This window comes from Hemicordylus capensis, chromosome 6, assembly GCF_027244095.1.
Source record: "Hemicordylus capensis ecotype Gifberg chromosome 6, rHemCap1.1.pri, whole genome shotgun sequence".
NCBI lineage: Eukaryota > Metazoa > Chordata > Lepidosauria > Squamata > Cordylidae > Hemicordylus > Hemicordylus capensis.
This window is the reverse complement of record NC_069662.1, coordinates 56533441-56594209: the sequence shown is the minus strand read 5'-3', so window position 1 is coordinate 56594209 and position 60769 is coordinate 56533441. Positions and strand designations below refer to the sequence as shown.

Below are 60769 nucleotides of genomic sequence, written 5' to 3'. Positions count from 1 at the left end.
TAAATTTTAACCAGGCTTCATCTTAGGGTCAAACCAAACATAATGCAGGAGAGCCTAATGCTACGTCAATTGGTGTAATTAATGTAAATTCCTAAGGGGAATTAGACAAATTCATGAAGGACAAGTGGCTGCTAATCTTGATGGCTATATGCTACCTCCAGGTTCAAAGGCCGAATGTCTCTGAATACCAGTTGCTGGGGAGCAATGGTAGAGGAGGGCCAATATCATTTGGTATTTGTGGGCTTCCGAGAGACATCTGGTTGCCACTATGGGAAACAGGATGTTGGACTAGATAGGTCTGTGAGTTGATCCAACAGAGTTTTTCTTAAATCTTAGCTCTGCAGGGAGATCAGATACGGATGCTACTCCTATTTTTTTCCACCTAGGAGTTATTTGCACATGGCTTCAGTGGGGTAAATGTTGAGTGAACCCACTTCAAATCACTCTCGTGGCATTGAGGGAAGCAGCCCCTCCCCTCTGCTCTAAGGTTTTGTTTTGATGCAAGTTCACAAGGCATGCCTCTGTGTTTTCCTTCTAGTCAATGGCGAGGGTGGGGGGGGGGGTGAGAGATTTCTAAAGCACTATACCTGAATTTCTAAAGAGAATATCCCTCTTATGCTAATAATTCTACATCAGTGCCTCTCCCTATTTGCTGCAGTGATTTCAGAAAAAGTAGATTAAAACCAGCTTTTTAAAAACTCAGAAATACACTGAGATAAGCTAGAATTTGCATGGCAAAGCCCAATTTGTGTGTGGAGTAGGTCCAAAGATCTCGAAGGGACTTCGGGGTAAGTTTGGCTGGCGTGTGAATGCACACACTCTCTTCTGAAGGAGATTCGGGGTAACATCCCTGTCTGTAAAGCCTCGTGCCGAGCTAATAGCAGGAAACGGTCTGTCTGACCATGGGGCTATTCTCATGATTAACAAAAATCTGGCTAGGAGAGCCTAGCCCAATTTTTGTTAATTGTAAGAACCACCGGGCTCGGCTGCGAGCCCGGTGGTTCTAGAGTGGGTAACCCGCTCGAGAACCCCTGGTCAAAAATCAGGTTTGCGGAGCGAGCGAGCGCTCCGCAAACCTGGTTTTTAGTATTGTGAGTAGCCGCGATGCGGCTTCGCGCCACACCTACTCACGAGTAGACTCCCGGAGGGGAGGCGAAAAGCCACATGCTGTCTCAGGGGGTCTCCCCAGTATGCCCTGCGTGCTCGCGCAGGGCATATTGGGGCTTGCAGGGGCCGTGTGGCCCCCACTCCCCCCGCCGGCTCCATCACAGAGCCAGCAATCATGTGGGCGGCCGATCCGGCTGCCCAGGGCTCCCTCTCCACTCGTGAGCAGGGAGAGCGGGCTTAGACTGCTCTCCCTGCTCACTACCCCAAACCGGGCTCCATGTCTGTCTGTATCTTGGAACATGTGGCCATGACTTACTTTGGAACATAGGAACATAGGAAGCTGCCATATACTGAGTCAGACCATAGGTCCATCTAGCTCAGTATTGTCTTCACAGACTGGCAGAGGCTTCTCCAAGGTTGCAGGCAGGAATCTCTCTCAACCCTCTCTTGGAGATGCCTGGGAGGGATCTTGGGATCTTCTGCTCTTCCCGAAGCGGCTCCATCCCCTAAGGGGAATATCTTCCAGTGCTCACACTTCTAGTCTCCCTTTCATATGCAACCAGGGCAGACCCTGCTTAGCTAAGGGAAAAAGTCATGCTTGCTACCACAAGACCAGCTCTCCTCTCCATTAGGAGATTCATCCTAACACTGCCTTGCCTGGCACTCCTGCTATATGAGCCATCCATGCACCCACCCCATGAGGGTACAGAGGGCTGTTTCCATGGCGATGCCAAGGTGTGGAGCAAAGCTACTCTTTCTTGCATCAGATAGATTTGAGAAGACAAGAGTTAATAATCTACCCTTCCTATACTTCTTGTTTTTGCACAGTGATTCCTTTGTGTACGGTTTGCTCTTTCATCAAAATCCCCCACCCCCAGAGCTCCCACTTGTGTGTCCCTGAAATGAGGGCAGAGTGTCATGGACCCATGCCACACATCTTGTTACAGGGCTGGCCCTCCCATGAAGGAAGATGAAGCAGGCCACTTCAGGTAGCAGATGGTTGGACTGGACTTGGTTGGGGAAATGTCCACTTCCTCTCTATGGCTGACTCTGACTGGCTGTAACTGATCATGTGATAACTTCAAATTGTAAACAAACTCCAGTGTCAATATGAACCGTGGCCGTGTGCTTATTAGCAATCCTCCCTTGTCTATAAATGCTTTCCCAATTACTCTTTCATTCCTGCACCAGTCCATTGGGCTCCAATTCTTGGACAGGCATAGTCTGGGTAATGGCAGGATGCACTGTATTTGCAGAGCTAGGGGACATGGTAGGGTGTGTGTGGATGGGCTAGCAATTGGCCCTACTGATTGTTGCTGCCACATGTGATTCGTGTTTCTGCTGATGTAGTGAGGGGAGGTCGAATTCCTCCTGGTCCATTGCTGACACTGCTTTTCAGGCTTGGGGGAGCATTAAGCACTTGGTGTGGAAGGGACTAGTCTACTGAGGGATTCAGGTTCAGTGAGTGCCAGTTTTGGAGTCTCCAGTTCTAGGGACTCCCAGTTGGTAGGATGTGCATCCACAGGACTTTTTCGGCAGGGGTGTGTGTGTGTGTCAATCCTATACACAATTATCTGGGAGTAAGCCTAATTGACTTCAATGGAATTTCTCAATGGGGGTGGGGTATTGCCCCCCATTCCCCTCCCCCTTCGGACACCCATGACTGGTAGCAATAGTAATAGCAATAGCACTTACATTTATATACCGCTCTATAGCTGGAAGCTCTTTAAGCGGTTTACAATGATTTAGCATATTGCCCCCAACGTTCTGGGTACTCATTTTACCGACCTCGGAAGGATGGAAGGCTGAGTCAACCTTGAGCCCCTGGTCAGGATCGAACTTGTAACCTTCTGGTTACAGGGCGGCAGTTTTACCACTGCGCCACCAGGGGCTCTTTTTAAAGTAGGCTGAGGCTGGCTCCTTTGACTCTTTGCTACTGATCACTCAGGGGTGGGGTCATGACAGCTGAGGGCTAAATAACTCATCACACTAAAGCCAGGGGTTCCCAAACTGTGATTCTCCACATGTGGCTGAACCACAACTCGCTCTAGTGGATGACCTACGCCGGGAACTAGACAGGGGGAGTGCGTCCCTGTTGGTTCTGCTGGACCTCTCGGCAGCGTTCGATACCATCGACCATGGTATCCTTCTGGGCCGCCTCTCGAGTATGGGAATCGGAGGCACTGCGTTGCAGTGGTTCCGGTCCTTTCTTGGGGGGAGGGTCCAGAAGGTGGTGCTGGGGGACTACTGCTTGGGCCCGTGGCCGTTGGCCTGTGGGGTCCCGCAGGGATCGGTCTTGTCCCCCATGCTGTTTAACATCTACATGAAGCCGCTGGGAGAGGTCATCCGGGGATTTGGACTGAGTTGTCAGCAATATGCGGATGACACTCAGCTCTATCTCTCCTTGTCATCTGATCCTAGGGAGGCGGTGGATGTCCTGAATCGGGGGCTGGAGGCCGTGATGGGGTGGATGTGGGCTAATAAACTGAAATTGAATCCGGATAAGACAGAGGTACTGTTGGTCAGTAGGAGAGCCAATCGGGTTGAGGAGATTTTACCGGTTCTGGATGGGGTTGCACTCCCCTTGAAGGAGCAAGTACGCAGCTTGGGGGTACTACTGGACCCGGCTCTGCTTTTGGAAGCTCAGGTGGAGGCGGTGGCCAGGGGTGCCTTTGCATGGCTTCGGCTAGTGCGCCAGCTGCATCCCTTTCTCGAGAAGGCAGATCTGGCCACGGTTACCCATGCCTTGGTCATGTCAAGGCTGGATTACTGTAATGTGCTCTACGTGGGGCTGCCCTTGAAGAATATCTGGAAACTGCAGCTAGTGCAAAACGTGGCAGCGAGGGTTTTATCTGGAGCTGCCCAGTGGGAGCACATCACCCCCATTCTGAAAGAGTTGCACTGGCTGCCGGTTCGTTTCCGGGTCCAATTCAAGGTGCTAGTTTTGACCTTTAAAGCCCTTAACAGTTTGGGCCCGGGGTATTTGAGGGACCGCCTGCTCCCAAGGGTTGCTGCCTGCTTGACGAGGACATCTGAGGGGGCCCTGCTCCGGGTGCCGACAATGAGAGAGGCCCGGCTGTCATGCACTCGGGACAGGGCCTTCTCTGTTGCTGCCCCCAGACTTTGGAATGCTCTCCCAGTGGCCATTCGCTCCTCGGACTCCATCACGGCTTTTAGAAAGCTTGTTAAAACTTGGCTTTTTATCCAGGCTTTTACATAATTGTTTTTACTGCTGCTTCTGGTGTTTTTACCTGTTGTATTGTTTTTATGCTTGTATTTTATAGATTTTAAATTTGGGTTTTTAAAATATTTTTTAGCTTAATATTTTTATTGTCTTTTAATTGTATGTTTTAACTTTTGTAAACCGCCTTGGGGTTGTCTTTTAACGAAAGGCGGTATATAAATGCAACAATAAATGAATGAATGAATAAATAAATAAAAACTCTCATCCTCCCCAACCACAATAAACTGTCATTCAGCAACAGCTGAAGTACCACAGGTTGGGTACTAAGTACATAGTTTAGTATTGTGTGTTTGGTTTCTTGTTCAGTGTCGGTTGTAGAGGTCCCTGATCTGGATTGGGACTGCAAGGAAATGGTGAGAAACTTCAACACACGTCCCCATCCCCCTACTCTTGATCCAGATTGCTTGGCCAGCTCCTACTACAGCTAACGTTTAATGAAAAAATCATGCCCCCACATAGGGCCAACCTGTGCATTTAATGTAACATATACTTTGGCCTTCAGTTAAACTTTTGCTTTAGCTAAACCACAAGTAATATCTTCTCACACTCACATGATGTTAAACTGGTGAGTGTAGCGCCATCTTTTTTGTTTTCATTACCAGCTGTGTGAGGGTCTGCTGTCTGGCACACAAGCAGGAGGGTGTTAAGGAGAGGAGAGCTGGTCTTAAGGAGAGAGGAGAGCTGGTCTTGTGGTAGCAAGCATGGCTTGTCCCCATAGCTAAGCAGGGTCTGCCCTGGTTGCATCTGAATGGGAGACTTGATGTGTGAGCACTGCAAGATATTCCCCTCAGGGGATGAAGCTGCTCTGGGAAGAGCAGAAGGTTTCAAGTTCCCTCCCTGGCTTCTCCAAGATAGGGCTGAGAGAGATTCCTGCCTGCAACCTTGGAGAAGCCTCTGCCAGTCTGTGAAGACAATACTGAGCTAGATAGACCAATGGTCTGACTCAGTATATGGAAGCTTCCTATGTTCCTATGTGTTAACCCTTTGCCCTCACTGCAGTCCCAGTCTGGATCGGGGCCTTCCACAGCTGCTCTTGGCCCTGGCAGCAATAGCAGCTTCCCTCCTAGGACATAGAGCAGCCAGAGGGCAGGCAATCTGAGTCAGGACACTGGTGGGGGCAAAATGTAACCCCCTTCCTGAGCACTGTGGTCCCAATCTGGAACAGGGCTCCTCTGCATCTGGTATGAAATAAAAAATAAAGCTGAAGCTGCACTGATACATTTAACATCATTTGTAGTTTGACCCTTTTCACAGTAAGCTTACACAGATGTATTCTTGAACTTTCAACTCTCCATTATTGTTGACTCTCAATTATTAATTAATAATTAATTGTACTCTGAAACAGAAGGCAAGAAAGCAAAGGGAGTTAGAATGACTGAGAAGATATTGTAGAATAGAAGAATGAGCAAGAAGGTACAATGGCAATATCCACCAAAAAAAGGGCACTCATAATTTAAATGGTCATTTATTACAATTAATGCAAATTCAACAGTTGCCCATTGCCAAGCTCAGAAGCATAAAATAAGGGGAAATGGACAGGAAATACATTCATTTTGTTTAAAGCTGCGCTGTTTTAAAACTATCCAGGATGCTTTCCAGATTAGCTGCTCAATAGCGGCAAAATGCTTCAGTTCAGGCAAATCTCATTCAAAACATAAATAGCAAAGTGCCCAGCAGGGGTAGCAGTTTTACAAAAACTAACCGCCAAAAAGACCAGCAACCTTTTTATGCTGGACATACGACGTTTTATCAATAAATCGCTGTGATTAAATCCGAAACAAGGCATTAGAAATATGAATGGCACCCTGCTGTCAGCATAGAGACTGTGGTGTCACAACACAGGAAGTGTGGAAGCACACTTCAGAGATATGCCATGACCCTATTGCAGGGTCTAATCTGGAAAGCGCCCAGCTAGAAACACAGAGGCCTAGTTAGAGATGCTTTTTTTTTGAAAGTATATATTTCTTTTCTATGGCATTTTTGCATGGTTGTCATCTGTTTTTGTTTTTGTTTTCTGCAAATGGACATGGACAATGTGTGAAGTAAGCTGAAATAAACCCACCTCAGTCTCTCCTTCCACCCACCCTCCATGGAATAAAACAGGAGCTGATAGAGGAAAAACTGCTTACGTATATTATAGAAGCTAGATTAGCTGAGCCCAAACCCTGCTAGTTACATTTGTGTATTACGGCCATAGCTTGAGATAGAGTCGGAGAAATTATGTACTAGATGTATTTTGCTTGGCACATCATATGGGTACCTGGTTCTTTACTTCTGTGATGGGTGAGTAACCTAGCTATTATGACCACATCCTGCATTTCCTCCCTCCTCCCTTCCCCTCTATTGAAGTTCCAATTGATGTCCCAGATGACTTGATGGCCCAGATGACAATCCAAGGGAAAGAGCTGTGGTATGGACAAGGCAGTGGCGTGGAATCAGGAATATTAATAGTTTAATGAAATAGATATTATGTACAGAGAGGCAAGTGCAGACTGCTTTTCAGTGCTCTTGCTGGGGGCTGTTTGTTAGCTCCGCCTCAACTCCAGGACTGGAATACAAGTAACTAAAACCCATTACAAAACCGGGCCTGGATCAAGGAATGGATTAACCAAAAACACAACAGGGAAAGAGCAATAGATGTTTAACAGCTAATCCTTATCAATCAAGGATGGAGATGGAAGGGAGACAAGAAACTTAGCAAAACCACAACGAACTTCTCCTCCCAGTCCTTGGGCGCAAGAGATAAGGACTGTAAAGTTGAACCAACCATGATACCAGGATGGGAGGGTGAGAACTGAACAAGAACCTCTGGAGACAAGGACCCTGAGAGATGGCATAATAGCACCTTGATGATAGATGCCCAAAAGTGAAATCAAGAGACATCAAAGGCTGAGAAGATTAAATTAATCTGGGGTTTGGACCAGAAAGACAGAGGGCTGACTCAACGCGATCGAGCTTGCCTTTCTCCAACGCTGTGCAACGGCTCGCCTCCCTCATCCGCATCGTCACTTCTCATCTCTTTGCTCTCCAGCATCTCTCCTCATTGGGAAAGCTGTGGGTTGGCCACCCAGTAGACTTTCCTGCTCCTTAGTAACTAACCTTTCCTCCCTCCCTCTCCCTTCTCCCTTCCATATTCAGGTAGAAATATATTACATTTAAATTAGAGGTTATTGCTTACCAGGACCCTGTCTGTCATATTTATTTATTTATTTATTTATTTATTTATTTATTTATTTATTTAGCACATTTATTGACTACCAGACTTCCTTAGACTTGAGGCTGTTTACATGAATTAAAACAATGAGTGGGAGAAAAAAAAAGGGGGCAGGAATCATATTTGTATTTGCTTGAACTTATGATTTGAGTAAATTTTTAGAAAAAATATTTTGGCCTGGTTCCTTCCATCTCCTCACACACCCATAGGCTAAGATCCCAGGGAGTGGGTAAGAACCATTTTGGTTCATAAAACTATTGTGCCATCCCATGATCACAAACCCAGAAAAAGCCTATATTCCTATATCCCAAGCAGAATCTATTCTCTCCATTCCCCTTCCATCTGCTTCCCGGGGAAAGGGCAGACACTGGACAGAGGCAATAGCTGTCCAGTACCCACCCCACTCCCCATCTCCCACCACCATCAACACCACCAACTGGTTGCAGAACAAAATCAACATGACAACATAAAAAAGCCCTTGCTCTCTCTTCTACAGTTACTCCCCTGCAGCTGGTATTTAAAGGCATCTTGCCTCTCATAGTCTGGCAGAGGCACTCTAACCCCTGGACCTTGGGGCTGCAGTCTGGGGCCTCCAAGGTCCGGGGGGGCCCTCCAAATGTCAGGGGGGGCCTCCTAGAGCCACTCGCGACTGCCCACCATGGCGAAGCTACGTGGTGGTTTGTTTTTTGAAATCAAAGCTGCCGCGCAGCCGAGGGGTGGTTGCGGGGTGGGTTGGCCGAGCAGTCACTACAGCCGAGCCTGAACAGTTCACTACAGCCGCTGGGCTGAGAGGACGTGCCAAGCAGTTGCTTCCCTGCCGTTGCCACCGCCGGGGGTGGGGAAGGAGGTGGTTGACTGCTTGGCTAACCCCCACCCCGGGACAACCACCCCTCAGCCATGCAACGGCTTTGATTTAAAAAACAAACAAATAAAGCAAGTAGGTTGGCCACAAGAGGCCCCTCAAAGTAGGTTTTGGGGGCCTCATGGTGTGTGTGGGGGCCTTGGCAAAGGGCTGGTCCGGGCGCCAAAATCATCTAAGTGCGCCCCTGTAGGCTGGAGATGGCCTATAGCCCTCAGACTAGTAGCCACTGATAGGCCTGTCCTCCATGAATTTATCTAAACCACTTAAAGCCATCCAGACTGTTGGCTGTCACCACAGCTTGCAGCAGAGAATTCCATAGGTTGGTTATGCAACGTGTGAAAAAGTACAGGTGAAACTTGGAAAATTAGAATATCGTGCAAAAGTCCATTAATTTCAGTAATGCAAATTAAAAGGTGAAACTGATATATGAGACAGACGCATTACATGCAAAGCGAGATAAGTCAAGCCTTAATTTGTTATAATTGTGATGATCATGGCGTACAGCTCATGAAAACCCCAAATCCACAATCCCAGAAAATTAGAATATTACATGGAACTAAGACGACAAGGATTGTAGAATAGAACAATATCGGACCCCTGAAAAGTATAAGCATACATATGTATTCAGTACTTGGTTTGGGCCCCTTTTGCAGCAATTACTGCCTCAATGTGGCGTGGCATGGATGCTATCAGCCTGTGGAACTGATGAGGTGTTATGGAAGACCAGGATGCTTCATTAGCGACCTTCAGCAATTCTGCATTGTTTGGTCTCATGTCTCTCATCCTTCTCTTGGCAATGCCCCATAGATTCTCTATGGGGTCAGGTCAGGCGTGTTTGCTGGCCAGTCAAGCACAGTACACTGTATACTTTTCAGAGGTCCGATATTGTTCTATTCTTCAATCCTTGTCTTCTTGGTTCCATGTAATATTCTAATTTTCTGAGATTGTGGATTTGGGGTTTTCATGAGATTCAATACACTCATTTAAATTTACACACAGTGATGCAGCAGAGATATGAGTAGGCTCTTTACTGGTTGTTTAAGCCTAGATAAAGAACAATGTCTTGAAACACACTGGCTACATTGTAAAAATATATAAACCATTTCGATGGCACTTTTGGATGATTTCCTCTCCCTCTCTGCAGATTGGTGCACCTCTTACTTTCAGCATGTCTAATTGCATAGAAAGGAATCCATTTTCTGTCTGAATTCTATTTACGTTTGTTCTGCACACTGCAGGTTCAAGTCCGGCATCCTGTTGAATAGCTCTTCCTTCCTTTGCCCAAATGCTCCTTCTGTGTTCCTTCCCCATACTGCTCAAGCTGGCATGGGGCTGTATGGAAAACAAGGTCAAGAAGGTAGCCTCTGTGTTGCAGCATGCCAGCGGAATGACATCCTTGGGCTATTTTTATACTGCCTGTCCTGGGATGCAGGGATGCAGAAAACTGCAAGTTCCATCACACTCAACTCTTCCTTTTGGCCAACCTTTGCTCCACTGACCACACCAGCCGTATTACTGGAATCCAGAAAAATAGGTTCCTTGGCTTTCCCAGGGCCTCTCTCCATAGCATTCAGCTTGATGTCTGTCCAAGACAACATCCTGGCTTCTACTTCATACATTGCATAAATATTTAATCTGAAAAGGGGAGGGCTAGCCTGAAGGAATGGTACAGGGAGGGAGAAGGCATGTCAAGGTTTGGCAGCCACAAGCCCCTCTTGCGTCACTCAGCATTCAGAGCAGATGCCTCTGGGCACAAGCAGAGCAAACACTGAGCTTCCAGGGGGTCTTGGAAATCCATTTCTCACCAAGGAGCAGGGGACGTAGGGCCAAATTACATATTATGCCAAGATTTGTGCCTGGCTCTTCCAACATCTCCCCCCCCCCACTTCTTAAAAGCAGCAGTAGGGTGCGGTGATTTGGATCAGGGCCACAGTACTGAGGGAGGGAGGTTTAACTCTTTCATGATTATGCAAATACCGACCCCCTCCAAAGCTGCTATTAACCATAAAGGGGGAAACATACGGGAACAATTGTATCTGTATATTTCCTCCTCTACAGCCAACTGACATTTTCAGGGGTGGCGTGCAGCGGGGAAGTAACTTGCCTAGGGAGCAAGAGGTTGCTAGTTTGAATCCCCGCTGGTATGTTTCCTAGACTATGGGAAACTCCTATCTCAGGCAGCAGTGATATAGGAAGGTGCTGAAAGGCATAATCTCATACTGTGCGGGAGATGGCAATGGTAAACCCCTTCTGTATTCTCCTAAGAAAACCACAGGGCTCTGTGTGGTCACCAGGAGTCGACACTGACTCGATGGCACAAGCTTTCCTTCCCAACACTCTAACACGCAATGAAAAACCCGAATTGCTCCCCAATAGCTTCTAAGGACTTTGGGGTAAACTTGGCTGATCGTGCATGCACACCTCTATTCCAGGTGTGAAAAACTTCCAGGTGATACAATACTAGTGAGCATCTGACTACATCTGTCCAAGCCAATGTGTCTTACCAGATTGTGAAGCATACAAGCAGAAACTGGTGTTGTGTGCAAAACTCAGAGGCTGACCTCCAACCTAAGTTACTCAATTGTACTAATCAGAAGTTATTCTAAAAGACTATTTAATTTCAATTGGACTTTCATCTAGTGATTTAGTCAGGATATCAGCCAGAGTTCTTAAAATTACACATTTAAGTTCAATTCAATTCAATCTTTAATCTATGGTTTATTAATCTTTATTACGGTCATAGACCAGCATAAAGTATAAGGGGTGATTACACATTAAAAGTAAAAGTAGATATTAAAAACCTAGGGGTGCACAGTGTACTGAAAGACTATTATAAAAGACTAAAAATCAGAAATAGAAGTAAAATTGAAAATAAAATTATGGCTGTCTGAGCAAAGCAAGACCACAAACTAAATGACCCTTAATGGCCAATTCCTGAAAATTGCAGTTAAGAGTAATTATGGTTAAAAAAAAAAGGGGGTACAAATATTTATAAAAGGCATCATAAAAGCATCGTGTGTTTTTTAAAGGCATAAAAGAGAGTTTCCTCCAGCCCTAACTGGAATTGCAAGGACTAAGCCTGAGAGCTTGTGCATGCAAAACAGATGCTCTCTATACTACCACTGAGCTATGATCCCAGTTAATTCCCTTAAGGTTGCAAAGATAATCTTGAAAGTGCCTGGGGAAATCCCCAAATCCTGGAGTAGGGCAGGAAAGGCTAGGAAAGTAGACTACTGAGCAGGTTTTGCAGTCCTTTGTTTTGAATTGGTTTGGAATTTGACAACCAAAGGAATTGTGTTAGAGGTTGTTAGTTTTTACCCTCAGTGGGTAAAACAGCAGAACACTAAAGAATGAGCACACACTCCAGTTACAGAGTAGGTAGCAGAGGATTGTTTAGTTGTTGCAGCTATCAGAGAAAAACACATGGAGATCTCGAACTAAATGCTAAGTATTTATTGGTTAAGTACACTTGGATAGGAAAGACCTAAACCTAATCTAAAGGACTACATAATGAATAGGTAAGGAGGGAGAGAGAAGTTTCCATCTGCTCTCTAGGCAGGAAAGAAAGGATCGTGACTCAGCACAGGAAGTGCAGAAGAGTCAGATGGGGGTCATTGAGTAGAGACAGGTAGAATAGTTAGGGAGACCCTTACTCACTATCTCTAATCCCAGTGCCCCTGGTGGTCATTAGGATAGTTGGTGCAAAAGGTTGATGCACTGGAACTCCATCTCCAACAAATAGACCTGTGTGTAGCGAACAGTGGCGGAGCCTGACCACCAGTGGCCTGTGTGCGGTGGTGGCAGCGGCCCCGCTCACCCTGCCCCCCTGCGTCTGAAGTCAGACGCGGGGGCTAGCCATGCTCCCGCATCTGATGTCAGATGCAGGGGGCGTGGCCTGGCTCCCGAACAGAGTCCCGCAGCTCCATTCGGGAGCAAGTCAGGCCGGCACAGGGCTGGCTGTTTAACTCCCGAAGGGGCTGCGTGGCCCCTTCAGGAGCTAGACTCGGGCTGGCGCTGTGTTCGTGGCACTCTGAGCCACGTGGCCCCTTTGGGAGTTAAACTTCTGCTGGCTCTGTGTTCGCAGCACAGCCAGGAGTGGCTCTTACTTGCAGGGAAGAGTGGCTCCTGGCCACGCCGCGAACACAGTGGCCCTTTAAATCCTGAACGGGGGTGATGCGGCCCCCGCTCGGGAGCGAAATCATCACTCCCACATCTGATGTCAGATGCGGGGGTGGTGGTGGTCAGACCCACAAAGCGTGGCCCCTGATTGGGCATGGCCTGGGTTCTCTGAACCCGTTGGCCCAATGGTGGCTTTGCCCCTGGTAGCGAACTCTCTGTGTGTGTGAGGGGCGCAGGGAGAGGTGTGTGGCAATGAGATTATCTATCTATCTATCTATCTATCTATCTATCTATCTATCTATCGGGCTACATCATAGACCTGTAGTCCTTCACCTGTTATACAGATGTTCCAGATGTTACCTTATTGGAAGAAACCCTCTTCCCATACTCATGGATTGACCCTGCTGGGATGTAGTGACCACAGAGCACTAAATAAAAGCTAAAAATTGCTTAAAATTGCATATTGGAGTGCAACTTTATTTACCATAACCACCTGTTATTTCCTATCCTTAATAAGCTTCTTCCTTGGTCTACAGTAATTGGACTCCAAATTGTGTTGTGTGGTAACCAGGTGGAATACTAATGTTAATTGTGGCAGCACCAGGAAAATAAATATATATATATATATATATATATATATATATAGAGAGAGAGAGAGAGAGAGAGAGAGAGAGAGAGAGAGAGAGAGGCACGAAAGAAGCAAAGTGCATTTTGCAGTGCAGCGGGTGGGAGAGATCTCTGTCCTACATACATTTCTGAAAGAAAAATTGTGCTGTATTTCACATTAGCACTTCCATCCTGAACATTAAATGAAATTAGCTAATAGAGAACTGCTGTTTATGCATATTGATGTGCTCTCTCTCCCTCTCTATAAAGGGTGTGTGTGTGTGTGTACACACACGTAGGCAAGGCCCGCCGTTGTTTGGGTGTTTTATAGCTGTTTCCCTCCTACACACCAGATTTTATGTAGATTTAACCAAAGGTTTATTCAGCAACAATTCCATTTTCTCCTTCCCCTTTCGCTCCCTTTCCCTTTCTCACCCCTCCTCCACTCTCTCTACAGGATCCCCCCTGGGACAAATGTCCAAACAAACTGCAAAAGATTACTGGGCCTTTTCCAGACTATGAGATTTGGAGCTTAAAGTGTTGCAAAGTGTTACAGAATGTGGCAGAGGTTTGAAACTGAAAGTGCAGCAATTCTCAGGCAGTATTATATGCAACGTGACAAGGTCTTGCCCGTCCATATTGCCTGTCACTGCAGCAGTTTTTCCAGGCAGGGAGCGTCCATATTCCACCTCTGGAATGTATTCACTGGCCCCTCCTCCTCCTCCTCCTCAATTTTGGGCCAATGGGGTTGCGGAGGGAGAGGGAGATCGCTGACACAATGGAACTCTTCTTTAAAAAAATTTCTTGCTGCACTAGCCAAAATCTGCCAGCAAAGGAGAGTGCCATTCCAAAACAATGCCTTTTGTCATTGCAGGCTTGCGCAAGCAAAGATAATTTTTTTTAAAAAACCCAATGGTGGAGAAGGAGGGAGGAGGCAGAGGGAAGGAGAGTGCTCCTCCAGTGAGGGTGAGCAATCTGAAGATGGGAGAGGGAGAGGGCTGTCCCGGAGGAGGTCTGGTCTCTGTCCCACCCACTGCACGAGCAAGGGCGGCAGCTCCTCTGGGAGTGGCAGTTGTGGGCTTTCCCTAACCTGGGCTGTCACTGCCATTGCTGCTTCATCCCCCGTCAGTGCTGGGCCAGCAGAGGGGCTCCAGAAAAGCAGCGGTTTTGCAAGGGGGAGGAGGGGGCACCCACCGAAGGAGCCCTCTGGAAGGAGAGAAAAATCAGTCTGGTAAAATTATTTCATGGGCGGATTTCATGGAGGGGCTGTAACATCAATCAACCCTTGCACTGCTATTGCAATTGGGATGGCACGGAAGTAAATGATTTAGTTCAATGGGCTTCCTCTTCAGAAAAGTGCCAGGGAACACACTTTTGGCAGGGAAAGGGGTGGAAGGGAGCCTCTTGCCCACCACCTCCACCGTAAGCAGCGCCCGCCACCCCTTCCCCCACCACAAAACAATAACAATTATTATTATTAATAAAATAACTGTCCACACTGCAACACGCTGCAAGCATAAATAATTTGACAAGCCTCCCTACAATGGAAAAATACAGCTACTTTCCTGCAACGCTGTTACCACATTATAGGGCAATAACAGAAACAATTAAATCTACTTTCTGGGTGCCAGAAAATATGACAGGGTAACACCTCTCCTACAGTCATTGCACTGGTTGCCTATTCACTTCTGAGCTCAATTTAAGGTCCTGGTTCTGACCTTCAAAGCCTTGCGGAGCCTGGCTCCTGTCTACCTACAGACCCGCCTCTCCCATCCAGTTACATCCCGTCTGGTTAGATCAGCTCAGATGGCCCTTCTGGCGGTCCCTGTCTGTCGGTCCCTGATTTCTGAGATGTTCGGGGCTCTAGGACCCGTGAAAGGGCCTTTTCGGTTGCTGCCCCGCTCCTCTGGAATTCTCTCCCCCTACAGATCCGGCTAGCACCTTCCTTACCGATCTTCAAATCACTATTGAAGTCTTCTTTTTTTGCTAGGCTTTTGCCCTGTAGTTCATTTTTCTGTTTTCTGGTAGTTACTTTAGTTCTTCATAATTTTTAATTATTAATGTAATGTAATTTTTAATGTTGCCTGTTTGCCTGTTGTTGTACACCGCCCAGAGTCTTCGGAATGGGTGGTATATTAAATGTCTCAAATAAATAAATAAATAAATAAATAAATAAATAAATAAATCCGAAACAGGGCATGGTAAATATGAACTGTACCCTGCTGACAATGACAATGCAACAACACTGATGTTGCAACATGGGCAAAATGTAGGGCCCTTAGTGAACACTTTACGAAAATGTTATAGTGCATAATTTGGAAAACGCTCTGGATAGGATACCACATCAGGCAAAGTCATTTTGTGTAGATCACACTGCTAGGAAAGATCAAGAAACAAAATATAAGAGGCCCTCTAATATTGCAGGGCTATGTTTACAGAAGCTGTGATATGGGAGTGCTTGACCTAATTTTTTAAAAAAATAGTGTTAGGTTCCTTAGTGGGAGCAGTGCTCCCCGAGTATCAGAAGAAATGTGGAGATATGTATGTTTAAATAGCCACTCTTCCCGCTTCTGAGATGACAAGGGTGTGTGTGTAAAGAAGCAGAGCAAGAGTGGGTAGAGTACCCCGCATTGCTCTTTAAATCTCTGCGTGCAACCTCTAGCATGGCTTCTTTAAATCTCCCCACATGCGGGCTGAAAAGTGGGGAGAGTGGCTACTTAAACTGTATCCCATTTTAGTTAGGGGGGTAGAAAACTGTGAACAACCAAAACTACCCCTGCGATAACTGAATTGGTATGAAGGGAGGTGGTCCACAAGTGGGCAAAAAGGCTATTCAAGGACCACCTGTCTATGTCCTAGAATTTTTTATTAATGTGCTTGCAAAAGTGAAGTAAAAGAACCGTTTGAAATTTGTAGGATTTCAGCTTCAAACACTATTAATTTTATTGGCTAATCGCCATATATGGTAAAATTAAATCATAGCATATTTGAATCTGAAAAAAAGATCTTTTGCTTTTCATGGGTATTATGTCATTTTGGAATTATTGATCTAAGATTTTTTTCTAAAGATTTCCCTTTTTCTTTTTAACCATTCAGTGAGCATATTCTGGTGACAAATTGGTACATTCAGCTAATTTCAGTGGCAGGATTGTCTTTGCAAAATTTGGTATCTGTAAGTCACTGGGAGGAAGTATGACTATTTCGCACAAACCAACCCACCCACCCTTCAAAATATATAATAGATATATATTGATTGATGATTACAACAAGCAGGGGCGTAACTTAGGGAGAGGAGGAGGCCTGTGTTCACCCCTCTTTCCAGTGGCCTCTTGGAGTGAGGGAGATAATGAAAAAGATAGGGAGTGGTGGAGCTGGGGGCCCTCAGGGGCCCGGGTTCTTTGAACACATCCGCTCAATTATAGCTACACCCCTGACAACAAGTACTCTGAGTAAGTGAAAAGTGCCTTTCCATTAAGTGACTACAGGGGTCCTGCAATGTGTCGAGGGCAGCAAGGAGGCAAGGCAAGCTACTTGTCTGGGGGCCCCTTGGACCCCTCACTTGCCTTCTGTTGCTGCCTATGTAAAGTAAGCAAGCCAACTTTGGGCAACTACTCTTTCTACAGAGGCAGCAAACAGTGATGCTGTTTCCAGAGAGGAGAGGAAAGACCAGCAACAGTTGAGCTGAGAGGAGTGTATTTGTCTTGCTTTGGGTCAGAGTCCAGGTGAGAGCAAAAGGTTTTGGGGAGCAATGGGCTTCAACTGTCACCTTAAGTGGCGCAGCAGGGAAATGCTTGACTAATAAGCAGAAGGTTGCCAGTTCAAATCCTCGCTAGTACTATATTGGGCAGCAGCAATATAGGAAGATGCTGAAAGGCATCATCTCATAGTGTGCAGGAGGAGGCAATGGTAAACCCCTCCTGTATTCTACCAAAGAAAACCACAGGGCTCTGTGGTCGCAGGAAGTCAAAATTGACTCAACAGCACACTTTACCTAGGCCTCAACTAGATCAGGGCAACTGGAGTGGTGGGGAACAGAGGCCCCACCACTCAGAAGCTTAACTGGCCTAGGGCTCTCTCTCTCTGATGCTCATTCAGGCAAGGGGCATTGGTGACCGCAGGCAGTGAGCCAGGGTTGTGCCAGGAAGGCCTAGTGCAAAAACAAGGGGCTCCTGAACCAAGGAAAACTGATCCCTCCTCACCCACCTTCCTGCCCCTCATTCAATACAATCGTTACATATTAACCCTGCTGTTTTTACCTTGCTGTGCAGGGAGCAATGTCTCTTCTTCAGAGTTCACTGAGCACTTGTAGGCCTGCCACGAGGACAAAGGATGGCCAGGAAAATCCCGGCACACATGTGGCTTGCTTTCCTCATCCTCCTCGGGCACTCACTGCCCACAAAAGTCATGTTTCTTGCGACACAGGGAGGCAGAGAGGACTAATCAAATGCAAGCAATTAAGCACACGGTGTTTCCCTTCTGTGCTGAAGGAGATGACCAACCTCTGCAGTCTGCACAGTTCCTGCTGGTCAACAGGCCATTCACAAGGACTGTCTGTCAGCCCACTGCTCCTTTCTTGTATGTCCCCACACCCTCTGCTACTATCCTGGAGAGGACTTGCACATTTCTCCTTCACTTGCAGGTATCTGACCTCAAAAAGACTCTGGTGTCAGAAGCAACATCAACTTGGGAAAGACAAGTCCATGCCATACATTGTAAGATGGATGCTGGCAAATCAAACTTTTAAAACATCAGTAGTTTCTGCCCATCTACCTAATAGCGCAGGGGGAAATGACTTGACTAGCAAGCCAGAAGTCGCTGGTTTGAATCCTCGCTGGTATGTTTCCTAGACTATGGGAAACACCTATATTGGGCAACAGTGATATAGGAAGATGCTGAAAGGCATCATCTTATCCTGTGCGGGAGATGACAATGGTAATCCCCTCCTGTATTCTATCAAAGACAACCACAGGGCTCTGTGGTTGCTAGGAGTCAACACCGACTCAACGGCACACTTTACCTAATTTCTGCCCACATTAAGTTCACTAGGAATGTTTTATCTGAGCTTCAACTACTCTTTGAGTGACTATCTGGTGTTTTTTTTTGCTGTCCAACGACTGGAGTGTGCCATCTTTGAAAATGGCCCTCAGCCCAAACAATTTCTTCCCAGGAGGGGGGCAAGAATAATATTCAGCATCACCTACACTGTCCCAGGGAGGGGCCACATCCCAGGGCAGGCCGCAGTCATATCAAATCACAGCTGGTCAAGCATAGTTACTACAGACGTGTCCAGCAAGAGATCATTCATTCATAGCAAAAGTGGGGTGGGGGTGGGGGGCTTGGGGACAATAGCAGAAGAAGGGTAGCATTATTGCCACAGTTGGCACCAAGTTTCAGGGAAAGCCAAGTGCTGCCCCCTCACAGCATGTACATGGGCATGCACTGCCACCCAGTTGTAAGATCTTGTGCAGTATTCACACAGAATAACTCCAGGCAGACACAGGACTCAACAAAGCATTTCATTGAGCATCAAACACACTAAGTAAAGACAGCAAATGCAACCACTAGGCAGATTCAACATACTTCAGTACAGAGTGCAACCTAACTGCAGATTCACTAAACCATTCAACTATATCGAACACCAGTAGTGTCTGGGAAAGCTAACTGGGCAGCAGATGGACACTGATCCTCCAGCAGTGGTGCCATTTCCCATATTCCACCCCCTGCCCTGATGTTGCATCAGGGAAGAGGGCATGGGAAATAAAAAATGGCACCACACTGCTAAAGAGGCACATCCTCCAAACTGGTAAGCTTGCCAGGGTTGGCGGGGGGCTTACCAGATAGTGGCAGGCAACAGCAGATGACAACAACACTCCTCGTAAGGACTGGAGTTTCAGGGGCTGACCAAGAGGGTCTTCTGATAGGTGTGGGCCCTTAGGCCCATGCCAGGGGCGTAGCTAGGGGAGAGGGGGCCCGTGTTCATCCCTCTCTCTGGCAGCTCCCCAGAATGAGGGAGACAATGAAGAAAATAGGGACCCGTGTTCTTTGAACCCTTTCACTCAGTTATAGCTACGCCCCTGGCCCATGCCCAGCCTGATAAACCCCAAGGCCGTCTGTAGTTGTAGCATAGCGAACCTGTTAGAGCCCTTCTCCGTTATGCATCAAGAGCATGGTCACCTCCCAGGCATTTTCAGAAGATGGTAAGACATGAGCTGTGTACACACTGGATCATTGACAAGATCAGTCTACAGTGTCCCAAGAGAGCCAACACATAGTGGCTTCACTATGTAACCACCACATGAACAAAGCTTGTGTGAAGCATCCTGTTGACCTTCGAGTCAAGGCAGAAGCTCTTAATTCAGTCACCCCTAGAGAAAGACTCCCCAGCTCCCAAGCTGAGAAGAACATTGAAGGGGGAACAACAGATAAGGGAGCAGGCAGAACAGGTGACACATAGACTTGTGGGAGTTCAGACCAGGTATATCTTGGGCTCAGCAAAACTATCATTCAGCTGAGGCATGTTTTGGCAAGCTGAAATAAGGGGAGGGGGATACAGCACCTTCTTCTTCTGGTTAGGGACCTTTCAACTTCTGGAAACCATTATAAGTGAAAGGAGGGAGGCTGGGGGAACACGAGGCTGTCTTTTGCAAGCAGGCAGCAGGATTGACGTTGCAGGCAGTAGCATCTTGGTTAACCGTGAAGTAGACACTATCGTGGGACTTAGAGGAGGGATCGACATTAAAGTAGTTGAAGGGCCGAATGAAGAAGCCCACGCCGTTGCCCACTGTCACGGTGTTGGGGATGTCCTCAGCATGTGGCACATGCAAGAAACCAACCGAGATCCAAGCCACAAGATCCTGGGGTGGGATAGATTGTGAGATAAAGCAACAGAGAGAGAAAATACAGACTTGTCAGTGAAAGAGTGCCCTATCTTGTCCGTATTATTTTCCTAATAATACTGGCATGGGAGATGGTCCAGCTCCCTTCCAGATCATGGCATACTTAAATTGAGGCCGCATCCACAGTAATTGGTGGGCCAGTTGCCAATTGGCTACGGGCACAACCAATCCACATGGTCTGCAACTCCCTTATGTCTCACTGATGTGCCATGCTATGCACTGTTGCACACAGGGCAGCACAGGCAGGCGAGCCAAGTGCCCACTGAGTGTGTGCAGGCTCTTGGAATCGGGTTTGCATGGCATCTTTCATGCTGACGTGGCAGGCAGGAGGATTCTGGTTATAGAAGGTGCATTGTCTCTGCTTCCTGTGCTAAAAAATACATCTGTACCACAGCAGATGATGCAGGAACAAATAAGCACTATTTGGGTCATAAAGCCATGTCTTCATCTGCCTGCCTTTTTATATTTTTATCTCATCCTCTTGCCCCTCAAGTCTCCTGGGCATCTTACCATAAAAGCAACAACAGTTACTAACAAACAACCACCACCCACCTATTTAAAGACAACCATTCAGCATATTAATAGCAGCACTAAAACTAATCAATATAGAAGAACACCCTTCATAGTTCTCACATCCCCTGAAAGAGAGAGATCTTGGCTAGTTTCCTAAAATCCTGGAAAGACTGAGTCTGAGAAATCTCTTAAGCAAGTTCCGCCATTATCAGAAAGACCCTGCTCCTTGTAACTTAAAGGACAGTTAATGCCCTGATGGTAAATAACAACATCCTAGGTGGAGCATCTCCAGTCATTCTGTTACATATGGGAGAAGGTTATCCTTGAAATGTTCTCCACCCAGACCATTTAGGCTGTTGTCACTATTCCTGGCCCACCTGCAGCAACCTGCAGGTATTCCTGCAGCAACCCCTCCCCTCCTTGCTTCCTCAAGTTTCAGGCTCTCTCTGGGGAGGATTCATGAAACGGTCACCAGCTGACTATTGTCCACTCTTTGCATCAGCTTTTCACCTCTCAGTGGATCTAGAGAGAGGTTTGGTATGCCATGATGGCTTTAGGGTTTCCTCTGCCTGGGAAGAAACCATGAAGCTGTTGTCCCCACCCCAGATGCTGGCCTAACTCCCTGATGCCAGCATCTGGGTATGGGGCCAGCCCCGACTCCCTCGCTTGGTCCACTCTTGCAGGCACACCAGGGTTTTAAATTGGAAGTGACAGCAGCAGCAGTAGACAGTAGGGGTGTGCAATCCGGCTCGAATCGGAACTGGTTCAACATCAAACCAGTTCAGTTTGAAGGTTCGAGGTCGCGAACCATGCCCAGAACACACACACACACACACACACACACACACACACACACACACACACACCTAGTTTGGAGGTTCGTTGAGGGTTTAAATTTTTTTTAAAAAAAGCTTACCCACTCTGGGGGGCTTCTCCAAGGAGGTGGGGAAGTCCGCAGAGGTTCTTCCTCCCCCTGCTGGCCTTCTTTTCCCTAAAAATCACCCGGTTTGGGCATCTTCAGCCCTTTCCGGGCCTATTCCCTGGCGTGGTGGCCATTTTGGACACAGCTGCGCCTACACAGTTATCCTGCATGGCTGGCAGAGGGAGGGAGCACCTCCACGGACCTCACCCACCACCTTGGAGAAGCCCCTCAGAGGGGTAAGTTTTTTAAAAAGATTTGTTTTTTCAAAAATTAGCAAACACCCCCCAAACTGAATCAAACTCAGCGGGGGGGGGGGTCCGAAGGGGGCCAAAGCCAAACTGGCCCAGTGCGGTTCGAGTTTGGTTCGAACTCGAACCAGACCGGCCAGGGGTTTTTGTGCACACACCTAGTAGACAGGCAGATTAGGTGATGGAGCCTGCAGGGGGCAGGACAGGATGTCCACATTTGCTGCCCCATGGTGCAGCCACCACCTGAGGCCACCACCTCAACCACCTCAGGTGAGCCACCCCTGCTCTTATGCTTGCTCTCCACTTGGCACCAGACATTTCAAGCTTTTCTCTCCTAGGCAGTTCTTCTCTGGTGTGTGGACTTGACATATTGGCCAGTGTTGTGGCCCACACATTACAGCTTTCTTTTTGCTCCTTCTTCTCTGCCATGTAAAAGAGTGGGAATAGCTCAGCACTCACCTCATTGGTGATGTTCTCATTGTCTATGAAGTCGGCAAAGGCCACCAGAGGGTCCCAAGGGTCATTCTGGTTATAGATGCAGGTGCTGGTTGGCTCCTCCTCTTTCCGCTTGGTTACAGCCAACTTGTACCTGATGTATATAGATAATGGGGGAGATGGGAGACAGGGTGAAAGGGAGAAAGGAAGCTGGATATTTGTACTTTTCCTAAGCAATGCAAGTAGCCTGCAAACATTCTGTATATTTATTTATTATTATTTTTATTTTTTACATTTATATCCCGCTCTTCCTCCGAGGAGCTCAGAGCAGTGTACATGGATATTTTTATCCTAACAACAACCCTGTGAGGTAGGTTAGGCTGAGGTAGGTTAGGCTGACTGGCCTAGAGTCACCCAGTGAGTTTCATGGTTTGAACGGGTCTTCCCGGTCCTAGTTCAACTCTCTAACCACTAAGCTATGTTGGCTCTCTATAGGGGCTATCCTCTGTTTTGTAGAGCATTGGCTAGTTACTCTATAGCAGGGCTTCACAATTTCAACCCTCCAGATTGTTAGATTACAACTCCTAGCCACAATGGCCAGTAGTCAGGAATGATGGGAATTGTAGTCCAACTTCTGAAGGAAGGCCAAAGTTGTGCAGCCCTGCTCTATAGCTAGAGGTGCGCTCACCCCCAGACCTCAGGACTGAAGTTGGGGCCTCCACAACCCCTGGGGTCCCCTAAATCCTCTTTAGTCTGTCCTGTGTGACGTGGTCATGGTACCACACTGCGGGCCCACACTGTGCTGCTGAGTGTGATTGTGACCTGTGCTGGGTGCTTTAGAGACGGGGTGGTGGAGGAGAGTGAGGAAAGTGTTAAGTTGTGTGTTGAAATGTTTCTGCTAATGTATATTTGCATGCATTTTATATTCTAACATTCTTTATTTATTCTTTATTCTTTTATTAACATTCTTTATCTATTTTATATTCTAACATTCTTGTGAGTTCAGTTGCTGTTTGTGCCCTCAAGAACCCATGTGTTAAAAATACTCTGTGTGTGACAGTGTGTGTAGGGGGATGATGCTTACTTTGCAGGGTGGGGGACACTTCTAGTGGGGTGGGGGGCTCCAAAGACCTTTAGGTCCAGGCTCCAAAATTACTAAGTGCAAACTACCCCTGTCTATAGCAAGACAGTCATATCTGCCCCATCTCTCCCTCTCCAGGGACCATCTTTGAAATCAGTGGCATTTCTGAGTAAGCATTCACCTACCTGCCCCAGCTGATGGACCTCTCCATGGTGCTAGCTTCAGGCAGGTGCTCGCCTGCAAAGCTGACGATCTGGATGCGGTAGCCACGCTGGTGACCCCACTCGTTCTCACGGCTGGTGGCAAAGTGCAGGTACCGCGGGACATTGCCATCAAGTGGAAAGGCAGCTTTTTCCTCCTTGTCCAGGACTTGTCTTGTGAGTTTGGGCCGCTGGATCTGATGTTCTGGGCTCCAAGGGGCCTTCACAGACTCATATGTCATATCAAGAGCCTCCAAGGAGTTCTTGGTTCCTGACAAAAGCAAAGATTGAAAGTGTCACTGCACTGCCGGCCTCTGGGGACAGCCCCTCACCCAAGGCCGAAGCAAGTAGATTCTTACGTTCCCTGGGATGGACATCAAAATCCACAGACAAACAGTATGTTCACCTTGTATGTAAGATTCTGCCATGGACTTGCCATGTGACCATGGACCATCCCTCAACTGTAACATGGGACGGTTCGTGGCATACTCATAAGGTGTTGCAGTACCTCACCCTATATATTTTAGAGACCTTTGTCTTTATGTTTCACTGCAAACTTTCAAATCAACCAAGAGCATCTTCTTGGCATGTGCCAAGTTCAGACAAAGGGTAGACAGAGAGGTATTTGCAGTGGCAGCCAAGCAACTGTGAAACTCCTTCCCTCTAGAATTGCGGTGCTTAGATTTTGTTGGACTGAGGACCACTTTTTTAATTTGCTTGTTCTTTGTGGACTGCCTTGTTTCTTTGGCTGCATTCACATGTAATGCGGAACCACGGGTCCAATGGACCTGCAGTTTTACACACACACCCCTTGCTCTCCTGTCTGCATTCAGATGTTCAGGATAGCATCCTCTCTACTGTCAGCAAGACTGCAGAGAGGTGGGGGCGCTGGCTGTGTGGGCTTCCTTCTTTACAGAAGGACAGCCTACATAGCCAATCAGGGGGAGAGGGAGAGAGAGAGAGAGAGAGAGAGAGAGAGAGAGAGAGAGAGAGGAGCTTCCTCCCTCAACTCCAGTCTGCCCGAATGCAGCCCCCTGTGCTGCATTCGGATGAAAAGGTGGCTCCCTAGACCCTCCATTTGGAGCAGCGAAACTCACTTCAAACCAAGGGTTTGAATTGGATTCTTGTTGACTGGATCAGATTTGGCTGGGTTCAGAAGGAACGGTAAGGAAACCGTGGATCCCTCCATCTCCAGTCCCCCATTACATGCGAATGCAGCCAATGTCTTACAACAGGGATTCCCAACTTGGGGTCCCCAGATGTGGGACCACAGCTCCCACATCCCCAGTCACAATGCCCTCAGCCATTGTGACTGGGGATGATGGGAGCAGTAGTCTCACAGTATCTGGGGATCCAAGGTTGGGACTCCTGGCCTTGCAGACACCACATGGGATGATGAATTTACTTCTCCTTGAAATTCCTACCTTATAATCCCTGTTGTGTTTTATTTCACAACAGCCCAGAAGAGCTGTTCACTATTATTCCCTGTATACAGATGGAAACTGGGAAATATGAGATGGACAGGGGGGAGGCCACTTTTGGACATAGCATGAAACCACAGGTTGACAAACTGAAGGTTAATTCTTGAGCCCAGAAATCGTCACACAGACAGTCTTCCAATCCTGATTTGGCAAACTCCGGTTTCAGGGCAGAGGAGCCCCTCCCTCTTCCTAGTTTGCGGGCGCCACATCCCAACAAGCTCCATAGCGCTCAAGTCACCAGACTGCAAGCAAGGCGTCAGCAAGGCAGCTGCCATTGACCACGATCTTCAAGGGGGCGTGCCCAGAGTGATCATGCCTTTTTGGCATGGACAGCCTGCCCTCAACAGCGAAAGGGCATTAAATGCTTTTAAACAGCATTTAAACCCTTTTTCTCACACCACTTGCACTGCCGCCCTCACAAAGCCCTGCAGCCAAACAGTCTTGAACAAGGAATATGTATATGAAGCCAAGCAAACGATCCTGGGGTCTGATCCATTGTGACAAAGGATGCTCTTGTGATGGCAGACCCAGTCAAATCAGTCAAGGAACCCCCAATACGCTTCTGCCCCCGTGTTGGCTTGCTGACCGGGTGATAGCCCTCTCATGAGCAAGCCAGTCCACTGGGGAGGACCAGAGGCTCCATGAGCTTTGGATCTCTGTTGGACTGAGCCCTCATGAGTTAGACCACCCAAAAATAGGGGGCCCTGTTGATGTGGGGCCTGGTTTAAAAATAGAACTCATACTCCTCGCCTTTCCCGCGACACGCAATCCTTACAGTCTCCTAAGGATCCCGGGCCACTCCATGTGTCTGGCTATTTCCCTGTGGGCTCAGTCTGGGAAGACTGGAGATGGTTCCTAGTACACATTCAAAATTCCTGGGCTGGGACCAGCATTGCAACATATGCAGATTGGCTGCCATAGGGAATCATGGATGAGGGGAGCCCCTATTTTCAGCTATCTCTGGCAGGCAGGGTGGCTACACTGGGCATAAATCAACATGCATATGTGCCAAGGGATGACCAGACTTCCAGAGTGAATGCTTTCACTCCTGCTGTTTGGCAATTGCTGTGATCTGGAGAAGTGTTGGTATGGGACCCTTCCCTGGGGCTTGCGTGGATCTAGCAATGGGGCTGGGCAGTGACAGTCCTCCAGCCCACATTAGTTTCTCTATGGCCTGTCACTCTCATGAGAAAGTGGTCCATGGGAGAAAGGACATCACCACATATGATTAGCGATCCACCCCAGTGTACCCCAACACAGTTCTCCTCATGAGTAATGCCAGAGATTGCATGCTTGCACTGCAGGGGAAGGGGCTTGGCCCCCTTTCCCCTACTAATTTGTACAAAAAATAGAGCAGAGCCACTCAAGAATTCTGGGGGCTGCCTTTCAACCCAAACCCCGGGTATCTCTCCCCTGGCATGTGTTACATTTGTTGGGAAACAACCGGGTTGCCTGGTTTAGGGTGCCACCGGGACTCCATGTGCTTCTTCAAATATTTTTTCATCACTTGATTTGTGGAGACCTCTCCACAAAGTGCCAGTTTTCTCATCCCCTCCCCCTTTTTCTGAAGATTGCCAAAGGAGGGGAATATGAGACACAGTGGAAAGAAGGCATTCCCCAATGTGGCTTTTCCCTTTGACATGTTTTGAAACTTGGGTCACAGCTGTGTAGTGTCCCTGTTGCCAGGCAACGGTTGGAGGAGTGTGGAAAGAGCAGCGGGTGGAGCAAGTGCTCAGAGAAGCGGCCAGCAAGAAAACATAGAGCTGGTGCTCTTCTGGACTGGTCTGAGCCTCCTTCTCTATGGTTTTAGCAGCAGCCCCAGCACAAAACCCAGATTATGGCGGCGGCAGAATTTGGACGACATGATGCCACCTTCAAACCTCAGGTTGGAGCAGCAAAACTCACTACAAACCAAAGATTCAGATTACGTTTTCGGCTTGAAAACTTTGGGACACTTTTGTGACAAAACCGCAGTTTCACGCATTCAGACGACCACGAAATGGAACCTCTGGCTCGTTCACCTCCAGTTTGGCGTTATGTGCGAAGGTGGCGAGAGAGAAAGAGAGAGACACAGACCCAAGGTCACACAAAAAGCTGAAGACACAGGTGAAGCTTGAATCCAGATTTCCCAAACCAAAGGACTACCCACTGGACGACACATCTCACTGACCTCACTGGATAAAGTGAACCAAGTATTATTATGCCCTTTGTATACTGAAATGTACAATCGGAAAGTAGTAGCAATCAAGTAATAGCACACCATTGCATTATCTTTTCCATGGGACACCACTGTTGTTCAGAACAGCTCCCTGCTATTTGTTGAGGGGTCATGGGGCATGTGAGTCCAGAGCGGCCTCCAGGGAGTTGCACAAAGGAATATTCCAAACTCATTGCAGCTCCTAATTTCCACAGGCAAGGGAATGGCTGAGGTTACAAGCAAGGCAAACTGGGGGCTGAGCCAACGTGGGAGGGTCTGTTAGCAATGCTTAGGCTGCCAAAATTTTTCTGTTGCTGTGGAAGTTAATCCAGAAGATGATAACAATTTAAATAACTCTGCTGCATCACTGACTGCTTCTCTGCAGCATTGCGATGGGACTCTTCATGTTACATAGTGGGAAGGGAGTATATTCAGCACCCAAAACATACAATTTGTTCCTTCCTCTTGCCCAGGTTTTTGAATCTCTCTCAGAATAAACCAAGCTATTTTCCATGTTTTGTGGGAAATGGTTTTCTTTTCCATGGTGTGGGTGGCTGCTGCAACTTGCCTGGGAGACTGCCAATGGGGCATCCCTTCTGACTCACTGGGATCCAAGGGGCAGGGAAGCCCCCACATAGAAAGGATGAACAGAAGATGGAGGAGGCCTGGTAACTGCTGTAGCAGGAGATCACCAGATGCCTTCAAGGGGGCCGGGCCAAACCAGCTCCTCACCCTGAAGATCTAGATTTAATATAGGTTAGCCACCTAATGGCACAGTGGGGGAATGACTTGATTAGCAAAACCAGAGGTTGCCGGTTTGAATCCCTGCTGGTCTGTTTCCCAGACTATGGGAAATACCTATATTGGGCAGCAGTGATAGAGGAAGATACTGAAAGGCATCTCATACTGCATGGGAGATGTCAATGGTAAACCCCTCCTGAATGAATGAATCAATTTATTACAGCCATAGGCCATACAGAGAACATACAAAGATTAAAACAAGATTAAAAGCAAAATATGCCAGCAGTAATATAATACATAATTATCAGGACAAAACAATAGCTCCTAAGAATTAGATCTTAAACAGGATCTTAGTTTAATAGCGACATAAAAGAATTTTGCCACCACCTTAGTAACCTCATTATCTTGATCCTCAAGACAAAAATTCAAATAAAAGGAGTCAGCTTTTCCTGGGAATTGCTCTAACAGAGGGAATATGAGTTCTTTCCTAGTATCAGAATACAGGGAGCAATATAACAGCACATGAGAAACTGTTTTAGGGAGGCCTGCACCACAAGGGCATAGGCCAAAATCTGACAATCCCTTGTTAAATCTTTTTTCCAAAAGGGCTGAAGGCAACACATTCATACGGGCCCTAGTGAAAGCTATCCTAAACTTTAAAAAGTGTAGGGAAGCTAAATATTTAGCACCTCTATTCCCCGAAGGGGGCATGATACCAAAAAATAGAGGAGAGCAGGTCCTATTCCCCTAGAAACAAGATTCTGGTGCTCAATGTCATGAGGGCATTGTATAAGTGTAAACTTCGCCTTCTCATTTCCCATGAGTAAAATTTCAGAAGGAGATAGACCCATTTGCAATATTTTGTTGTTGACATATGACAGCCAAGGGCTAGGAAAGGAGTCTCTCCATAGAAACAAAAAATAGGAGGGCTCCTGAATATCCAAGCAAAGTTTAATCCATCTGGTGAAAGTAAGTTCCCATGCTTTTTTAAAAAAAAGTAAGGGATCCAGATCCCAAACATAATGCTGAGTAAGGTACACATCTGGGTATCGCAAAGATAGCCCTAAGAAATAATGACTGAACCATTTCCATCTCTGATGTTACCCCCTGAATCCAAAGTGGGACGCCATAAAGTAATTGCGCTACAATCTTTGCTCGAAAAACCTGGAGAGCCATAGGTATATACTGGCCTCCTTTGGAATAGTAGAATTGCAGAAGAGCGTTGAGAGTTTTACGAGCAATAGAGATAGAATACAATCTTTGAGATATCCAGTTAAGATTATATTGGAAATGTATACCAAGGTATCGGAAGGTAAACCCCTCCTGTATTCTACCAAAAGACAAACACAGGGGGTCTGTGGTCACCAGGAGCTGACATTGACTTGACGGCACACTTTACCTTTACCAACATTGATATTTGCATGAACGCACACCAAGGTGTTCTATGGCCCAAGATGAATCTGGCATTCCCCCATTGGGACGGGTTCACAAAAACATGTGAATGTTGGTAACCCACATTAAACCTAGATTTGAACAATTGTGTGAAGTTGTGAACAAGATCAATCAGTCTGAGTCAAAAGGGGCCTTGATTGTATGAGCCCCTTTGGCAACCAATGTATTTGGTGGGAAACTGGTGACGGAACCCTTTGTGCACCACCAGCAAGAAGCTTAATAAACCAGTTTGATCAACACAGCCTTGCCTTGCATCCATCATGGATTCTGGATCTCAGCCCATTTGATATAGATCCACCCTGCTCTGGGGAGGAGGGCATTACACACTACTAGTTTATAAACCTAGTCAGGGAGTGATTTGCCCCATCACTCACCTCATTCCCATCTCCTACTAACTCTTGTCTTGCTCTATGTCAAAACATATGGTCTGAATATTAAAACAAATTCATGCAAACCACAACATTTATTTCAAAGGTAGTATGTGGGCTCCCTTGGGAGGAAATCTAGATTTGAAGTGGGAAGTAAGATTACAGGAGAGAACCTGCCTGTAACAGGATGTAACACCGGTTAATGCACCATAATTTCCATAGTTAGGGGTGGGGTGGTGGTAGCATTTTAGGTAACCTGGGGACCTACCTCCAACATCCAGGTCGACTTTGTAGTTAATGAGATGGTTGTGCATAGTTCCAAGCGTGTGCTCTCCAACCTTGCTTCCATATGCAGCACCCCCTTCTACAAAGAATGAGGAGCTGATGTATCCTGTGGCATGGATCTTGACTTCTATAGCACCATTCTGATAGAATACGAAGTCCCAAACATAGTCATAGTTGATAAGGGTGGAAATGGCTCTGAGGACCAGAGCATATTTGACCAACCCCCCATAATAGAAGGAGCCCATGTCAGAAAAATGGCGACGCAGAGGCACACCCATGTCATGCTCAAAGATGCAGAAAGAGTTCTTGTTCAGTCTTGGGATGTCAGAGTCTATCAGGTAGTGTCGGTCCACATAGGTGGCCGTGTAGGGGCAATCCACGCCCCGAACCAGTTCGTAAGCAAACTTCCCGATGCCAAGGCTGCCATCCATGTACCTGGTTATCATCCCCCCAGGACAGTTGGAGCCATAAACGGCAAGGGCTTCCTGAAGACTCAGCTCATAGATAATCCTCTCTGTGCCAAATCTGATGTTGAAGAGCCGTGGGCCTGTGTTCACATTCATCCCAAAAACAAAGCTCCATGACTGGTAGACAACCTGACTGCCTATGACATGGTAGCGCACCCCCTGAGGCTCAAACTGCAAAGGAGCTGCATGAGCCAGAGGTCCAGGAGGCTTCAGGTAATTACTATCATCCTTCAGCTGCACTCTAACCTCTTTCACACGTCCATCTTTGAACTCTTTTTCCAGATGTGCCAGATCCTCATAATACTGGCCATTGTAGAACACTTTCTCCACCTTCCATTGAGAGAGATCCAAACTGCTGTGATTCACCAGTACCTCCAAGCCAATAGGGTGGATGTAGTATCCACTGCCAATTGTATTCTGGAACAGGACAAACCAGGTGGCCCTGTCACCAGACACAAACCCTCGGGGGGCTGTGGTCAGAGTAGCCAAGTTAGTCTCCACATTCTCACAACATTCTTTGAGGAAGTTGGGGGCACCGGAGAGCTTGTGGAAAATAAAATTGTCAATATACTTATATTCCCTTTCAGTCACTGGTCTGCTGTGATAGGGCACCTTCTTGCCAAACTTCCTCAGTGTGATGTCCCGATGGTGTTTGGGATTTGGGAGAGGAGCTACTATGAATTCTGTGACATTTGGATCCAACTGGTCTCCAAAGTACACTACAGCCAATGCCTGCCGAGGGGGCTTTTTCCTTCCATGGTCAAGGAAGCCCAGGACCTCTGCTTTCGTGGGGAGGTACACATCCAGATAGTAAATGCAGTTCTCTGATGGTTTCGCATCAAATGCATCTTCCAGGTTCACACCAAGATTGCCCTTGAGGTAGCTCACCACTTGGGTCATCTCTTCAGCTGTCAGGTCAGCAAAGATCTCACTCCTTTCATTGTCAATGCTCTCAGGGGAATTCGGCAGCTTCGAGGAGCTACAGCTTGTGTATTTTTCCTTCTTAGTCAGCAAGACACAAACTAAAGCAAAAATTGTGGCCAAAGCCAGCACTAGGAGAATAACAACTGTTTTCATGTTCATGTCAGTGGCAACAAAAGCAGCAATGGCACAACCTAAAACCTCAGTTATTTTATTTCCTTGCCACAAACAGGCTAGGTAGGAGGGAGAAAAGTCATTGCTCCAGTTGGAGGAGGGAGCTGAGCGAGGAATGCTTGGGGGTTCCACAAAGGACCATAAAAGGCAGCCTCTCTCTCTCTCTTTCTCTCTCTCTCTCTCTCTCTCCCCCCCTTCCGCCCCACTTCTTTCTCTCTCTCTGCCTGCCCTGCTATTTACTCTCCTTCTTAACCCAGAGAGATGGAACACAGGTTCTGGTGGGTAGCGGCAGGGGGAATACTAGACGAGACCCCAGACAGGCAAAATGAGTATCCAGTTAGAGTGCAGACCCTGGGAGAGAATGAAGGGATTTCCGGCCAGATGCTGTAACCTGATAGCTTGCTTGCTGAAGACAGAGAAAGTAATGGCAAACCAGAAACTGTTCATTCAAGTTCAAAAGCTTCTGATCTTGATGCTCACGTAACTTTCGTGCTCACCTTCAGGAAGATAGAATTAACTCATCTCCTAAGAATCCATTTACTTCTGATAAGTAAGTAAACCGTGGTGGACCATGGTGATGCTTGCTGATGGTGGTGTGTGTCTATGCAGCTCTCTACTCCTGCACTTGAAAAATGCAGAGAGAGTAAGAGACTTGGCCAGCAGAAGAAAAATGTTTTGAAATAAGGTCAGTTTCCTAACAATCCAGCCCTATCCCTCAGAAAACAGAGGCCAGCATGAAGGGCCTGAAGGCATTTTTCTGGCTGACCTAGAGGTTTTCCAAATGGCAATGTTATGCTATGCTTGGGGTGAGTTCAGACAAGGGAGGGATTTACATTGACCAATATTGTGCTGTCCATATGGCCAGCAGCATTATTATACTAGCTCACACTAGTGAGTCAGCGTGGTGTAGTGGTTAGAGTGCTGGACTAGGACCGGGGAGACCTGAGTTCAAATCCCCATTCAGCCATGATACTAGCTGGGTGACTCTGGGCCAGCCACTTCTCTCTCAGTTTAACCTACTTCACAGGGCTGTTGTAAGGAGAAACATATGTATGTAGTACACCTCTCTGGGCTCCTTGGAGGAAGAGTGGGATATTATTTTATTTATTATTTATTCAATTCAATTTCTATACCGCCCTTCCAAAAATGGCTCAGGGCGGTTTACACAGAGAAACAACAAACAAATAAGATGGAACCCTGTCTTCAAAGGGCTCACATTCTAAAAAGAAATATAAGATAAACACCAGCAACAGTCACTGGAGGTACTGTGCTGGGGGTGAATAGGGCCAGTTATTCTCTCCCTGCTAAATAAAGAGAATCACCACGTTAAAAGGTGCCTCTTTGCCAATTTAGCAGGGGTCAATGAAATGAACAATAACATGAAAATAAATGAAATAAATACATACATACATTATTTAGCTCTTCCTTGATGATTTGCGCTTAATGTGCACTACGTGTGTCATTAAAAAGTAGCACTTTTGGGGAGTGTGACTACCACAATAGTCGCCACTATTTTGGAGAGTCTCCACCCCTCTGCACTGCCCCCTGCCCGGTCAAGAGTCTCCTCTCCCCCTCTCCCTCCCCCCTCCCTCCCTCCCTCCCAGAGCCCTGGGCGCTTTCCAGATTAGACCCTGCAACAGGGTCACGTTGGACGCGGAAGTGTGCTTCCACACTCCCTGCGTTGTGACACCACAGTCCCTATGTGGGCATCAGGGTGCCACTCACATGCTCCCTCTGCTGTTAACATTTTCAGTGCGACTTGCCTGAACGAAGGCATTTTGCTGCTGTTGAGCAGCTAGACTAGAAAGCGCCCTGGCCACCACCATGCTCAGTCGCAAGAGCCCACAGAGAGCTCCCATCACCACAGTTCCTAGTTAGCAAGAACCACCTTTGCTCTCGTTCTGCTGACAGAGTGCCTGCCCATGAGAGCAAAGGCGCCTCTTGCCAATGAGCAGATGTTCTTCTGGAGGCAGAGCACCCGCCCACCTGCCCGCAAAAGCAATGGTGGCTCTTGCTGACTGGGAACTGTGGAGGTGGACACTCTCTGTGGGCTCTTGCGACTGGGAATGGTGGTGCCATGATGTGTTTTTGTAAAATGATAATGTGGTTGTTCCTTCTGTTGTTGTTGTTTTTAATTGTTATGTTGGTATGTTTTAGAATTGCCCCTGAAGAAAGTCTTTTGGCTGAAATGCGTTGGGCATGTCAAATCTACAAATAATAAAAGGATCTCATATATTCCATATGAATCTTGAGAGATGATCTCCTTTTCCAGGGGCTGCCTTATTCCACTTCCCCAAATCTAGTCAGCCTAATTTGCATACTAGGCACATTCCTTGCTAATGGTACAAATCAAATAAATTCATGGTTGCATTGTCTGTCTGTTGTTTTGAAGCTGTTCCTGGCAACTACCTCAACGTTTTGGGAAGGATCAGAGGAAGCATCTTCTCACCACATTATTATTATTTATTTACCTAGTCAGACAGGTGTGATTGACTGGTTTGTTTTATCCAGACATCGAGTCCTTCCCAAGGACCTGGGATGGCTGAATTTTATTGTCAATGTTGTTGCTGTTGTTATAGATATCATTGCAGGATATAGGCTGTTCCCAGTAAAGTTGCTTTTTGTAATTGGCTGATGGTGATTTCTGTGGCCCCTATGGTGTTGAGGTGCTCTTCAAGGTCTTTTGGAACTGCACCCAGGGCGCCAATTACCACTGGGATTATTTTGGTCTTATTCTGCCACAGCCTTTCAATTTCAATTTGTAGATCTTTGTATTTTGTGATTTTTTTCTATTTCTTTGTCTTCTATTCTGCTATCCCCTGGTATTGCTATGTCGATTATTTTGACTTGTTTTTCTTTCTTCTCGATGTGCGCTGGTTCAGCTAGTTATTATTACATTTATATCCCGCTCTTCCTCCAAGGAGCCCAGAGTGGTGTACTACATACTTGAGTTTCTCTTTCACAACAACCCTGCACAGTAAGTTAGGCTGAGAGAGAAGTGACTGGCCCAGAGTCACCCAGCTAGTATCATGGCTGAATGGGGATTTGAACTCGGGTCTCCCGGGTCCTAGTCCAGCATTCTAACCAATTTATTTGCTCATGCCAGGAGTTGCTTGTGCTTTTTGTAGTAATGTGTAGTACCATTACTACACATAACATCCAATGGCATATAGGGTAGCCAGGTGTCCTCTTTTATCCCGGACAGTTCTCTGTTTTGAAGAGTTGCCCGGGATTTGTCCAGTTGTTCTTTGTACCGGGATTTGTCCAGGATGGGGCAGATGCACATGCCACTGGACCCTCTATTTCAAGGCTTCTACCCCAGACCTCAGTGGCTTCTTCCCACATTGCGCACCAGCTGGTGCCGCTTGCTGCTGTCCTGGATTCTGGGAGGAGGCTGTGTGTCTCGGTCATAGGAACATAGAAAGCTGCCTTCTACCAAGTTAAACCATTGAGCTCAGCATTGGCAGTGGCTTCTCCAAGACTAGCAGGCAGGAGTCTCTCTCAGCCCTGTCTTGGAGATGCCAGGGAGGAAACTTGGAAACTTCTGCATGCAAATATGCAGATGCTCTTCCCAGAGCCACCCCCATCCCCTGAGGGGAATATCTTACAATACTCACACATGTAGTCTCCCATTCCAATGCAAACCAGCTTAGCAAAGGAAACAATTCATGCTTGCCAGGAGGACAAGACCAGCGCTCCTCCTGGTCAACCAGGTTAAAGGCTGATTGAATCCCACCTCCCCATGTGATCTGCTCTAAGCGTTCCAGACCAGAAAGCACCAACAATATGTTGTATTAATCAACGTGCAACGCTTACTTCCATCCTCCACAGATCCATCAAGCTTTTGATCCTTCCACTGTTTTTTCTCTTGTTGCTTTCTGCCTGCCCCATTTGAGCATCCTTTGCCAACTGTCCACTCCTGCCACCAGTGTGAAGGTAACAGGGAGGTGGCTGGGCAGGAGGGAAGGAGGAGGGAATTGGGGAACTGCCTTTTAGGCTGAAGAGTGTGTGAGGGGGGGACGGCTGGGCAGACCATGTTGTCCAGGGGCTATGTTAACACATTTAACAATTAACATATGCAAATTTTATGCAAATAGATGCCCTCTGTCTTTTGTGTGTGATGAATATTTTATTTTTTGGCACTATGTACCTGGCCACCCATATGACATAGTTGCATTCTATGCTTGGAATCCCAGGCTTTGCTGAAATAGTAGCTTTGGGGGCCATTTTCAGCAGGAAAAGCATAGGGAAAAGGGAAAGGCCAGCGTGTAGTTATAACTGAGCAGATGGGTTCAAAGAACCTGGGGGCTCTGAGCTCCTGCAGGAGCCCCAGCTCCTCCCCTCCCTATTTTCTTCATTATCTCCCTCACTCCAAGGGGTGACAGAGAGATTTATGAACACAGGCCCCCTCTCCCCTAGCTACGCGGGGTGGGGGGGAGGCTAGCTAATCACCCAGACCAAGTGACCACAGTCCTGAACCAGTCCTATTCATTTCAGTGGGACTGCCCATGAGTAACTTAATCTAGGCAGCTGTCAGTTATCACAGACAACCATTTGCCAAGTGGTAACACATCACAGTGTGCATAGAGACAGTGCATAAGCCAGCCTGCTCAGTAATGAGGCACCTTTTAATAGTGGCCTGCTCTGACATCAAAAGTAGCTGCAGTTAGTTTGAGAGAGAGAGAGAGAGAGAGAGAGAGAGAGGAGTATCTTAAGTGTGGGATTGAACAATTCCTTTTTGATGTCACGTCTGAGGAGAGTTGGTCTATGGGAGAAGAGCTGGTCTTGTGGTAGCAAGCATGCATTGGCACTTTGCTAAGCAGGGTCCACACTGGTTTGCATTTGAATGGGAGACTACATGTGAGCACTGTAAGATATTCCCCTTAGGGGATGAGGAAGAGCAATTGGGAAGCACATCTGCATGCTTGCAGGTTGTAAGTTTGGAGATTCAGGTTCCTTCCCTGGCATCTCCAAGATACACTTTTGCTGCTTACAACCTTGGAGAAGCCACTGCCAGTCTGTGTAGATCTGTGTTTCTCAACGTTTTTGGAGTCATGGACCAGTACATTATTTGTGCGCAGTTTCCCAGACCAGCAGTTAGTAAGGGGGCCACCCTCCCACCCTCACCCCCCAGGCACTCCCCAAAAAACAATCTCAGGCAGATTTCTGGAGCTCATTTCCAGGCAGCTCTCGCTGCTGGATAATGTTCATTTTGAGGAAGCAAAATGAACATTATCCAGAAGTGAAGGCTGCCTGCAAATGAGCTCCAGAGAGCCCCCACCAGCCCGAAAATGTTTTTTTGGGGGGTGGTTTTTATTAGTAATGCCTCATGGACCCTAACCCTAACCCAACACCTTGCGGACCAGCACTAGTCCCCAGACCAGTGATTGAGAAACACTGGGGTAGACAATACTGAGCTAGGTGGACAAATGGTCTGACTTGGTATAAGTAAGGCAGCTTCCTATGTTTCCTGTGTCTTGTTTGACCCTCAGAAAGGGAGAGTGCTAGCAAGGTTCTATGTCTGTTTCTGACTCACTTGCTCTAACAACACATGGTTTTGAATCACTGATATGCAAGTTCCAGCTTTGCGGGGTGGGGGGAGGGGTGTTGGAGGGAAGAGGTTCTTATTTTTCTCCCAGATATTGAACTCCTGCCAATTGGGTATTAAAAACACAAAAACCACACATACCCCACATACCTTTAGCATTAGATTTTAGCTTTGATTAGAAGAAAATGGAAAGTCCTCATCGTCAGCTGAAAGTCCTCATCGTCAGCTGAAAGTCCTCATCGTCGGCTGAAGACAAACTTAGATTGCTGTCCTGGGTGCACTTCCATGGGAATACATCCCATTGATTCCATTAGTCTCCATGAGACTTCCTCATCATGAAGTGATAACAGGAACAGCGTGTGGACTGACAGAACTCAAACAGCCCAGGAAGCAAGGCACACCCAGTGCTGAACTTGGGCAGAGTCAAGCCTGCAGCAATAGGAGGCCTGGCATTTCTTAACCTTTCCTTCCCCTCTCGAGGACCAACTAAAGACTGTGAGATTCTCAAGAGCCATATTCAGCCCCAGGATAGTACTCCAGATAAAGGAGAATCTGAGTATGGGTTCTTTGCTCCTTTATTTGTTAATCTGCTCAATAAGTCAAAATAAAGAGGAGGGGGGAAGGAAGCTTAAATTGAAAAGAGAAATACAAACACATAACATTTCCCTAGTTCACAAAGTCCATCAAGAATGGAAACTCTATCCGGCTCCTGACCTTGTAACTGCATCCTAAATGTTGGCATCAAGACGTGTCATTGGTGGGCTTAATCAGATGAAGGAATAACATGAACAAACACACCTGCTATTGACAACACATGCCAATAAAAAAGATTGTCTACAATTTCCAGCATCTTCAGACTTGGTCTTTCTCATTGCTTTTGCATTAGATACTTCCTGGTTGTTGGGGTGGGTTTTTTGCTGTTTTCTTAAACAGATGAAGCTGCTTTGCTCTACATTAACTATTTCTCCATTTATGCGCAACTCTGGCTCCCTGCAATTGGACATTGGCTGACCTCAAGAGCAATGAACTGCTTGCAGAAGGATGCTGTGCTAGTGCAAAATTGTTGTGCTAGCTAGTAGTGCTAAGTTTAGAACTTGAACTCCAGACTAGTGTTGGGCTACCACAACCATGCTTGTGGCTGCATTAACGGTTGAGCAACTGTTGAGAACAACCCTCATTTGTTGGAGCGCAAGAGCACAATTCTGCAAATCCCCATTTTTGACTATAATTAAGCTAACTCTTGTGCTAGCTCAAATCGCTCTGCCAACAGTTCATTGCTTTGGATTTCAGCCTTTGATCCTGAGCTACAGCCATCCTTCTTTAAGAGAAGACAGAGAGCACATTTGTATAAGTTGGGAAGTGCTCCGACCACATTCAAGTACAGACATTCTTTTCTCTCCCTAGGGTCATGCTAAAACTCTAGATTCGGGTTTAAAAAAAAGGTTTTGTAAGCAAAGGCTGACTGTGGATAGTGCCAGTTGGCTAGGGTTGTCATAGGACACTTTCCCCATCCTGCCCTGACAGATCCATGTTTTTAAATAAATGTTTTTATAAATGTATACGTTGCCCTCCAAAATGTTTTTAAGTGGGACCCCCAACCAAGGCAGAACAAATCTAGTTCCTGACCAGGTTGCTCAACTTGACAAAATAGGTTTTATCAGAACTGTGCGTGAAAAAATATTGAAGTGTCATGCAAACTGCAAGCCTGGAAGGCAGCTACACTCCCACTAAAGATGAACACACTGGGTATATCTGTCGCCATCCTTTGATTCTTGAGTAATCTTCGATCATTAGCAATCTTGGGTCATGTATCTTCTCTACAAACTTATATTGGGTTTACACTAGCTGTAGCTTTCCCCATTGAATTTGTGAATTATGTTTTGGTGAGGATGCTAGGAATTCCTTGTTTGAGGTCCCTTTCCCACCTCACTGAATTATATATAGTCCACAAGATTCCCTTGATAGGGGGAATGATGGTTAAGCCAATTTATCCATAGCATAGATATACACATAAGATCTCCAGAAGGGAAGAGAGGCTTAAGAGGGTTTAGGAGAAGCAAATTGGTGGGGAAGGCAAACTGCAGCTGAGGTATATCTGAGCCCAGAAAAATATGATTGCAAAACAGTCTACAAATACGTACAATGCAGGCATGCACAGTTTAAAATGGGGGTTAAAGGCAGTGAACAACATGCAGACTAAAGTTGTGTGCACTGAAAAACACTCCCCGAGTACAACAGGGGACCGGAGGTTTTTGTCAGTCTCCTTTTCCCTCTGCAGCCCACTGTGTGCCTTCTGAAAGTATGTCCCTGAGGATTGTGGGACCTTCAGGGTCATATTTGCTGGAGGCACAAGGAACTGCAGAAGGAAGAAGAGATCAGCAAAAATGGCCCCACCTACATTGCACACACAGAATGCTTTTTGGTGTACAAAATGTTAGCCTGGATATCAGCCACTCAATAGAAAGAGGTCAGGACTAACTGTCTTTGTTATATGCCCGTTTGATGCTGAGCTCCACCACACCCTCAAAACACCCCACAGTTCAGAAGTATCAGAGCCTTGTTAGATTTTGGAAACCCTTGTATGTGAATGATGGAAGGTTAGGCAAGCATGCAGCAGTTTGGGGCAGGCATGCAAGGTGGTTGACATCACAGGAAGTGGGGTCCTGCTCGCTGGTGAAGAAAACACTGTCAGGAGAATAGACGGAGGGATCTTCATCAAAATAGTTGTATGGTCTCAAAAGGAAGCCAACCGCATTTCCAAGTGTCACAGTGTTGGGGATGTCCTCAGCATGTGGAATGTGCAGGAAGCCAGTGGTGATCCAGGCAACCAGGTCCTGATGAGGGGAGCAGAGGAAGACCATGTCACTTGGTAAGACCAAAGAATGAAGGAGAAATACCAGGGCAGATTCAGAGAAACTTTCTGAGCCAGTGTGGTGCAGCAGATGTGGAAAGCTGGCTCTCTAGACATTGATGGGGGACAATCTAAGTTGGCCATTGGCCACAGCACAAGAAGTCTTTGTTCTGATCCAAGCGATCTAGCACGTTACACCTGGAAGGAACAGGGGCTGCAACTAATTTCCCTGTACTTACAAAAGTTGCCAAGCTAGTTTTTGAGAAAAGGTTTGGATTTTGGGAGGGCTGAACCGAGACTGGTTGGCAGCTCACTAAAGCTGTCTGCTTGCTTCTGCATTCCTAGAATCAGTATATTGGTAAAGGAATACAAAAGCACTAAAAGGCACTAGGGGAGGTGTTTCCAGATGGCAACAAAGTGCAGGATTTGCAGTGCTCTGAAACATGTACCAAGCATGATTTTACTCCCTATAAAGGCCCTCCTGTAGACTTCTGCACTCCTTCCTAGTGTGGATCACACCCTCAGTACACATGCTAAGCAGGGATCTTGCATGATTTTTGCAGTGCCACTTGCCAGCCAGCTCATTCCAAGAAGAGCCCACAGTTTTACATTGCTACTTTTCTGGTGAATGGGGAAAAGGATGGGTTCTTCTCAGAACATAAAGGGGCAGCCAGCAGGTTGCATGGAGAAAATTGCATGAGGACCCTGCTCAGCATGTGTACAGAGGATAAGATCATGCAAGGAAGGAGTGCAGAAAGCAGGAGCAGCATCTTTACAGTGAGTAAGATAGCACTTGAAATTTGTGCAAAGGTTTTGCAGATCCCACTTTACTGCCAGTGGAAACACCCTAGTATTGATCTGTTTCCTCCCTGAATGGATCCTTTGAACTATCCATCACTTGGGAAGGGACCTTGCAAAATATTATGGGTCCAAGCAGTTGCCAAAATGTCATCCTGAGGAGTTTTATAATGGTATAAAACCTGGCCCCTTTCTTTCACCTTTCCACAGGAGAGGAGAGCTGGTCCCGTGGTAGCAAGCATGACTTGTCCCCTTAGCTAAGCAGGGTCCGCCCTGGTTACATATGAATGAGAGACTTGACGTGTGAGCACTGTAAGATATTCCCCTTAGGGGATGGGGCCGCTCTGGGAAGAGCATCTAGGTTCCAAGTTTCCTCCCTGGCATCTCCAAGATAGGGCTGAGAGGGATTCTTGCCTGCAACCTTGGAGAAGCCGCTGCCAGTCTGTGTAGACAATACTGAGCTAGATGGATTTATGGTCTGATTCAGTATATGGCAGCTTCCTATGTTCCTAATGACAGAGGTGAAAGAAAGGGGCCAGGTTTTGTACCATTAGGACAGTTGTGAAATGCATTTGCATCAGGAGGGGAACTGTTCCTTGAATTCCACACTCACGTACTTCACAGAAATGCTTTCAATAATTTTAAATCATTACACTTGGTTCATTGGCTGTGTGAACTCGCATCCCAAATCTCACAGAGAAGGTAGTAGAAGAGTGGAAATGATTTTGCATTCAGTGCTAAACAAACCCTTAAATATTTAAGACAGGCAGAGTTTGTCTTTAAAATGTGCTCTCTAGCATGCATTAGGAAACGACTAACTCCACAAACACACATGTGCCTTTAAAATCAACTTTTAAGACTGGGCTGTTTAAAAACAAAGACAATAATCTGACATTCCACTGAATGCACTAAACTTCACCTCTTATGACTCAATTTTGTCTAAACGCTTGATCTGTCCTATAACGTACCATGGATGTGTGCCATGTTGAATATTTAGTGTGGAGGCTATTTGCTTTGTCTACCCTGACAATATCTGGAAACTGATGACAATGAAGAGAAGGAAACTATTTGGAAGGATTCCAGACCAGATGATGTTGAAGAGCAGAAACTGTTCCTATTGCAAATTTCCTGAGACAAACATGGCATGGATAGAAACCACAGAAGATAAGAAAAATTTCTTAAGTGGATCCCAAGCCTGCATTTCTGTGTGGGAATGTGGAATTGAGGACAATGGGTATTGTCCTGTGGTAGACAATACTGAGCTAGATGGATTTATTGTCTGATTCAGTATATGGCAGCCTCCCATGTTCCTAATGACAGAGGTGAAAGAAAGGGGCCAGGTTTTGTACCATTAGGACAGCTATGAAATGCATTTGCATCAGGAAAGGAACTGTTCCTTGAATTCCACACTCACGTACTTCACAGAAATGCTTTCAATAATTTTAATTGTATAGGAGAATGAGCAGGCAGGATGCAGGGAATGTTTAGCCCTTCCCTCACCTGCAAATTCCTCCCTGTAAATTCCCATAAGCATCATAAGAAGCTGCCTTATACTGAATCAGATTACTGGTCCCTCTAGCTCAGTATTTCCTACAAAGGCCGGCAACAGCAGGAGTCTCTCTCAGCCCTAACTTGGAGAAGCAAAGGAGGGAACTTGGAAGCCAGGGAGGGAACTTGGAAGCATGCAGATGCTCTTCTCAGAGCAGCCCACCCCCTAAGGGGACTATCTTACAGTGCTCAAACATGTAGTCTCCGATTCAAATGCAAACCAGGGCAGACCCTGCTTAGCAAAGAGGGCAATTCATGCTTGCTACCACAAGACCAGCTCTCCTCCCCCCACAATTACCTACCCCACTCCCACCTACTAATTACCCCCTGAAAATGCAGCACTCCATTCCTATATTCACATTAGCTGGCAAAAGCAGGTTTGGAAAACCCATGTTGACCTTGCAATGTGCGTCTCCAGCCTTAAACATTGTGGATGGAACCATGAATCTCTTTCTCTATTACATCCCATATGCAAAGCTAATAATACAAGGTACAGATGTGGCTAGCATCCAGATCCAAGCATGAATCCACAATCTGCCTAACAGTAACATCTTCCTCTTCCTTGTGTGAGTTTTGCGTGACAGCTTATAAGCATTGCCAGTAACCTTCTCATTTTTAGTTGTGCCTTGGGAGAAAATGGGTGGGAATTAGTTGCAGGTGAGTTACACAGTTTGTGGGAGGGGGCCAGTTTCTTGAGAAGGCACAGTTTGGAGGCAGCTCTTGAGAAGACAAGGCTCAGACTAGGGGAGCTTTGCTACCTGGACCTCTGCGAACAGGAGTTTGCTAACATATCAAAGGAGTTTTGTGTGGAGTTTAGTGGGGAAGTGTGCGGGGAAGCACTCAAGCAGTCTCCCTTTATCACAAAGGAGACACCCAGCATGAGGAGAAGGTGAGTACTACCCTGCTTTTGTAATTCTCTTGGAAGACAGAGCTTAAAACCTTTCATTAAAACTGCAGGTAAATTAAGTTTACTAGCTTTCAAGTAAACAAGCGCTATATATTCTAAATAGTTAATAAAACTCTAGCAAATAAAGAGTTATGAAGGTAGAATGCCAGCAGGGAAGGGGATGCTTCCCAGAGTGTTGCATGTATGACTATCTGCCTGAGGAGCAGAAGTCAAGGGTGTGCGCATGGCGAAAAATGCTCCTGGCTCTCAGGGAACAGGTTTGTTCCCTCAAAGCCAAGGTGGGTTAGCCTGGAGAAGCTCAGAGAGGCAGAGGTGAATGTGGATGAGATCCTTAGGGATGTGGCAGTAGCATCCCAGGCTGACAGCTCCTCTGCTGTCATGGAGAATGAAGTTCTCAGGGAAGGAGGACATCAGTCTGAGGAAGAGGGGTATGCTCCATTCGAAGTGACCTCTTCCTTGGGTGATGCACCCATATCCACTCACACAGAGGATACTCCTCCAGGGGGTGGGGGTGGGCTCCAAGTAGTGGGCAATTTGATCATTAGGGGCATAGAGAGATGGGTTTCTGATCCACGTGTAGACCACACAGTGACTTGTCTGCCTGGTGTGAAAGTTGTAGACATCGCACAGCATCTAGATAGGCACTGCTGGGAAGGAGTCAGCTGTTGTGGTGCACGTCGGCACCAACAATTGTGGGAAATGTAGTCAGCTGCTAGGTAGTATATTGAAGTCCAGGACCCCCAGGGTAGTGTTCTCAGAAGTGCTACCTGTTCCACGCACAGGGCCTGTGAGACAGTGGAATGGAGGGGTTTCAATGCGTGGTTGAGACAGAGGTGCTGGGAGGTGGGGTTTAGATTTGTTAGGCACTGGGATACATTCTGGGGCAAGGAAAGCCTACACACACAAAAGATGGGCTCCAGTTGAACCAAGATGGAACCCAGACTGCAGGTGATTTAAAATAAAAAATGTCACTGAGCAGCTTTTAAAATGAGGCCTGCGGGATTGCTGACAGGAACTGGGTGGTATCTGGTTTGGCAAGCAAAACCCCCCTAAGGTGCAAGGGTGCAAACATTTCAGATAAACCAGAAGGGGACAGAGTAGAACCAGGAGTAAAGCAGATGGAAGCACATGACAGCTGGTCAAAATGGCAAAATGATAATAAGGGTGATATCACACACCAACACCAGGTAAGAGACTCGGTGTAGAGGTGTTTTTATACCAATGCCAGAAGCCTCCAAGCCAAGATGGATGAGCTGGAGTGATTGGTTGCTAATGAAAATATATAGTGAGCATAACGGAAACCTTGTGGAACAGTGAGAACCGGTGGGACCTTGTTATTCCTGGATACAAACTCTACAGAAAGGACAGGGAGGGGAAGATTGGTGGTGGAGTAGCACTATATATTAAAGAAGGGACAGAATCCAACAAACTAGAAAACCTAGAAGGACCAGAATCCTCCACAGAATCATTATAGGTGACAATATAAGGACTGAAGGGAAATGTGTTACTAGAGACGAGCTATCACCTTCTGGATCAAAATGCTGAGAGTGACCTGGAGTTGGAGAAGCAAATCAGAGAGGCATCAAGGAGACAGAGCTTTAATAATGGGTGATGTTAATTACTCTTACATAAACTAGGCAAATTCATGTGACTGAGAGGCCAAATTTCTAACATGCTCATTTAGCATGTCATTTACTGCACCTTTGAACAGTTGGTCATGGAACCAACCAGAGAGAGGGTCACCCTGGACTTTAATCCTGAATGGTGCCCAGGACCTGGTGTGAGATGTCATAGTTGTAGAACCATTGGGGAGCAGTAACCACAGTTTGATCCAATTCAGCTTATATGCAAGTGGAGCATTGCCAAAGAAGTCCAACACAGATGCACTGGACTTCAAAAGAAGAAACTTTTCAAAAATGAGGGGACTGGTAAAAAGGAAGCTGAAAGGAGGGTCAAATCACTCCAGAAAGCATGGAACATATTTTAAACCATAATAATAGAAGCTCAGTTGGAATGTATACCAAGAAGGAGGGAAAGTACCAGCAAATTCAGGAGGACGCCAGTGTGGCTAACAAGTAGAGTCAGGGAATCTATAAATGGGAAGAAGACTTTCTTCACAAAATGGAAGTCCTGCCCAAATGAAAAAAACAAGAAGGAACAGAAACTCTGGCAAAAGAAATGCAAGGAGACAACAGGGATGCAAAAAGAGAGTTTGAGAAGCATATAGCTAGAAGTATCAAGGGGAATAACAGAAATGTCCTTAATTGTATCAGAAGCAGAAAACCTGCCGGGGAGGCTGAGCTATTGGTGACTGACCAGGAGAAAGATCTTGGGGTCGTGGTGGACAGCTCATTGAAACTGTCAACTCAGCTGTGAAAAGGCAAAATCCATGCTAGGGATCATTAGGAAGGGGATTGAAAATAAAAATGCTTATACTGCCCTCTTACAAATCTATGGTGTGGCCACATTTGGAGTACTGCCTACAGTTCTGGTCACTGTATCTTAAGAAGGACGTTGTAGAACTGGAAAAGGTGCAGAAGAAGGCAACCAAGATGATCAGGAGCCTGGAGCAGCTTTCTTATGAGGCAAGGCTACTGCATCTGTGGCTTTTGAGTTTGGAAAAGAGTGACTACAGGGAGACATAACAGAAATGTATAAAATTATGCATGGAGTAGAGAGTTTGGACAGAGAGAAATCCTCCCCACTTCACCACAGTAGAACCAGGGGTCATCCCATGAAACTGATGGCCAGGAAGTTTAGGACTGGAAAAGGGAAGTACTTTTTCACACAGCACATAATTAATCTATGGATTTCTCTGCCACAGGATGTGGTGATGGCCACTAGCTTGGATGGCTTTAAAAGGGGCTTAGACAAATTCATGGGAGAGGACAGGTCTATCAATGACTACTAGTCTAGTGACTATAGGCCACCTCCAGCCTCAAGGGCAAGATGCCTCTGAATACCAGTTACAGGGAAGCAACAGCAGGAGAGAAGGCATGCCCTTACCTCTGGCCTGGGGGCTTCTCAGAGGCATCTGGTGGGCCACTGTGTGAAACAGGATACTGGACCAGATAGGCCTTGGGCCTGATCCACCAGGGCTGTTCTTATGCTCTAACTTAAAGAGATTGCAGCCCTAATCAAACATTATGTTATATGTACTCATTGATATATTTATATGAATGACTATCTGCATTCATTTTAAAAGTGAAGTTGCGTACAGGCGTTCTTGAATGCAGGGTACTGATAAGAAGTATACTGCTGTATTTGTGTGTGCAGATTTGTGTGTACACAGACTGTACATGCGTTGAACATCATGCACGTATCGGGCTCATGACTCACCTCATTGACAATGGTCTCATTGTCTATGAAGTCAGCAAAGGCAACTGAAGGTGTCCATGGGTCGTTCTGGTTATAGATGCTGGTGCTGAAGGGCTCCTCTTCTTTCCTCTTGGTGACGGCCAACTTGTACCTGGAAAGCAGACCAAAGAAAGCATTGCTGAAACAGAAGAGCACCCCCACTTTCGTGTGTGTGAGGCCCCATGTCTTGCTGCGGTGTCTGCCTTGGATCATGGCCAATAACAGCTCCCAAGACTGTAAACGCTCTCTGAAACTGGGACATAATCTCTAGGAAATAGACTCTCTCGCAGCACTTTGCTCCTTTGCGTGTTCCATAGCAGAGCTCTGGTGCTGGGGGGAAAATTCCTTGGGGGAAACTGAGTCGTCATTCATGTGAATGAAGCATTCCCCAAACTATAGAGATTCATCGGACTCAGTTAATTGAATATGTATATGACAAATATTTATATACCACTTTTCAACAAAAGTTCCCAAAGAGGTTTACATAGAAATACATACATACATAAAACTAAATGTAATTATATTAATAATAATAATAATAATAATAATAATAACAATAATAATAATAATTCGATTTCTATACCGCCCTTCCAAAAATGATACATCTGAAATGAAACCTGGAGAAAGATGGACCCTATTTATAGATTATGTTCAATGCACATAAAATCTGTGAACTGTGTACGCACATATACAGATCAATGTCCTGCATGTTCAGTGGTATACTTCTTAGCTGTACTCCACATTTGAAGGGGCCGATACCCAGGTTCTCTTTTAAAATGAATGCATATACAGTCATTCATACAAAAAACATGTAGAGATGTGTATTGATCCATCTAGCCCACTCTCCCTGCAAAACCAGCAAAAGCAGGTCTCACTGATCGTGAGACCTGCCTCAGTCACTTACCTGCCCCAGCTGATGGCTCGCTCCATTGGATCAATCTCTGGTAGATGATCCCCAGAAAAGCTGATTGGCTGGATCCGATAGCCACGTTCATGGCCCCACTTGTTTTTATTTTGGGCTGCAAAATATATGTATCTGGGCATATCATCATGATGGCGAAAGGTGGCCTTGTCCTCAGTATCCAAGATCTTTTTCACAATTTTCATCCGGCGAATCTCATGCTCTGGGCTCCAAGGGACCTTCAGTGTCTCAAAGGTCATGTCATTGGCTAGCACAGAATTCTTCACACCTGGTAGGAGGAATACAAGTCGACACTACTAGTGTGGTGTATTTTCAAGCTGCTTAGCATATTTCCAAACAAATGTAGCTGTACCAGGCATGGAGATGAATGGAAAAGAAAAGCTTAATCAGTTCAATTTATTAAGATCATGTATCTATTACAGATACAGGAGCTCAGCAAGAACAGAAAAGGGCAACCCTATCAGAAATCTTGGCTTAAAATCAAACCTTTACAACAAGAAACAACAGCAGGTTTGCCGAGTTTATCCAGAATCAGCAAGCAGGCAGAATAACCTACCTTTTGGGGCAGCCATTGGGAAAGAAGACTGGATGTTCCAGGTCCCTAAATTATACAGGCACAATAGCGCCAGTATAGTTAAGCTGGAGAGTGTTTTCAACATTCCACCATTACAAGTTGATAGATAGATTGAGGAAGGAGACCTTTGGCAGAGCAACAACTGTGAGATAGTATACAGAATTAATACTGCAAACTTAATATAGACAAATTGAAAAGGCATAGTGGTGAAATCATAGTAATTAATGTCTAAGTAGAAGTGCCCTTCCTTCATAGTCTCAGGTTGAAGAGTGGGTCTGCTGGGGGAAGGAACTCCATCACATATGATAATTTCAAAATAAGTCTAGATGTTTACCTGCTAAGCGGGCAAAGAGGCACCTTTTTAATGTGGTGATTCTCTTTATTTAGCAGGGGGAGAGTAACTGGCCTTATCCAGCCCCAGCATAGTACCTCCAGTGACTGACTGTTGCTGGTGTCTATCTTATGTATCTTTTTAGATTGTGAGCCCTTCGGGGACAGGGATCCATCTTGTATTTATTTATTATTTCTCTATGTAAACTGCTTTGGAATTTTTTGGTTGAAAAGAAGTATATAAATATTTGTCATTGTTGTTTACGCCATCCCATCCCATACTCTGTATTGGACAAGCTTTTTTTGGGGGGGGGAGAAGTTCTCAAAGCAGTTTACATTAATTAGAAAACAAAAGAATAAGGATGGGGGGTGGGGAAGAGTTCCTTGTCCCAAAGGGCTCACAGTCTGAAAAGAAACACAAGATAGATACCAGCAGCAGCCACTGGAGGGATGCTGTGCTGGGGTTGGATAGGGCCAGTCAATGCTGCCCAAGGATTGGTGGCGACCCAGGCAAAGCCTAGCTTTGGCACCCCCTGCCCCTGTGCCTGCATGGGCAAAGGAGGCGGGGCAGGTGCCTCCAATCAGGCGGGCAGTCCAATCAGGCGGGCAGTCAGTACCCAGCTGACTGGCCACTTGCTCTCCTCTCCGGATAAAATGAGAAGGAAGCAGATTTAGGTTAGACATTAGGAGGAATTTCCTAGATATAAGAGCTGTTCTGGTCAACAGCGGACCAGTCTGCCTTGCATGGTGGTGAGCTCTCCTTCACTGGAGGTTTTCAATCAGAGGCTGGATGATCACCTGTCAGGGTTGCTGTAGCAGATTCCTGCACTGAGCAGAGGGTTGGACAAGAAGACCTCCAAGGTCCCTTCCAGCTCTAAAATTCTAATATTCTGTATTAAAATGAATTCAAGGCTCTGTGATGTCCCTTTCAATCAACTACTTTGGTCTTGCAAGCCAACATAGCAATGGATTTTCTTTACATGGGTGAATCAGGGAAGGAAAAGCCAGAGGTGTCTTTTAATACTGGAAGCACCTGAAAGTCTTCTTCCAAACTAGTATTATTTATTTATTATTATTTATTTAAAATATTTATACTCCACCCTTCCAGGGCACTACTGCTCGGGGCGGCTCACAACAATAAGATATTATTATTTATTTACACAGTCAGACAGGTGTTATTGACTGGTTTGTTTTATCCAGACATCGAGTCCTTCCCAAGGACCTGGGATGGCTGAATTTTATTATCAGTGTTGTTGCTGTTATTATAGATATTGTTGCGGAATATAGGCTGTTCCCAGTAAAGTTGCTTTTTGGAATTGGTTGATGGTGATTTCTGTGGCCCCTATGGTGTTGAGGTGCTTTTCAAGGTCTTTTGGAACTGCACCCAGGGCGCCAATTACCACTGGGATTATTTTGGTCTTTTTCTGCCACAGCCTTTCAGTTTCAATTTGTAGATTTTTGTATTTTGTTATTTTTTCCATTTCTTTTTCTTCTATTCTGCTATCCCCTGGTATTGCTATGTCAATTATTTTGACTTGTTTTTCTTTCTTCTCTATTATTATTATTATACAATTTCTATACTGCCCTTCCAAAAATGGCTCAGGGCAGTTTACATAGAGGAATAACAAACAAGATGGCTCCCTTGAAGGGCTCACAATCTAAAAAGAAACATAAGATAGACACCAGCAACAGTCACTGGAGTAATAAAATTAACTAATTTTTTTTTGTCAGATTAAAAACTACAATTATTAGGTTCAAATTAAAACTGAAACCTTGGGGAGCACTGCCAACCTCCCACAGACTCTCACCTTGCTCCTCTGTAATGCCAGGTCTGTCCAGAATAAGTCGGAAACTATCCATGATTTGATTCTGGATGAAGGGGCAGACCTGGTATGTATTACAGAGACTTGGTTGGGGGAGGCTGGTGACCCAGTCTGGTCCCAGCTTCTGCCTCTGGGGTATTCTGTTGAGGAGCAGGTGCGGGAATGTGGGCAGGGAGGTGGAGTGGCTGTGGTCTATAAGACTAATCTTTCCCTGACCAGGATCCCTGTGGAAGTGTCTGATCATATTGAATTGGTGTACCTAAGTTTGGGGACCAGGGATAGACTGGGACCTCTCTTGGTGTACCAATCACCCCGCTGCCCAATGGAGTCCCTAACTGAGCTGAGGGACTTGGTCTCGGGATTGGTGTTGGAGTCTCCCAGGCTTGTGGTGCTGGGGGACTTCAATGTCTACTATGGGACTGATTTGTCTGGGGTGACTCAGGAGTTCATAGTGGCCATGACGATTTCCCAATTGTCATGGACGGACCACCATCTGGTTAAGGTTGGACTCACAGTCACACCCCACCTTCATAGGGGTGAGGGGCCCATTAGAATGGTCCACCCAAGAAGGTTATTGGATCCAATAGGGTTCCAAGAAGTCTTGGAGGGATTTAGTGTTGGGTCTGCCGGTGATCCTGTTGATGCCCTGGTGGAGAACTGGAACAGCAAGCTCACCAGGGCAGTAGACATGATCGCATGGAGGAGAGGTCTATCATCGGCTACTAGTCGGAGGGCTACAGGCCACCTCCAGCCTCACAGGCAGGAAGCCTCTGAGTACCAGTTGCGGGGGAGTAACAGCAAGAGAGAAGGCATGCCCTCAACTCCTGCCTGTGGTTTCCAGCGGCATCTGGTGGGCCAGTGTGTGAAACAGGATGCTGGACTAGATGGGCCTTGGGCCTGATCCAGCAGGGCTGTTCTTATGTTCTTATGTTCACCTAAGCGTCCTATCTGACCCACCTTAAAATTGGCCCCTTGGTATACGGAAGAACTACAGGGGCTGAAGCGGCGAGGTAGATGACTGGAGCGCAAGTGGAGGAAGACTCAACTCGAATCTGACATATTACAACATAGAGCATATTTGAAAATCTATGCTCGGCAATACGGGTGGCAAAGAAGCGATTCTTTTCAGCCCATATTGCATCCGCAAGTTCACGTCCGGTGGAGTTGTCTTGGGTTGTGAGAGGGCTTGTGAGTGCCCTTCCTCCCTTGAATCAGAATTTGGAACCATCTATTACCCGCTGTGATGTGTTTAATGATTTCTTTGTGGATAAAATCTCTCATATTCAGGCTGACTTGGATTCAAACTCCACAGTTACTGCAGTGTCTGAATTGGAGGTGTCCAGCGACTCCTCTGATGTGATTAGGCTGGATCAGTTTCAGTTTGTGACTTGTGAGGATATGGACTGGACAAGCTGCTTGGAGCGATGTGGCCTACCACATGTTCTCTTGACTCTTGCCCAACGTGGCTAATATTATCTGGCAGGGAGGTTGTTGTAGAATGCCTGGTAGAGATCATAAATGCTTCTCTGAGGGAGTGCAGGATGCCTTCTTGTCTTAAGGAAGCAATTATTAGACCACTTCCGAAGAAGACTGCCCTGGATTCCTCATAGTTAAGCAACTAGGGATGTGCGAAACGTTTCGGATACAAAACGTTTTGTACCCAAAACAGCCTGTTTCAGGTGTTTTGTAGACAAAACAAAACACCCATTTTCCAGTTCCAAAAGTTTTGTATACAAAACAAAATGTCCCTGTTTTGACTACAAAACGTTTTGTTGTTTTGGACCTCCATTTTGTGGTGATCTCTGAGTCAGTCTCCATTTTGTGTTTGACATCTCTTTGAATTTCCCACCCTTCCAGCCTTCTGATCAGTAACCTAATGGGCTGACCTGCTGACAATTCCCTCCTTGTTCCCCATTGGCTCTTTTGCTTCTTCCCACTCTTTACTGACTCCACATTGGCCAGGGGAAGGGTTGCTAACCCACGGGGTGCTGGGTTCTGCTGTTTCTATGGTGTTCTGAGTGTAGATTCTCTGGTAGCATATGAGAGTGGATTCTTGTTTTTCACAGAAAATCTCATATGCTACCAGAGAATCTACAATTAACACCTCAGAAACAACAAAACCCAGTACCCCACAGGCTTGTGGGTATGGGGGTGGTTGGCACCCTATGTGCACTACACAACCCCTCGCTCTGGGCAACCCCAGTGCCCCCCAAGTAGAATTATGGGGCTGCTGAAACCTCCATTATTCCTCATGGGAGAAATCTTAAAGACATGTAAACTTCAACAAATCACAAAAGATCAGCCCTTTGCCCAATTCCTTTGAAATAATTCTGGAAGTTTCATTGCCCCCATTGGGCACTACCACCCACCACACTCTGCTCTGGGTCATCCCTTTCCCCTTGATTTGAAGCGATACATTTGCTGGAATCCCCATTATTCCCTATAGGAAAATTCTTAAAGATGTGTAAACTTTAAAAAAAAATCACCAAAAAAAATTAGCCCTTTGCCTAATTCCTTTGAAATTTGGGTGGTAGCTTCCACCCATTGGACACTACCACCACCACCCACTCTTTTTGCCCTAGGGCCCTTTTTAAAAATCCAAATCCATTCGGATTCAGAAAATTTGGCTACAAAACAAAACAGGGCTGATTGGGATTCAGAAAATTTGGGTACAAAACAAAACAGGGATGTTTCAATTCGGATACAAACCGAAACAAGAAAATTCCAAAATGCACACCCCTATAAGCAACTATAGGCCTGTCTCCAACCTTCCATGGCTGGGCAAGGTAATTGAGAGGGTGGTGGCCTCCCAACTCCAGGCAGTCTTGGGTGAAACTGATTATCTAGACCCATTTCAGACCGGCTTTCAGGTGGACTATGGGGTGGAGACTGCCTTGGTTGGCCTGATGGATGATCTCCAATTGGCAATTGGCAAAGGAAATGTGACTCTGTTGGTCTTTTTGGACTTCTTGGCAGCTTTTGATACTATCAACCATAGTATCCTTCTGGAGTGTCTGAGGGGGTTGGGGGTGGGAGGCACTGCTTTGTGGTGGTTCCACTCCTATCTCTCAGGCAGATTCCAGATGGTGTCTCTCGGGGACTGTTGTTCTTCAAAAACTGAACTTCGGTATGGTGTTGTTTAAGATCTACATGAAACCGCTGGGAGAGACCATCCGGAGATTTGGTGCAGGGTGTTATCAGTATGCTGATGACACCCAAATCTATTTCTCCATGTCAACATCATCAGGAGAAGGCATAACCTCCCTAAATGCCTGCCTGGAGGCAGTGATGGGCTGGATGAGAAGTAACAAGCTGAGACTGAATACAGATAAGATGGAAGTACTCATTTTGTGGGGTCGGAACTCGGGAGATTATTTTGATCAGCCTGTTCTGGATGGGGTCACACTTCCCCAGAAAGGATAGGTACGCAGTCTGGGGGTGCTTCTGGACACAAAACTCTCCCTGGTGTCCCAGGCTGAGGCAGTGGCCAGAGGTGCCTTTTATCAGCTTTGGCTGATATGCCAGCTGCATACATTTCTTGAGATAAATGACCTCAGAACAGTAGAACATCTGCTGGTCAACTCCAGACTTGACTACTGCAATGCGCTCTATGTGGGGCTGCCTTTGTACATAGTCTGGAAACTGCAGTTAGTTCAGAATGCGGCAGCCAGATTGGTCTCTGGGTCATCTTGGAGAGACCATATCACTCCTATCTTAAAAGATCTACACTGACTGCTAGTACGTTTCCGGGCAGAGTACAAGGTTTTGGTTATAACCTAGAAAGCCCTAAACAGCTTGGGCTCTGGGTATTTAAGAGAATGTCTTCTTTGCCATAGACCACACCACCCATTGAGATCATCTGGAGAGGTTCGTCTGCAGTTGCCACTGGCTCGTCTGGTGACTACTCAGGGATGGGCCTTCTCCATTACTGCCCTGAGGCTTTGGAACACATTTCCTGCTGAAATAAGAGCCTCCCCATCTCTCACAACTTTTAAAAAGGCAGTCAAGATGCATTTGTTCACCCAGGCTTTTAATTAAATACTGTTTTAATTGTGTTTTAATTGCTTTAACTTTTAAATTTTAATTGTTGAAATGTTTTAATCTTTTATTGGCTGTTTTTTTTGTTTGGTTTTTTTTTTTTTTTTGTAAACTGCCCAGAGAACTTGTGATTCGGGAGGTATAGAAATTTATTAAATAAAACAAACAAACAAACACTGAGGGAGGGAGCATGGTGAAGCTCTTCAGGGAGGGCGTTCCAAAGCTGAGGGGCCACAACCGAAAAGGCCCTGTCTCTAGTCCCTGCCAACAGGATCTCTGTTAGTGGCGGGGTCATGAGCAGGGCCTGAGATGATGAGTGGAGGGCCCTGGCAGCTTCATATGGGTGAATGCGGTCCGACAGGTACCCCGGCCACAAGAGCTAATGGTGGGAAACAACACTACTGGAGAAAGAGTCATGGCAGCCACAACAGGAGAAGCTGAGCACTTGCAGTTAGCCATAAAAAGTCAATTAAATAGCTCGCTCCTAAACTTGAATGGAAGATTGTTCCTCTTCAAAAGAATGTGGAAAGCATTTGATTGGTCTTTGCAGAGATGGCAAAAAGGGTCGATGCTGCCCCTTGAGCTTGGGCTGACTCCCCAAAGAAAGGTCAGTGCTCCACAAAGAGCAGAAGCAGGCCTCAGATTAAAAATCAGAGTGTTTGTAGAATCACTGTCACTGAAGACTTCCCAGAGAACTTGAGACAAGCCAGATCTCAAGAAATGTGTGGCCTGATGCTGATTCAAGTGATGGAGCTTGAGGATCAAGCCATGTCAACAAAGGAAAGGGCTCGGTTTATTGATTATTTATTTTCAGGTTTATTTTAGGGATTTATGTCCCATGCCATCAAAAGTTATATCAAAGCACCTCATCTACCAGCAGGAACAACATATGCCTGTCCACAGGAGATTAATATCAAAATCCCTGCACCACTGCACTAAAGAGCATCTCTTGAAAGGCTTCAGAGCAAAATCACTACCCTTTCAGGGACACAATATTCCCAAGTTTCAGGTTCGTTCCCTAGAAACCTTTTGGAGGCAGGATCAGCTGTGCCATGCACTGAATCCCTGATCAGAAGATGGCCAACGTTTCATTCTTTTTCTCTTGTGAAAGGTCTCTGGGTAACTTTTTGGTTTGTCAAGCCAGGGACAGCTCCTGTTTGCTGTCAAGGCACTATATTTAAGATGTGGTCAGAGAGATTTCCAAGGGCTTCTGACCACAACTCTTCAAGAACAAGTCTGCATTTGAGGCCACTGAGTTGGCCTTTCTGTTGCTCTAATGGTGCCCTCTTCTGGCGGAAAGACATTTTGCCTATCAATGCAAAAGAGCCCCAGAACATGTATTAGTTCCAGCTACAGTTCTAGAGATCCATGTTTTCCTCCCCGCCCCCCACCCCCCGCTGCTGTTTTTGGACTACGACTCCCAGGCAGTTTTAAACAAAATGTTTTAACCTTTTCCAGCCTGGCTCAACTCCCAGTACTGAAACATATCTGGACCATGGAAAGGGTGATTCTAGAACTAGGAAGGTGTCAAAGACTTCCAGTGGGTAGCAGGGAGCTCTGGTGACCTACGAAATTTAATATTCTGCCTCAGCTATTTATCCCAGACCCCAATTGTATTCACCATCTGAATGCATTTCCTTTTTCTCGTTGCCCTTTTCAGGGATGACTACATAAACACTGGGATGGGTTAAAGGAGAGTTACAAGAAACAACAATAACAGATATTTATATACCGTTTTTCAACAGAAGTTTCCAAAGTGGTTCACATTGAGAAATAATAAATAATTAACTACGATGGCTCCCTGTTCCCAAAGGGCTCACAATCTAAAAAGAAACATAAGATAGACACCAGCAACAGTCACTGCAGGGGAACTGTGCTGGGTGTGGATAGGGCCCGTTGCTCTCCCCCTGCTAAATAAAGAGAAGTTACAGTACAAGAGTGGTGCTAAACACAGGTGCCAGCCACAAGAAGCAAGAGAAAATAGAGCAGAGCTGCAGTCATGGAAGTTATTTGGCTCTCCCGGACACTCACCTGCAACATCCAAGTCCACTTTGTAGTTGATGAAGTGGGTATGAATCGTCCCAAGGGTGTGATCTGCAACTCTATTGCCATAGTTTAGCCCATCACCATAGAAGAAAGATGAGGTTATGTATCCAGTGGCTCGGACTTTGCTTTCAATGGCACCATTTGGATGAAAAACAAAGTCCCAGATATAGTCATAGTTGCCCAAAGTTGCCACAGAACGCAGAACCAGTGCAGTAGCAGGCAGTCCCCCATAGTGGAGGGATTGAAGGTTGGAGTAATGCCGCCGAAAAGGGACCTCTACATTCTGCTCAAAAACACAGATTGAGTTCTTCTGCACCTCTGGTTTCAAGGTCTCCATTAAGTACAGGGCATCGAGAAAAGTAGCAGAGTATGGACAGTCGACCCCCCGGACCAGTGAATACATGAACCTTCCTATTCCAAAACTCCCATCCATGTATCGGGTTGACATCCCACCAGGGCTGTTGGATCCATAAACAGACATGGCATCCTGCACACTGAGTTCATAGACAATCCTTTGGCCCTTGAATGTGATATCATAGATTCGTGGTCCCCTGTTCACATCGATCCTGAAGGCAAAACTCCAGGAGGAGGAGACAACCTGGTTGTTTCTCACACTGTAGCGTGGCCCACAAGGCTCATGGGACAAAGGGCCTGATTCCTGATGGGGGAACTTTGGCTCCATTGAGGAAAAACCCCCATCTGGTGAGGCTGTCTTGACTTTTGCCAGAGGCACACGCCCCCCTAGATACTCTCTTTCCAGCTTTGCCAAGCCATTATAATACTGACCATTATAGAATACCTTTGGTACACTCCACTGAGAGATATCCAGACTACTGTGGTCTACCAAGAGCTCCAGTCCCACCGGGTGCAGGAAGAAGCCCTTTGTATTCTGGAACAACGTAAACCAAGTGACTCGATCTCCAGACTGGAACCCCCGAGGGGCTGATGTGAGGCTTTGAAAGTCGCTCCCATTATGCCCAAATGCCTCCTTTAGGAAATTGGGTGCCTCAGGAAGCTTCTTGTTCAGCAGGAATTTCCCAATTTCTTCATATTCATTGCCTATTACAGATCTACTATGGTAGGATAACTTTCTTCCATACTTCTGCATGGTCACATCCCGATGGTATGTTGGAGTTGGGAGTGGGCCCACGATGTACTCCGTGATATTTGGATCTGGCTGGTTTCCAAAGTACATCACGGCCAGTGCTTGTCGGGTGGGGTGTGGCCCACCATGATCAAGGAACTTCAGCACCTCTTCTTTGTGAGGAAGTTCCACATCCAAGTAGTAAATGCAGTTATCAGCAGGGTTGGCATGATAAGCATCTACCAAGGGCAATCCCAGGTGGTTCTGTAAGTACTTGACCACCACGTCCATCTCTTCTGCTGACAGGTCAGCAAATACCAGACTCTTGTTGCTGTGCCTTCCATTCAGGGAAGCCTGTGACTTGGCACTGCAGTGGGGAAGCGTCTCCTTCCGAGTCAGCAACACACACACTAAGGCAAAAATAGTAGCCAGAGCAAGCACCAGAAGAATGAGGAGGGCTTTCAGGTTCATTGTTGCAAGGTCCTGAGTGAAGTGTCCACAGCCGTTCTCACAACGAAGACCCCCAGTGGCAGTGAAGCTGCTAGAACTATAGCAGGATATGGTACTCCAGAAATGTGACGAGATTGGGTAGAGGCCAGAAAGGAAGAGGTCACGAGGAGAACTCCCTTCCCTATCAAGAACATCATAGAAGAAAAACATGTGGAGACTCCCTGTGACAGCTACCAGCTGTGATGTTAGTTTAGTCCAGATATTTTCAACCCATTTTTTCACAGACCTCTTGAAAAATGCTTGGGGTCTCAGTGGAGCACTTGATGAAGTTTGTTGTTGTTGTTCTGTAAATCAAAGCACATACAGTATCTCATATATAGCTAAAGAGAGAGAGAGAAATCAAATGCAAGACAAAATGACAAATATTTATATTCTCAACTGTTCTGTGGACTACATAGATGGAGCTCATGGACCAGTTTGAGAACCTCTAGCCTAGTCCATCCAGTGTTTGGACAGTGTCAGGATTTCCTACCCTCCTTCGTGAGACAGGGTTGTTTACCCAGACAAATGGCAGTGTGCTGAGAGAAGCAGGGGGCTCCAGATGCCAGGACAACCCCAGTAATTACCTTTCAGAAGTCAGGAATAGGGTGTGCAATTTGGATTTTCAGTGTTTTGATTCTGATCCAAATCGAAGCACCCCCAATCTGTTTTTGGGCCTGAATCTGACCCATCCGAATCACCCCAGATTCGATTCGGATCTGAATGAATCTGAATCAATTCAGATCAAAAACCTGGGCCCAGGGCCAAAAGAGTGTGGTGTGGTGGTAGTGCCTAATGAGTGGAGGCTACCACCCAAATTGCAGAGGAATTGGGCAAAGGGCTGATTTTTTGGTGAATTGTTGAGGTTTACGTGTCTTTAAGGTTTCCCCCCATGAGGTATAATGGAGGTGTATCGCTTCATGTCGGGGGGAAAGGGGTGTCCTAGATTGGTGTGGGGTTGGTCATAGTGGCCAAGGGGGGCAAGGAAGCTACCATGATTTTTTCAAAGGATTTGGGCAGAGGTCTGATTTTTGCTGATTTGTTGAAGTTTACGGATCTTTAAGGTTTTCCCCCATAAGGTGTAATGGAGGTTTCAGCAGCCCCTTGATTGCACTTGGGGGGTGCTGGGGTGGCCCAGAGTGAGTGGTGGTGTAGTGCACATAGGTTGCCAGCCCCCCCCCCATGGGTTGCTAACACATGGGGTACAGGGTTCTGTTGTTTCTGAGGTGTTCTGAGTGTAGATTCTTTGGTAGCAAGTGAAATTTTCAATACAAACCATGAATCCACTCTCATTTGCTACTTGTCTCATGGTAGCAAGCATGACTTGTCCCCTTAGCTAAGCAGGGTCAGCCCTGGTTGCATTTGAAGGGGAGACTAGAAGTGTGAGCACTGTAAGATATTCCCCTCAGGGAATGGAGCCGCTCTGGGAAGAACGGAAGGTTTTCAAGTTCCCTCCCTGGCATCTCCAAGATAGGGCTGAGAGAGATTCCTGCCTGCAACCTTGGAGAAGCCACTGCCAGTCTATGAAGACAATACTGAGCTAGATAGACCAATGGTCTGATTCAGTATACAGGTGAAACTCGGAAAATTAGAATATCGTGCAAAAGTCCATTAATTTCAGTAATGCAAATTAAAAGGTGAAACTGATATATGAGACACACGCATTACATGCAAAGCGAGATAAGTCAAGCCTTAATTTGTTATAATTGTGATGATCATGACGTACAGCTCATGAAAACCCCAAATCCACAATCCCAGAAAATTAGAATATTACATGGAACCAAGAAGACAAGGATTGTAGAATAGAACAATATCGGACCTCTGAAAAGTATAAGCATGCATATGTATTCAGTACTTGGTTTGGGCCCCTTTTGCAGCAATTACTGCCTCAATGCGGCGTGGCATGGATGCTATCAGCCTGTGGCACTGATGAGGTATTATGGAAGACCAGGATGCTTCATTAGCGGCCTTCAGCTCTTCTGCATTGTTTGGTCTCATGTCTCTCATCCTTCTCTTGGCAATGCCCCATAGATTATGGGGTCAGGTCAGGCGAGTTTGCTGGCCAATCAAGCACAGTACACTGTATACTTTAAAGCTTTAAAGTTTGTTGAGGCTAAAACCCTGGCCCAAATTCTACATGGGGCACAAGTGGGAATCTATATTAAACCAGGATGCTGTAGCGAAAGTTCAAACTAAATTCTTAAGGACTGTCCTCTCTACCCCTAGATGCATGTCTAAGAAAAAAGACCTTTGTTGCTGTTGCTGCTACTGTTAAATTATTGTGAATTAGAGACCCTTGCTGATATATTGCAGAGATCTATCAAGAGGAGAAGAAGGCCCCTCATCAGCCATATCCCCTTGAGTTTGTAGCTATTTTCTTTATCTAGAAGCCTCACCCCAAGTCACTCACTCCCAGCAGTGATGCTAAACAAGACACAGTTAGCAAGTTTTGGTGACAGTTGTAAATTCACCTCTCCACTCTCACCTGTGGGTGATAGATTTTAGCAGGGCCCAGAAAACTGGCTGGGGAAGGGGTAGACGCCCCCCAAGTCTTCTCCCTTTTGCTCCAGACTCTGGTTTGATGTGCTTAGCCTTCAATCCATGCACAAATACAGCCTCTAGAGCACAGCAGAGGGTGTTGGCATCCCCATCATCACTGGTTACTAGTGCATCAGAGGTTACATAATGCTTCTGCAGGGCCTTGATGGAGGCCACCAGCTGCTTCTTGATCATCTAGAGTAGCACAAAAGAGCACAGGCTGCATTAGCTTGAGTTAAGATTAACCATCCAACTCCAAGAATATTGCTATAATTCTGCAAAGACTGGCAGGCAACACTGTGTTGTTCTGGGCACTAGTTTGGGACCAGTTTGGGTCCAGTTTGGGTGTGCCAGGGGTGTAAATCTTTTTTGGAGGAAGGCAG

General features: G+C 46.3%; 2 protein-coding genes across 2 annotated transcripts; both read right to left on the bottom strand.

Moving 5' to 3' along the window:
* Positions 1–18655: 18655 nt before the first annotated feature.
* LOC128329250 (membrane primary amine oxidase-like) lies at positions 18656–37504 on the bottom strand. Its single transcript, XM_053260093.1, has 5 exons — positions 37232–37504; positions 29955–32157; positions 23433–23718; positions 22191–22320; positions 18656–20006 (listed from the first exon to the last, which is right to left on the bottom strand). Exons 2-5 carry the CDS (start codon positions 31519–31521, stop codon positions 19722–19724), a joined length of 2268 nt encoding a protein of 755 aa, XP_053116068.1. The 5' UTR covers positions 31522–32157; positions 37232–37504; the 3' UTR covers positions 18656–19721.
* A 134-nt stretch (positions 37505–37638) lies between these two features.
* LOC128329249 (membrane primary amine oxidase-like) lies at positions 37639–60554 on the bottom strand. Its single transcript, XM_053260091.1, has 5 exons — positions 60334–60554; positions 56261–58153; positions 47447–47732; positions 46525–46654; positions 37639–39915 (listed from the first exon to the last, which is right to left on the bottom strand). The coding sequence occupies exons 2-5, from the start codon at positions 58017–58019 to the stop codon at positions 39631–39633; spliced, it is 2460 nt and encodes an 819-aa protein (XP_053116066.1). The 5' UTR covers positions 58020–58153; positions 60334–60554; the 3' UTR covers positions 37639–39630.
* Between the last annotated feature and the right edge of the window lie 215 nt (positions 60555–60769).

What these genes read in the sequence shown, in the direction of transcription:
- LOC128329250 (XM_053260093.1), bottom strand. Translation starts at nt 31,521, where the DNA reads ATGAACATGAAAACAGTTGTTATTCTCCTAGTGCTGGCTTTGGCCACA. An exon ending in AGTCGACCTGGATGTTGGAG is followed by an intron (nt 23,719 to 29,954) that starts GTAGGTCCCCAG and finishes TGCTTTTGTCAG; the next exon opens with GAACCAAGAACTCCTTGGAG. An exon ending in AGGTCCATCAGCTGGGGCAG is followed by an intron (nt 22,321 to 23,432) that starts GTAGGTGAATGC and finishes TATATACATCAG; the next exon opens with GTACAAGTTGGCTGTAACCA.
- LOC128329249 (XM_053260091.1), bottom strand. Translation starts at nt 58,019, where the DNA reads ATGTTTTTCTTCTATGATGTTCTTGATAGGGAAGGGAGTTCTCCTCGT. An exon ending in AGTGGACTTGGATGTTGCAG is followed by an intron (nt 47,733 to 56,260) that starts GTGAGTGTCCGG and finishes TCCTCCTACCAG; the next exon opens with GTGTGAAGAATTCTGTGCTA. An exon ending in CGAGCCATCAGCTGGGGCAG is followed by an intron (nt 46,655 to 47,446) that starts GTAAGTGACTGA and finishes TCTGCTTTCCAG; the next exon opens with GTACAAGTTGGCCGTCACCA.